The sequence below is a fragment of the Salvia hispanica genome, chromosome 6 (genome assembly GCF_023119035.1).
Source record: "Salvia hispanica cultivar TCC Black 2014 chromosome 6, UniMelb_Shisp_WGS_1.0, whole genome shotgun sequence".
NCBI lineage: Eukaryota > Viridiplantae > Streptophyta > Magnoliopsida > Lamiales > Lamiaceae > Salvia > Salvia hispanica.
Window position 1 is genome coordinate 29732122 of NC_062970.1, and position 72089 is coordinate 29804210.

At 34.6% G+C, this 72089-nt stretch overlaps 7 protein-coding genes and 1 long non-coding RNA gene across 9 annotated transcripts; 5 read left to right on the plus strand and 3 right to left on the minus strand.

The window, feature by feature from the left end:
* Positions 1 to 6675: 6675 nt before the first annotated feature.
* LOC125191934 (zinc finger CCCH domain-containing protein 25) lies at positions 6676 to 10778 on the plus strand. The gene is made up of 9 exons (XM_048089369.1): positions 6676 to 6935; positions 7622 to 7720; positions 7883 to 8316; positions 8509 to 8575; positions 8662 to 8715; positions 9317 to 9385; positions 9576 to 9641; positions 9730 to 9798; positions 10307 to 10778. Exons 1-9 carry the CDS (start codon positions 6825 to 6827, stop codon positions 10388 to 10390), a joined length of 1053 nt encoding a protein of 350 aa, XP_047945326.1. The 5' UTR covers positions 6676 to 6824; the 3' UTR covers positions 10391 to 10778.
* Positions 10779 to 13032: 2254 nt separating this feature from the next.
* On the minus strand, positions 13033 to 14486 carry LOC125195096 (F-box protein At5g65850-like). The gene is made up of 2 exons (XM_048093293.1): positions 13631 to 14486; positions 13033 to 13091 (listed from the first exon to the last, which is right to left on the minus strand). The coding sequence occupies exons 1-2, from the start codon at positions 14484 to 14486 to the stop codon at positions 13033 to 13035; spliced, it is 915 nt and encodes a 304-aa protein (XP_047949250.1).
* A 2386-nt stretch (positions 14487 to 16872) lies between these two features.
* On the plus strand, positions 16873 to 18800 carry LOC125195097 (U-box domain-containing protein 9-like). The gene is made up of 2 exons (XM_048093295.1): positions 16873 to 16968; positions 17685 to 18800. The coding sequence occupies exons 1-2, from the start codon at positions 16873 to 16875 to the stop codon at positions 18798 to 18800; spliced, it is 1212 nt and encodes a 403-aa protein (XP_047949252.1).
* Positions 18801 to 19562: 762 nt separating this feature from the next.
* On the minus strand, positions 19563 to 21904 carry LOC125193638. 2 transcript variants are annotated; one of them, XR_007171603.1, is made up of 5 exons: positions 21574 to 21904; positions 21369 to 21511; positions 21221 to 21285; positions 20175 to 20246; positions 19563 to 20109 (listed from the first exon to the last, which is right to left on the minus strand). It is a non-coding gene; the product is annotated as an uncharacterized LOC125193638 (long non-coding RNA). The 2 variants fall into 2 exon arrangements; XR_007171602.1 differs by having other exon boundaries at positions 19565 to 20109; positions 21221 to 21511.
* Positions 21905 to 28607: 6703 nt separating this feature from the next.
* LOC125196708 (peroxidase 25-like) lies at positions 28608 to 30248 on the plus strand. Its single transcript, XM_048095320.1, is given in 5 exon segments — positions 28608 to 28735; positions 28737 to 28835; positions 28909 to 29088; positions 29213 to 29375; positions 29754 to 30248. Coding segments are annotated over 5 exon segments (972 nt in total). The 5' UTR covers positions 28608 to 28627; the 3' UTR covers positions 30176 to 30248.
* Positions 30249 to 36952: 6704 nt separating this feature from the next.
* LOC125196102 (heme oxygenase 1, chloroplastic-like) lies at positions 36953 to 39914 on the plus strand. Its single transcript, XM_048094477.1, has 4 exons — positions 36953 to 37652; positions 38957 to 39180; positions 39489 to 39596; positions 39684 to 39914. Exons 1-4 carry the CDS (start codon positions 37268 to 37270, stop codon positions 39774 to 39776), a joined length of 810 nt encoding a protein of 269 aa, XP_047950434.1. The 5' UTR covers positions 36953 to 37267; the 3' UTR covers positions 39777 to 39914.
* Positions 39915 to 48989: 9075 nt separating this feature from the next.
* Positions 48990 to 50729, plus strand: LOC125193176 (berberine bridge enzyme-like 15). The gene has a single exon (XM_048090930.1). The coding sequence runs from the start codon at positions 48997 to 48999 to the stop codon at positions 50605 to 50607; it is 1611 nt and encodes a 536-aa protein (XP_047946887.1). The 5' UTR covers positions 48990 to 48996; the 3' UTR covers positions 50608 to 50729.
* A 15438-nt stretch (positions 50730 to 66167) lies between these two features.
* On the minus strand, positions 66168 to 69130 carry LOC125192564 (uncharacterized protein At2g34160-like). Its single transcript, XM_048090176.1, has 5 exons — positions 68898 to 69130; positions 68717 to 68765; positions 67380 to 67442; positions 67209 to 67273; positions 66168 to 66449 (listed from the first exon to the last, which is right to left on the minus strand). Exons 1-5 carry the CDS (start codon positions 69015 to 69017, stop codon positions 66357 to 66359), a joined length of 390 nt encoding a protein of 129 aa, XP_047946133.1. The 5' UTR covers positions 69018 to 69130; the 3' UTR covers positions 66168 to 66356.
* Between the last annotated feature and the right edge of the window lie 2959 nt (positions 69131 to 72089).

Here is a 72089-nt window from a genome sequence, read left to right on the forward strand (position 1 = left end):
CTACATAAAAAACTAAAAACACCACTTTCCCCTTTTTCTCCCTTTTAAGCAGGGCTTTTCTTTAGGGCTTTTTTGAATCCAAATTTATGAAAAATTTGGGATGAAAAAATTGATTCCATGATCTAGATGCTTGTTTGAGCCCAAATAAATGGCCTTCAAGCTTCCAAACCATGTCTTTTTTTTCCCCTTTGGGCCGGCATAACCCCCCCGGGTTGTTCCATGTAGATGGTCCCCCAAAGCTATTCCAAAGAAGCAGCTTTAATGTCCATCACCACACATCCCAATCCATGTGTCCCACATGAAAACGGATCCGTACGATTTGAGCATGGCCCCGGGGAGAAGGTCCCGTCGAAAATCGAATTTTCCCTTTTTTGGTTTTTCCTTAGCCCTAGTCTTGCTTTAAAGACTTTAACTCGTCCGGGGGGTCCTGTTTACGGATATCCACTTGCTCCCAATGGGGGTTTACCCGGGTGGGACGGACAAATCATAGAATCTTTCCATCATAGATTGTAGTTCCAACCCTTTTGCTTTCCCCATTCGAAAGATCAAATTTTCCCCGCGCCCGGGGCAAAATTTCCCGGGGGGACCCGGGGTACATTTTGGAAAAAGGGGAGGGGATCCTGGGTTTCCCCCAAAACCAATGTCCCTTTTGGGGCCAAGAGACCCCCCCAATTTGGGGGTTTCCCAATATGTGTAGAAGTTGAAGGTTGGGGAATTGGTTGTACTATAGGTACTTGTTCTTGGTTAATGGAACTTTGGGGTAAGTGTTTTTTCAAAAGCTACCTCCCGGGTTTAGAGTTAACAAAAAACTTTTCTAAGAATGTTTTTAATTTCTCACAATGACTTTCCCCTTTTCTAGAAATATAGAAAATTTTAAGCTTTCAACCTTTGGAAACCCCATAAACAAACATACCTTCCTCGCCTTTTAGCCCCTTTTTGTTGGGTCCTTTTTCCAAAAAAGAGGGGGACACCCCAGTATCTTAGATTTAAATTGGGGTTTCCCAAAACCCCAACTAATAGGAGTAGCGGGGAAAAGATTTTGGGTTTAAAATTTTCTAAGATATGACTTCGGGAAAACAAAGGGGGTCCCCAAAAAGAAAGGGGGTCATGCATAACTTTATCATCACCGGGCCATGTTTAACAAGGTCCACCCCTTTATTTCCCATTTTTGCCATTGAAAAGGGGGTTTGGGCCATGTTTAATTTAATTCCCTCCCGATAAGTAGTCCAAAAAACCGACCGAGGTACCCCCTCCATGAACAGGAAATCGAATGTTTTATGACGTCTCGGATAAGCCTTTAAACTCCTTGAACTTGGGCAAACTTCCCAACTTAAAGCGCATCAAAAAAAACATATCCCAAATTTTAAAAAAAACCCCAAAAAAGTGATGAAATAGCGAAAGCCGCCCCTTTCCCTTTTTTTGACATTGGGCCAAACATCGGGATTAACGAGTTCTAGTCTTCCTTGGGGCCCTTGGGACCTTTCACTCTAAAGGTCTTCCCCTTAATATCTTGCCTTAAAAAAGATTCCACTTTAAAAAGATTTATTCAGCCCTTTAAAAGGGCTTGATCCACGAGGTTTTTAAACCTCTTTTTTAAATTTTTACCAAATCTAAGGGGCCATAAAATACGTTTCGTTTATTGAACTTTAAGGTTCTTTTCTTTTCTTTGAAATTTTCGATGCATTATTGAGTTCTAATTTGGGTCATTTTTATTTGTAGAAAACGAAGGGAAGATTTTTTCCATGATACCACACGATATAAGAACCTCTTTCTTAATAACCTGTCAATTAAAAAAAACAATATCCATCAAACACCAATTTTGAAACCGAAATTAAATTTCTTCTAAAAGAAGGTATCAACAAAACATTCTTCATAATCAAAAATCTATCCTCTTTAAAAAGCAAATAAACGTCTCCCAGCAAGGCCACCACTTTAGTAGGCCCCCCATGGAAATTCCCATCTCTCCATCCTTGCCGTCTTGTCACCCCGGTTAAGTCGGGGTCAAAAAAAATATGATAAAAGTTTCCTGTCAAAAACCCAAGTTTAGAAGAAGTCGAAGGCCAAAAAAAGACCAACAACTAAAGCTTGGTGCATACCCCAGTTTCTCTTTTTGGAATCCCCCCAATGCCCCCTCTCCACATTTAAAAATTTTGGGTTTGCTTTCCCGACCTCCCTTCTTCTTTCCTTTGCATCTTTAGAAATACCCGTTTGTCACTTTCTTTTTCCCCGCCCAGGGCCCAGGGCCGAGTTATGTGACAACTAACCATCCAGCCTTTTGCTTGGTTCATGAACCCCGCCGGCCAAGTTGTCAACAACTCCCCAAGGTAAGGTGTAATTCCTTTTTTTCATCTCAAAATTGAGCTTTCAAAGGAAATTTGGGGGGCCGAAGGATAGTAACCCGGGGCTCCGGGATCAAATTACCCTCCCAAAACCTCAATTTGATTGAGATGGCTCATCATCGAGGGCAGGGTCCTCAAAAGCCCCTTTCCCTTTTAATTTGACATGATACTACGAAAGGGGCCCCAGACTTGGGGGTTCGATTCCCAGTACCAAAAGTTGTGAGATTTTCCATAATTCGATGGGGGTTATGGCGGGATCCGTGTCTAAACCTTACCACCCGGGGGCCAACATAAAACTTTTCCCTCCCATTCGCCTTGTGCCCCCGCCCTATGGGCATTCGGGCCCGCCCGGTGGGTTAGCCCCGCATTTTTTGGGGGAGGAAAGACAAACTTGCTTATCGCCCTGAAACGTGTCCCAAAATTTTTTTTCCATTCTATGTAATTTTTCCCTCGGGTTTTTTTTCTTTTTAAAAATTGCGAAAAAAAGGATTTTTAAAAAACGGTTTACGATTTGGTTTACCCAAAACGGTATTTACTATTTGTCATAAACTTATGGAAGAAATTGGTAAAAATGAAACCTTTAAAAATTTTTTAAATTCTCACAACTGTAAAATTAAAAATTTTTTACCCCCCAAACAGAGGTCAATCGCATTAAAATTTTAAAAATTTTACGGTCCAAAAAAGGAAAGTCCGAGAGACTTGGGACGGGATGGCCCCAAATGGGGTTCTGCCCCGACCATCGATTTAGCATTCCGGTCTGTATCCCCCCCAAAACACTCCCATAACAATGCTCATGTGTTGATAACAAGACCAAGCTATCTCGTAAATTCGGAAAATTGAAAATTTTCTTTGGTTTTTGTCCCCACGGGAGGGTGGCATAATATTGGAAACACTTTTTAGTCCCTACTATTTACAAATGAGAAGTCCCCCTTTTTATGAACTTGCATTTTTAGGATTATTGTCCCCAAAAAGGGTATTTATTAAAAATCCCATAAATTGTGGACCAATCGATGGAGACCTATACAAACTTAGTTGTAATTATCGCTTAGAATTTTTTTGGGTTTTTTATTAATTATCCTTACCTTTTGTGCGGATTAAAAGGGTTAATTAAATTTCCCCTTGGTATTTAATTTTCCGGGTAATTAAATCTTTTTTTAATCTTTTAAACATCTTATTAAGGATAAAAATTAATTACTAAAGTTTAATCCATATTCATGTCTTCTATAAGATTTATCTAAAATAAATAATTATTTATATCTTTTACAAATGAATAAATAAACTTAAAATTTAAATTTTTTTATTAAGATTGGGAAGAGAATATATTTTATTATTTAATGAAATTCATTTTCTATCCCCATTGGGTTTAGATATATAATATAATTTTTAAAAATATTTAATTATTCTCATCATATCATCTAGGATATAAAATATTCAAAAAGATATAGAAAATAATCAAAATATTCCTAAAATCTAGGGGAAAACTTCCCAAAAAAATTTTTTTTTAAAATTTAAAAAAATAATATTTTTAAAGATTTCTATTAATTTAGGAATTAAATAATCAATAAAAAAAAAGCTTATCTCATTTAAACAAAGGGTTTGCCCCGACGATGAACCACAAAATCATCCCGGGTTATCCCCCCGGGCATTTTAGGGGGTTGACCCCCGGGGAATCCCCTGATGGCGGGGCCCTTCCCCCTTTTTTCCCCAAAGGGGGCTTTAAAGCCCCCCGTCCCCCGCCCGATGTCGCCTTGCTAGGAATAGAGAGGGCCGAAAATTTTGAGAGAAAAACAAGTCTATTTTCTGTCTCCTTTATTCTCCTATTTATAATAAGTCACATATTGGGCCCAGACAGGGATCTATGGAAGACTTTGGATATGGGCTCCCCCAATTAGCTTTTTACTAATTAAATTAAACCCAATTTAATATAAGCTTAAAATTGGAATATTACGATATTGACTGTTTAATTTGCATTTTTGTTATATGCAGATTGCATTTTTTATTGTTGAGTTTTGCATTTTCGATAATGACTGTTTAATTTGCATTTTATATCTATACGGATTGCATTTATATATGTGAAAATGCAAAACTTAACAAAATAAAATGCAATTTATGTGAACATGCAAAACTTAACAATAAAAAATGCAATTTTCCTATAACTAAAATGCAATCTGCGGAAATGCATGAACAACTTCACAAATGTGTATTGCATTTTTATATATACAATATTGCATTTTTCTTGCCACATGGCAGCACGTGGTTGGATGTACGTTAGCACTCTAATTAAGGATACGCCCTAGTGCTCCCATATATATATATATATATATACAATATGCATGGAACTTAATTGAAACAAATTCAAATCACTCATTCAATAAAAAAGTGGATAACAATTAGTATAACAAATGGAATCAAGTTCAAATTTAATGAATTACTTACGCTTTTGACTTGAATAAATGAAAACTTGAAGATCTTCTTTATTTGAACTTGAGAATAAAATTGCAGACTCTGGTTCGGCGCTAAGCTTTTACGTTTATGATTTTTAATGACGATTGAATAAATGAAAGCTCTAGGGTTAATTTTAGGTTTTAGTTTTGTATTTCCTTTTTTAAAGAATACCTACATGGCAGCAAACTACTGGTGTATAAGAAAATGTATGATGATAATTAAATTTTTAGTCTTTTATTTTAGTAATTAAAAAAATATCCACATATCATTATTTGATTAGTATAGTGTTAAAAGATGTACCATATGAATGAGCTGATCCGGTCCGCTAATTTGTACACAGTTCTCGTACAAGACATGTTAACAAATTGATATAGTATCAAAAGATGAAAATCGCTTGGTCCCCAAATATTATAATTAGAATATTATTCGTAATTTAAAACTGACTTCATTATTAGTAAAATGGGACCCAAAAAGAGTCTTTTATTTTATGATAGCATAATTATTTAAGGATGCGGGGTCACGCCTAGCATAATTAACGGCGCGACTGCAGAAAGAGATGAAGGCGGCATATGGAATATGTGATTAAAGGGAACGAAAATTACGGCAAATATGAGATACAAGAATTTCAACAACATGCTTCGTCACAATTTTCTTACCTTCTTGCTCCAACTTAGTTTCATTTCTGCATCACACTTTCATCATTGAATCTTCCAATTTGCAATGAAGGAACGAAAGAATGAGGTTTTTCATGTAAATATCTATAAACAATTATATTGGGCCAAGTTAAATATATTCCAATTTTAAAACGAGCCCATTGTATCACGAGCCAAGGCCTCTTAAGTTAAACTATAAAGAATTATGCGTAGTACTATGCTTATATTGAAAATTACGTAAACCCCTCTTCCTAAACATTGGCAGACACAATCTAATATCACAAGGGAAATTTATATTATTACATAGGAGTATTTGATATTTTTGTGTAAATAAAAGTTCCAAAATCGAAAACAAATTATAAGTAAAATTCTTCTTTCTACATTTCAAATACAAAAGAAAATATGGATCATAAAACTCCTACTAAAATTCAATTTTGTGTCCTCTCAGTCACAGTGAAGAGTCGGTAAACCAGTTTGATTCTGGTGGTGTAGGTGTTAGACACGACCGTCGGCTTCTACACATCCGTGGGAAAGAGGGTCAACCCGGTACTCAACCCCAACCCCATAGTTTGTCGATCCATGTTAAGCTATTTCTTGTAATGTTCATTCCGATGCAACGAGTCAAGTGATACTTGTCTTCCCTTTCAATTTTTGTGTCCTCCCAATCACCAAAAATAATTTTATTAGGAAAATATATAATTTTAATGTGAAATTGAAAAATTATAGTAAGATAGAAAGATTATAAATAGATAAAATAATATTAATATAATTATATCTATGTGCATAATTTATCTATATTACAACAGAATAACTGAATAACTATCCCACATTTGTCTCATAATAACTCAATGCATAACATCTTATCAAAATTTGTTTTAAAAAATATAGCTTCCTTGATACAAAAATGCTACTATCTCAGTCCCCCAAAGCTTGACATGGTTTGACCCGGCACGGATTTTAAGAAATGTAATAAAAAATGTGTTGAAAAAGTTGGTGGGATGTGGGTCCTACTTTTAAAGTATTAGTTTTATAATAAATGTAAGTGGGAATGAGTTAGTGGAATATAGGGTCCACTGCCAAAAATGAAAAAAGTGAAGTGTGTCAAGTATTCGGGGACGAACCAAAATGGTAAACTGTGTCAAGCTTTGGGGGACGGAGCTAGTACTATGATTTTTTAACTGGACCAGGGAATGGAGAAATTGAAGAACATTCTCTTGAATTTCAAATAATCCGAGTGCAATAATTTAAAGTCATTATTTCAGGTGGAAGTGATGACGAAAAAACCCCCAAATTACAAATAGCTAGTAGGCTCAATTAGGGCACAGATCGTCTCCTCCAATTTTGGCGCAATTGCTGTGTATTCTTATTTCTCGACAACAGATAAAGCATGACAGTGGACGATAACAGCTCCATATACGTCGGTGGCCTCCCCTACGACATTACTGAGGACGGCCTCCGCCGCATATTCTACGTGTACGGCGCCGTCATCGCCGTCAAGGTTCAGTTTCTATCTATTTCGATCTGCTGCTTCTCATTTGCATTGACGTCTATTTTTATGGAAGGATTTCAAAATTCTTATGCTAGCAATTCCAGATTTTTATTTGATTTTTCTAATTCCACGTTTTTTTAAATATTTTCGCTGCGAATTTATCGCTTTTAGTTGTATCTCTAGCTGTACCCTGCAGATTGAAGCCCCTGCTTCAGTATATTTTTCAGATCTTGAGTTTAAGTTTTATGTCAATTAGTTATTCATCAAGAACTTCATTTTTAGCTCATGAGTTTAAGTTGCAAGTTAGTTAGTTATATCTCAAGAAATTCGGGGAGAGGGATTGTTTGCTCTGGGGTTTGCTCCTGGAGTTATTCCAGTTTTCATTCCTAAAAGCTATGAAATTTTTACTGAGATTTATAAACTTATGCTGAATTTCGAAAGATACCTTCTGTGCATATTCTGTACTTCTGATTAAGAGAGCTGGAGTACTTTAAACTAATGTTTTGAAAATATAGTTTTTGAAACCCGGTTAAACCAAATCATGAGAAGCCTCTTTAGAGCATCTCGAATGAGTGCCATTTCAGAATCTATATATATTACGTTTGGTATGCGAAATGCCAACCCCTTTGCTCCCCTCAAGTAAAATTATTCTGCAGAGTACAGACATTAACATAAAGCTTTTTACTTATTTCTAGATTATAAATGACCGAACCGTTGGGGGAAAATGCTACGGGTTTGTTACTTTCGCTAATCCAAGGTCATCAGTACAAGCCATCAGGGAGATGGATGGGAAGGTATTATTTTTTTCCCTTTTATTTTATCTATTACTGTATGATGATATAGAACCTACAAATAATTCTCATATCATGTCTAGGTGGATTTATTTTCCTTAGATTTTGCTGTAAAACTCTGAGTTCTTAACCCCTCAAGAATGATGTACATAATCTTTGATTCAGACCATTCATGGGAGAGTTGTCAAGGTCAATGATGTTAGAAGTAGGAATGGGAAACCGCACTTTAATCGTGACTCTCGGCGTGACTCGGATAGAAGTATAGATGGTGATAGAGGTAGAGATCACGGAAGAGAGGATAGTTATGATCGTCATCGTCATCATGATGGGCATAGGGACAGGTCTCTAGACCATGAAGAAAACAGGGAGAGAGGCCATGATCGGACACATGGTCATGATCGCATGAGGGATCATTATGTGGATGAAGAGAGATTTCGAGACTATAGCAGACATGTAGATGATGTTGAGCAGGATCATGGGAGAAAGCGTGAGCGCGACTGGGATAGAGATGGTGAAAAGAATACTGAGCAACAGAGAAACGCCATTCATCATAGAAGTGGGGACAAGGATAATGAGCAACAACATCATTACCCGAAGAGGTAAAACTTTCTAATCCTGTGCTGCCTGCATATTTAATTTGCATTACTCATTATCTTTGTATTTAATGTTGCCAGACAATTCATGATTCTGTCCTACATATTCAACTCATAGCTGTTGCATGCAGTTAATTGATCATTAGTTTTCTGATGGAAAACTGCTAATTGGAATTGTTCACTGTGTATTCCTGCCAGATCCAGATTTGATGATCATGGGAGTAGGGAGATTTCATTGGATTCTTTCAATGATGAAATGGATCAGGTTGAACTCTTGATTATATATATGTCTAGATCTAGTCATGAAGAAATCTGGTAACTGCTATGCTTATTATTTCTTGTGTTCAACAGGGAGAAAACCAATTAGCAGTTCTAAGTCTGAAGCTTCAAGAACTTCGTAAAGAGGTACTCATTGTAAATGTAGAATTAAACCATCCAATATTATATGGCATGGTTATTTTTGTAGCTTGGCCTCTATAATTCAATAAGTTTGAAAATGGGGAAAGATGTAAAAGAAAGCCTGGTTTAACCTAAATCCATTTAGGGTGAAATGGTGAACCCAATTAAATTGTGTTCTGTTAATTTGGGCAGAGGCACCACATGTCATGTTAGATCTCATCTCTGATGTGGTGGCCTGGTAGAAACTTGTTGCCAGTACTATTACATGTCTGTCTGCATGTCCTTATGATAAATGCATTGAATTCTGGTTGCATGAAATGAGTTTTTTCCAGCATGTATCTAGATTGGCATCATATTCTTAAAAGCTTTCAAAATCAGCTCATGAGTGAATATTAGAAATATATATGCATACAATATTCTACATTTCTTTTGATGTATGGAGTAGACCTGTCACTTATTTCATAGTTGTATGAACCGATTTATATGTCTAATTGTTTAGTGAGAGAATTTCATAATAAATTTGGAACTTGGTTAGATGCCAACTATTATAGTGAAAGATCAGTCACCATCCAGGTGGTAATAGAAATACATTGTTTTATTGATTCAGAGATCTGAGATGGAAGAATTAGTTGCAGAAAAACAAGAAGTTGTTTCTCAGTTGCAAGAAAATTACCAGGTAAGTAGTTCGTTTTGGTATAGATTTTATATTATATTTTTGTAGTGCATCATTCATTGGCATTAGTTTTGTAGCTTTCCAATGATAAGTAGTTCGTTTTGGTATAGATTTTATATTATATTTTTGTAGTGCATCATTCATTGGCATTAGTTTTGTAGCTTTCCAATGATACTCATTTGTTTGACCTTAGAAATTGGAGGATTCTGTAATTGCTGCGAAGAAGCTAACTTCACGTCGTCACATACAATTAACCAAGGTAGTGCGATGTGCCATTAGACATTATATTTTTCAAGGTAGAAATTCTTATGTTTGGTTGCTGTATCCGAATGTTGTAATTTGTGCAGCTACATAAATGTTATCTGCACATGAGAGACTGTGATGAGAGATTCAAACAAGCAGAACAAGAACTCCAGGTTTGTCTGCTTATAATCCTTCATGGTTTTATTTGAATCCAAATTTTAGTTATTCATATTTTCTCGTGTACTTCTTTCTTTCAGTGTTTAAAAATTGAGCCTCTCCGCTTTCTAGCTAAAAATTTTAGCCTGAGTAGATCACTTGTGCTCAAACTTCGTTCATAAGCTATATTTACCTGTTGCTTGGAAATTAACATTGATTAGTTTGCATTTCATACCCACCCTTTAATCAGCTCTTCTTTCTGTTTGCTTTCAAAAGCAAAACCAGCTATCTCATAAATCATGAGATGTACGTAATAAATGTAGGCACCTAGATATGGTACAGAAAAACTAGTTTGTCTGGCAGTTTCTGCTGACATTTTTTTATTTCAATGAACACAGTATCATTGATGAAATTGGTCCAATGTGTTTGTTTCTGGAGATCAGTGTAATGAAAAATCAAATCAGTACCTCTTATGATAATCCCTTCTTCTCCAAACAGCCATTACTCAAAACGTTTTCCTTGCAGTGGCTTGTGGATTCAACTGCGACTGAGTTGGGAAACGACGGGGGAGGTGTTGGTGATGGCATAGTCACAAATGGGAGGGCTTGATATTTTTTTTAGGCATCAAATACCAATGTCATGTGTAACTTTCTTTAAAGTCAGCTCTAACCAACAACGAAGTGCAAGATATCCGTTCCATCATGTGTCTACATTATCACTATCCATAATTTATTGCTTGGCCTAGATCACATAAACAACAATCAAGTCAAAGCATAACAAATGATGCTAGGCAGTTCTACAGTTCTTGGTTGTAGAACCCGGAGTCTCTCTTATCAAACAATCGCCCCAGCTAAGGCTTAGCTCATAACTCGAACAGGACCTCTAGCAAGAGATAAGGGATATTTGGAGAATGATAGTATTATTTGAACTTTTAGACAATAGAACTTAGTTCAGATGTAAATGTTTCTTCAGATTATATATTGATTGTTTTGCTGCTTGTCATTAGTAGAGATATAGGCATGTAAAAAAGGAAAACAATGATGTATTGCAGCAAGATGATGATGAGTGCACAAATATCTAATCAGACTTATATCCATGCATATAAAAAAAGGGTATATTTATGTATAATAAAATTAAACATTGTGTACATAGGGATTGAATACTAAAATAGTATTGAATCAATCCAAAAAAAGTAAACATTAATGAATATGCGTGAAAAATGTGTAGACTAAAAATTTCCTTTTGAGTCGAAATATTAAGAATTAAATAGTTTTGATTTGGATGAAATTGCTAGCGAAAACAGTGGAGCACTCATTATAATGGTAAGTCTCTTTGCAAGTGCAAAATAGTAGTGGCATTCAAGAGGAGGGAGGAGACTAGAATTTTTATCTTGCAATTGAAAATGTTAATTAACACGTGGATGAATGGAAAAGAGGGTACAGAGTAGTAATTAGAAGAAGTTAGGTTATGGATTCTAAATATTTGAATTTGTAGTTTTCCCCTTAAAATGGTTTAAAATTTTCAATTTGGGTGGCCTCTAGGTAATGTTACTTACTTGATACATCCACACTGGATGTCATTAATGCTTAAGTATGTAGCAAATTAAGTTCATGTTCTACTAATATGATATATACGGAGTAGTTTTTTTTACAAATTTTTTAATGAACCACTATAAACAACTCCGGATCCGAAAAATTGATCTCTTTCAATAAAATACATGATATTAGAGCAATACATACATATCATGACACCTTAAATTTTCCTTTGTCAAAACCTTGGTATATTACTTTCTTACCAACAACACTTTCATTAGACAATCAATTGACTACTAAGCGTCTAATTATCTAAATTTGAAGATATTTTGAAACTATATTGTCGAAAATTTCTTTGAAAGAAAACCCACAAGGAAAAATAACACCGACATGAATTTTATATCCTTAACAGCATAAAGACACGTGTGAGTAGTTTCATTCATCTATAAGGTCAACAGCTTTTGGTGAAAATACATTGGTTTATCATTATAAAATGATCTTATCATAGTTTGACTCAAGCAATTATTGATACATCACTCAAGGCCATTAGGGCATCCACAATGTGACGCCCTATGCGACGCCATATGCACCGCCACGTCAGCATATTATCCTCCTTTCTCGAGACATTCGCGGCCAGTTGTATCCCCGACGTGAAGGTACTCGCCGAACATATCCGTGGTGCCGTTAACTGTGTCGGATCGCCAACCGTGCACTTCTGCAACGGCGTAAGTCTGGGTCTGCCGATCCCGTCTTCCCGATACTGGAAGTACTCATCACGTCCCTCCAACGTTCAGCACAATGCGGAGAAAAAGATCTCGGCTCATTCTAAAATGTCGGTGAAAAATATTCGGGCCCCAACTTGGATTCTTGGCAAAATAATCTGCGAACAGACGTTCGTGCGCTACGTCGTGCTCGCGGGGGACAAACGTCCGACGTCGTATCGGGCGAGGGACCCGCGCATCCGCCGCCTGCTCCCGCTGCATTTGTGCCAAGCATTCCGCCTTGGCTTCATTAACGGCATCGAACAAGGCTCAAGTCAAGGCCCGTCTGCAGCCATTCGATGTATTCAAATCGTAGTCGTCGGGATTCATTTTTGAGACGATGAGAGAGAATAATTGAAGAGAAATTGAAGAGATGTGAAATTGGAGTGTGTGAAATGGTAGAGAATTGTAGTGTTTAAATAAGAAAAAAATTTTGAAAAAATTCAAAAAAAAAAAAGGGCATGACCATCATCCGTCGCATTGTCCGCGTCGTCCACAGTGGCGGACAACGCGACGGACGATGGGTATCCTCCGTGCATCGTCCGCGATGCTGCAGTGGCGGACGATGCATCGTCCGCCCCATTGCGAATGCCCTTAAGTTGGATTTACGTGAATTTTGGTCCAGATTAAATTTTTCGTTGTTGGATAAGGGGAAGGTGAATACTTTCAACTATTATTGAGGCTAAAGCTACCACTAAATCACATTACCAAGCTAAACCTGTGCATTTTCATGTAGTACTACTTTGCACAATTGGTTGTCAAACAAAATTTATGATATTTCTCGAGGTTAATTAGAAAAAGTAGTATACAAGGTTGGGAATTTTTATATAGTTTGTAGTATCATTTACTTTTTATTTATGATCAATCTCAATGTTTCTTGTTACTAGTCACCAATGTATATTTTACCCTAGTATAGTATTTACAGACAAATCACGAAACTATACACCTCAAATGAAAATCATGCAAATGCAACAAATCCAAATATAAAATTCTCATGCCTCACACGTCTAAGCTCCACTAATTCAAAATCGATCGATCAATGATTGAGCCAACAGCATGATTTTGAGTTTCCCGTCAAACTATTGATATTACACTTGAAAACAAACAATTTTTGAAAAAGTATAAGTGTGTGTATATATACTATTCTATAGCAATAGCTCCTTGACAATTTGGTTTAAATGGATCAACAATACGTAAATGGTAAATAATAATAGTAAATTACAATCCCCTGTATGATAAGAAAGTAAGAAAAAAGAAAAATATAGTAAAAAATTAAACTAAACTATGAGATTACATTCTTATACCCAAAATATTTTTGAGTGATTTTGCATTCTCCATACCTAAATTTCTTTTGAGTGAAAGAAAACTTGGAGTGAAAAGAATAGAGCTAAAATATAAACAATCACTGTCTATTTCCCCAATCAAATCAATTCCTATAACATTTCTCTTCTCCTTTGAATAGTATAAAAAACGTCTATCGTGTGATAACATCAACATGCCGCCATTTCTGTAAATTTTGATAGGTTGACAACCCTTTTGGTAAGCATAGTTGTTACAAGGCTTTTCCTCGATGAGTTGTATAGTCATCCAAAATTTCTCCACTTGTTCATATTCTTTCAACAACCATATCACATTATTAGCTATTGTATCATTAAGAATACATAGGCAATCCCCCAAACCATACAACTTCCCCCTTTTAAATGTGACATTATCAACAGGCACAAGAAATGTGCTAAAACGTTCTGTTTCAAGATCAAAGCAACAAATATGAACATCCCCTGTCGTACTTTTAACTAACCAATGGAGATTGCCACTAAAAAATGCACCACAAATGGAGGAGTCGCAATAATCAGAAAAAGGGGGGGCGGCTTCGACGGTTCTCCACAAAGATCCCGCTTTAAGAGTGTACACATGAAATCCAGATTCAGGGCTATGATAGACAACTTTATGTTGTCCGCTTATTTTGCTCACTCCAAATCCAAAACGATCTCCCTTCCGAGTAACACGCCCACATAGCTCAACAAATTCATGGGTGATGGGATTACATACATAGAGATTATCATCCATGAAAGCATTTTTTAAAAGAAGCAGACCATTGGCAGAACATTGTATTGTTGATTCTCGACGAAAATCAAACTTGGTGATTGGACCATGCTTGGCATAAACATCGAACCAATTTGAGAACGGCTCGAGCTCGTCTTCCAATTTGAAAACACTAAACCAATTCGAATCCCACTTGGTAATGGAAACAGCTAGGGCGGGGGCCGATATAGAAAAATGGGACTTGACAAAAGCATCACTCTCAATGAGATTAAGCCATGGTTTGCAAATGCATTTGCAAGTTGCAATGCTTCGAGGGGAGAGTCTCAAGAGGATATTTGTGATGATTTCTAATGGTAGGTATGGCTTCATTTTTAAGATGGATAAATTTGGTCTTTCTTTAAAGATATTCTATTTCTCTGTAAAGAATAAACAATATATATATAAGCAGAAATTACTAACACTAACAAAATCTTCAAAATAATTTATTTCAACCAAATCTATTATTCGTATGCCATAGATTTAATCCTAATCAACACACCTAAAAAAGAAACCACATGTGTCGCATGAACTATGAGGATTTAATCTTAATCAAGGATGCGATATGTTCAAATTAAAATTCAAATTTATAACACTAAATATAAAATTTATATGAAAGTTTACCTTGATTAAACTTGCACACCACTGCTCTCTTTCTGTCCACCAATTGTCGACTCTTCTCTGGAAGATAATATTGCATATTTATAAGATTTATGAGCTAAGCTAGGGAATCCTATAACAAGTATGGTTAGGACGTAATGGGCTAACGCGATTTAATCTGTTCAGTTTATTAATATAATTTCAATAATTTATGCGATTCATATTTGATTAAGAGATATGTACGTAATGGGCTAACGCGATTTAATCTGTTCAGTTTATTAATATAATTTCAATAATTTATGCGATTCATATTTGATTAAGAGATATGTTCAAACAAAACTTCAAATTTTATAACATTACATATAAAAGAAAGTATATGAAAGTTTACCGTGATTAAGTTTGTATACCACCGCTCTTTCTTTCCACCAAATTTTGAATCTTCTTTGTAAGAAAATAAGTGCTCCTATAAAAATTAATTCAAAAGGTGTGTCTTTATAATCGAACAATGAAGCCTTTATATATAGAATCCTAAACTTATAAAAAAATAAAATAAAAGGAAATAAACTACAAAGGAAACTATAATTTGGTAAAACTTAAAATAATTAGTATATTTTTCCATTTATAAATTCTACTAACTAGGAAATAAATAAATACAAAATGCATAACTGCACACCTCAGATAACATAATCACATTAATTCACTCAACATATTATGTCTGTCCATATGTATTAAATATTATATTAGGTCCATATTATTTATGTTTAAAATATAGTACCACATTACAATTATATATACTACTAAAGTTTTTTTTTTAATATATTATACTCCGTTTAGAGGAAATATTTCATATGCATTGAATCTTCCTAAAACGATGCTGATCACATATTAATTACAAGAGCCATCCAGCCCTAATGACCTATATTGTGCTATTTTTGTGATTCTATGTGCTAAGTAAATTCTGTAATTTCTATGTTTCCTCACTTGTTTTTGAGATTATACAAACACACAATTTCGTGGTATGAAATTGATAAAATTCAAGTCCAATCATCTACCGGGCCGGGCCCAAAATATAGTAGCAACCCCAAATAATATTGGGGGTGAGTTTTTTGGCGTTCAATCTATTCTATTCTATACCAATTTAATTTATTTTCTGGAATTTGAATTTATTATGAAATGAAACTAGTAGTATTAATTTTGTATTAACAATTAATTAATTTGTGTATATCTTGATTTTTAACGGCTGGGATTAAGTTGCCTCTTTGGTAGTGTATGATAGGATAGGAGTGCATCCCAATTTCGGAAAGCCAAAATCTGCACAAGAGATTCAGCCTTTTTCGACAAGGAAGGCAAGAGAGCGTTAAATTATCTCAGCCGGCATCACTAATTTTGATTTCCGGCAACCATTCTTTAACTCTTCATTGTTCAGTATGTGAGAGAAGGATGAGGATCACTATGTGTGAAAAATCCACGTCAACAAGTTTTGTTGGAGTTAAAATTAGGCTTTAAAATAATTTTAAAAAGGGAAAATCGATTAGTAGTAACCCACACTTTAATTTTAATTTTAATTTTAATTCAATTCACTATAGGTGTATGTTGTGCTTAAAATGTTAATGCATTTCATTACTACTTAAATATTAAAAAAAGTAATTCTAATTGTGTGTGCATGGGCAATACTAACAGACTATCTTTACTCGATGACATTAAGAATACTGATTAAACAGTCAAAACGAAGACGATGAATGAAATACCTTTTTCTTAACACTAGCACTACTTAAAAAATTAAAAAGACTGCTAAGTGATTTAGTGAAAACCCTAAAAATATTCTGTGATTCATCCTCCGTCATCCACGACACCTATTTAATTTTCCGTCCATCCTTCTGTTTTAGTAATATGCCCTATATTTTATTTTGTATGAAATACTACCTATAACAGTAAGATTCAATTTAACCAACATTTTCAATCCATTATCGACTGTATTAATTAATTAATGGGAGGGAATATATAAAATAATCATTTCATTCTAAAAAAGCGGATTTTCGTAAAGGGATTATAGTAACTAAAGAGAGAGGAGAGACAGAAGAGAGAGTAGAATTATACTAGCGTTTTGATTTTTGCTGATATGGCGTCGAATGGCATGATGGTGCCGGAGGAGTTGACATGCCCTATCTCGAAGAAGCTGATGAAAGATCCTGTCATTGTTCCGTCTACTGGAGTGGTACATTCTCAATCCTCTCTCTTTCAAATGTATTTAACTAAAACTAACTATGATTGGTAAGTGCGAGTGTATGTATACTCGGTGGTGTTGTTTTCTTGTTTTCTACTTAATATCTCTGTTTTCTTGTTTTCTACTATCTCTGTTTTCTTGTTTTCTCTGTTTTCTTGATTTCTTGTTTTCTAATATCTTGTTTTTTCTTGATTTCTTGTTTTCTTGTTTTCTTGATTTCTTTGTTTTCTTGTTTTCTAATATCTCTGTTTTCTTGATTTCTTGTTTTCTAATATCTCTGTTTTCTCTGTTTTCTTGTTTTCGAATATCTCTGTTTTCTTGTTTTCTAATATCTCTGTTTTCTCTGTTTTCTTGTTTTCGAATATCTTTGTTTTCTTGTTTTGTGATATCTCTGTTTCGTCATTTCTTTCTGTTTTGAATTTTTCTTGTTAGATTTAGTTAACGAATTGGGATGAATGGCATGCAAATTGAAAACATGATTAATGATTTCGCACTAGTAGCATCCCTTAATACTTCCATTTAATTATTGCACATAGGAAATCGGGTCAATCTTCCATTTAATTATTGCAATCAATTGAATTTTGCACTTAATTCTTTTGAAAAGGCTATATGCATCTTTTTGTGTTGAATTTGGATAGGTGAGTGAGTTTTTTAATGAATACTATTTGTGTGTTTGTGTTAATCCCATGCTGTGTTTGTCTTGGCAGACATATGACCGTCATTCCATTCAGAAGTGGACTGACGATGGAAATGCTACATGTCCGCAAACTGGGAGGAGGATACCGTCATTGGCTATGCTAATCCGAAACAATGTGCTCAAAGATATGATTTCTGGCTGGTCTGAAAATCCTCCACTCAACAATGAGTTCCAAAAGCCTGATTTCGAGTCCACAATGGATATAAACTTAACAGCGGAGACATTCCAAGGTCAGAGAGAACTTTTCGAGAGATGGCGCCTCTTGACAAAGGAGAATCATGCATTTCGGAAGCATTTTGTTGAATCAGCTGCAGTTCATGTGTCGACACTATACAATGGCATCTGTTTAGCTATTGCTGCCTCTAGAAGAGGCATCTTTATGGATGATCTTCAAGAGAGTCTCATTGCCACTCTTACAAACATGGCCGTTCACAGTGACGATGTCAAGGTGTTGGTTGCAAACAAGGGTCATCGGATAGAAATTATTGCTGAAGCAATGGATGTTCGGGGCAATATTAAGTTTCGGACAATAGGTGCTAGTGCCATTAAGACACTGTCCACTCTCGACTTATTCAAGAAACAGGTTCCTGGACAACACAAGTGTTATTCTGGGTCCCTACTACTACTAGGCGTTATGGAGTACCTCAAAGGCATGTTGGAGGTACAGGATGTTTTGGCAGTTGAAGAGGCGGCCGGTGCGATAATCAACCTGTGTTCCGTCCCACGTAACATAGGGCTTGCTCGTGAATGTGGTATAATTGGAACTGTCATGGATAATATTAAGTACAATTTGTTTGTGAGAGAAATGGTACAAGTTGTTGCAATGTGTTCGACTGACAAGACTGTGATTGAGGAGATAGTTAGGTGTGAAGCAATCAGCACTTTGTTCAAAATCATAAAGGGTGACTGTAGTCCGCATAACGCAGAGAATTGCGTGACCATCATGTACGAGATCGTCACTCGTACCGCGTCCACGACTAACCAAATCAGATCTCAAGAAAGGACTCATCGTCTGTTGGCTACCCTTGTCAAGGAAGGCACTCCAATTGCCCAAACCAAGGCTCGGGACATCCTAGCGAAGATATTCCCTAAGAGCATGAGAGAGAGAAAGCTGAAGAATGATTAACAGAGAGTGTTACACAGCAGCCAAGCCCCTTGCAAAAAGGTACTATAACCAGCCTTTTTCATTTAGTTGGCATACTACTTAACTGAACAATCATGTCTTCCTAATTGTTTATGCCTAAATGATTTATATTGATGATAATTCAGTACCTTTTCTTGTCATCTCAACAGCATTTCACTTTTTATTTTGAACTTGCAAATGACTTCTGTTCACTGCCAAAATATTGATTACATAATTGAAAAGAATTCTGTAAAACTTTCAAAACATTGATTTTGATGCTTGAAAAAGAATATTCAAGGCCTTCATGAAAGTACATATGTTCATGTATTACCTTACTGATTTGAAACTGAAAATTAGTGATTTTTCTCTAATTATTGTGGATAGGAAACCTGGTCTAGCAGTAATCATGATTTTTATCATTAAATCGTCGAGATTGAAATCAACCTTTTTTTTGTTCTTATATCGGCAGGTACTTGGACAAGAGGCAGAGTTATCATTTTTGAACAAAACTGTTTGTTGATGTTTTAGTGATTAAATTCCAATGCTACTTTGTTACTATCACTTTCTCCTTTGTCCATATCCGAATATAGTGATGCTTTGGTTATAAAATTCTTCTGCTACTATCATTTCCTTAGTATTATTCTCTTCTTTTGTCCCTACTTGGTTATCAGTAATCTATGTATAATTGTTTGTGCATGCTCTGGAGTAATTCTATAGATATAATGAGTTGGCTTTGTTTTAGTCTAAATAAAGGTTCATAGATACATTAGTCTAACAATAAACAGGATGACATCTTCTTGAAAAATCAATTATCTTGACTGTATATGATATGATTTACTGAATTTGAGGTTAATAGTAAAAATCGAAGCTTGGATACTCCATTTTGCCAAGTTTGATAGAAAGTTGTAGATCTCTTTGTTTTTTTTGTTATATCATGGTTGATTTGGAATATCTGAAATAGAAAGGATTAGAATCAAAATTTGCACAAGAAAAAGAAAATTTTGCATTTTTGTTCATGATTTTGGTGCCTCACTCCAAGGTACTTTATTGATTGAAAATTTGTAGAAATAGTCTTGTTGTTACGTGACATAGGGATGAGCTTGTAATAGATAACTCCTTTTTACATAATTTTTTTAGTTCCAAAATTTGAAATGAAATATCATTATTACCTGGATAAATTTTCACAGAATCCATCGATTCCTAAACTAGAATCTAGAGGGAGAGGTTCTACGCTTGAGATGCTTGTACCTTGCAGCTGTTGGTGTTGTACATTCTGGTTATGGTAGATTGAGTAGAGTTGATGCTGATACATCTGTGAATCGAATTCAAACCATAAAATAGTGTGTTCAATCAAGAGAGAGATGATGAGAAAATTACATCTTTGGATAGAAGGTTATCCATGTTGAAATCGAGGTCTGGATTTACTGATGCCAATTTCATTGACTAGAACTGTAGAGAAACATTTAAAGAAACACAAAATTAGTTACGAACTAATCTCTCTGACAACGACACAGCTTTTCAATTCTAAGATTGGACCTGCAGTGATTGGACGTAATTTATGATTTCGTCTAGCATTAGTGCTTCTCCGTTCGAGTAATGATAAACAACCAAATTTTGTACAACCAAAATAAGGTTGTATTAATAATTTGATATATTAATTATATATTAAAATTATAAATATAGTATATCGACAAGTTAAAAAGACTTATTAGTATTTAACCTTATTTTTTATATTTATATTTGAATTTTTTTTCTATTATTTTTATAATTTGAATTAAAGTATGCATTAATTATATTTATGGTTCCAAAAAAATAAAAAAATAATACAAAAATCATAAATATATGACCACAACGTTATGCACTTTCCATGTACTATATATGCATCCAAATATTTTAATTAAATGCATAAATAAATCTATTTTTTATCAAATAAACTAGTTTTTGGTTGTACAAAATTTGGTCACATAGATTTGTTGTTTCCGTTCACCTGAAAAAGTCCCATTACAAAAACAACATAACCAAATTTTGTACAATAAAAAATTAATTTATTTTAAAAAAATAAGTTTATTTATGTATTTAATTAAAGTATATAGATGCATATATAATACATGAAAAGTGTATAATAGTGTGGTCATATATATAATTTGTGTATAATTTTTTTATTTCTTTAGAATCATAAATATAATTAGTGCATACTTTATTTAAATTTTTTAAAAAAATAGAAAGGAAATTAAATATAAAAATAAAAAATGAAGTTAAAAGGCTAATAAGTCTTTTTAATTTATTCACTTATTATATTTATTATTTTAATATATAATTAATACATCAAATTATTAATATAGCCTTATTTTGGTTGTACAAAATTGATTGTTATCATCGCTCTTACAAAAAAATAACAACTTTAATCGACCCTCTGTACAAACCTTATTGCAACCTGGTACCAGATCTTAATAATCTTCATTCTCTCACTAATTGTCTCTCTCCATACCTAATAAATTAGACACAGTTAAAATTCAAAATCATGAAATACTAGTACGAGATAAAAATAGAAGAAAAAAGGGTGTTTTTCACTCTTTCTGATAAGCTATGGCTGTCAGTGGCTTGGCCTCTTCTGGCTCGGTCATGAATGTAATCCTTCGGCGGCTCCGGCGGCTTTTGGTCGGTTTTATTACATTCTTTTCCGATTGCTTTGAGCTCCCGTCATCGGCGGCTTCCTAAAATAATTGAATCTTTGAATTTGATTGATTAATTGATAAAATAAGAGTTGAATTCAAACCTTTGCCGAATTCGACCTGTCGTCTTTTCTCTTGCCTCAGGAAATCCCATTTCTTTTCCGGGAATTCATCTTCGCCTGAATCTGGTCGGAGACGGAGGATTCTCTGCCGGATCCGGGAAGTTCACCGGAATTTTTAAGGGCAGCGGCGAGGCCAGGGTGCCGAAACGGGAGAATTTCGCAGCGCGCTCCGCGAAGCCTGGATCGGTGGCGATGTGTGGCGGAGTAGGAGGGAATTGAGATCCAAGATGAGTCAAAATGAGGGAATTGGTGGATTAGGAAGGAATTGGGGTTGAAGAAGGATTGATCGGATCTCCATGGATTTGGCATTGGGGTGTCGAAGTGGAGTGGTTGAGGTGGTGGAATTCCTGAGCTAATAAAGTACTCCCTCTGTCCCAATGAAGACGACCCATTTCTTGGGCAACACGAGATTTTATACAACTTTATTTTGTGGGTTAAATGGAGAGAGTAAAGTAAGAGAGAGGATAAAGTAGAGATAAAAGGGGTTTCCATTTTAATGGGACGGCTTTGTCCATTTTTTCGATATTCTTAGAGCATCCCCATCCGCGCTCTTAGCTAAGAGCACGGAGGTGGGCCCGGATCCACTTTTATTCCTTGTCCTTAGCTAAGAGCACAACACCCACATCCGTACTCTTAGTTAAGGACAAGCTGGAGGGTCCAACCATTCTATTATTCAATTTAAATACTTTAATTACTAAAAATATTTCTACATTATAAAAAATACATTAAAAATAAAAATTACATAATTAAAATCCTAAAAAATAAAAATTACATAATTAAAATCCTAGAAAATAAAAAAAATATAATTAAAATCCTAAAAATTAAACATTCCCATAATTAAAGTGTTATGAGAATTTTTTTGTGTTGAAGTGGAGGGTATTTATAGATAAAAATGTGAATTTTGGGAAAAAAATTGAAAAATAAATTAAAAGTGATTAGAAAACGGATATAATTTTTTGGAAAGTGGAAAAATATATTTTTTTAATTTAAAAACATTTTTTTAAATTAATTTTGAATTTTTTAAAAATAAAAAATTAAAAGTTTGAATATGCCAGAGCGCCACGTAAGGGTGCTCAGCGGCACGGACGTGCTCTTAGCTAAGAGCAGCAGTGTGCCGCTGGCACGGACGGAAAAAGGTTTTTTTTAGAAGAATTATGTAATCATCAAGAGAGAGAATGGAGGTTGAGGGGAAGGGGAAGGGGAAGGGGAAGGGAAATGGAGGGTGGTGATATAGAAGAAATGGAAAATAATTACTTCCTCCGTTCCAAAAAAATTGATATAAAATTTTTGGGCATAGAGATCAAGAATTTATATTAAATAAATAGCAGAGGTGAAAAAAGTAAGAAATATAAGAGAGGGTAAAGTAAACAATAGAATAAAGAAAAAGTGATTAGATGTTTTGTCTTTTGTTAAAAAGGGAAATAACTCAACTTTGTTGGGACGAACTAAAAGGAATACGACTCAACTTTCTTGGGACGGAGGGAGTACTTAATTTGAACTTTTATATAGTACTTCCTCTGTCCGCGAATAAGAGTCTCGTTTTTCCATTTTTGTCTATCCACGAATAGGAGTCCCGATTCATAATTACTATAAATGATAAATGAGCCCCACATTCTACTAAACCATTTCACTCACATATCATTTAAAACTAATACTCATATATACAAGTGAGATCTCTATTCCACTAACCATTTTACAACCATTTTTCTTAACATTTCTTAAAACTCATGCCGGAAACAAATAAGACTCCAATTCGTTGACGGAGAGAGTAATATATAATGGGAAAACAAATACGTACACAAGAAAAAACAAAATACGCTGTTGGGCATATGAATATGTATTGTTGGAAAAATGACCAAATTAGCAAATTGATGGAAAAAGTAGCACAATCCTTTTCGTATAAAAAAACTATTATCAAGTATCAAGATTCAAGATTATGATTATTACAAATAGAATTAAATTAGCAAATTGATGATCAAACTAAAAATAAATAAATATTTGACAACACATGTAACCAGTGTTTTAAAAACCAGATCGACCGGTCGGTTCAACCGGTTGGACCGTGAACCGGTAAGTAGTCCGGTCCGGTTTGCTCATATAAACCGCCTATATATTGAGCCGCCTTGAACCAATGAAACCGTCCGGTTGGACCGGATGAACCGCGAACCAGAAACCGGTTTTCACTAAAACTGCTTAAAATTTTGTTGTCAAGGAGGCTTGAACCCAAGACCTCTTGTCAAATTAGTAACACCTTTACCACTCCACCACAATGCTTTGAGTGATATGACATGAACATTAACTAAATTTATATATTAAACATGATAAATTTTTATTGACACTGACTTATAATCCGAATTTAATAAATAATTATTAATTATATTATCTATAACTATATTTAGCCCTCACTAAATTTTAATATTATTTATATATAATCAGTTATACATAAGGTTTAATATTTTTATATATTATTAATTGCATTTTGTTATTTATTGAATCTTAATGTATATAGTATGCATTTATATTTTTATATATATGTTATATTATTTCTTCAAATAAAACATATTTTGAAAAAAATGAACTTTATTTGTTTTTATCATAAAATATCAACAAAATTTTAGCATATTTAAAATATATTTTTTTATAAAAATATTAGTTTAAATTTAATATTCAATATATTTTACTACTATTCTTTGTGTAATAGTATATTTTTATATAAGTATACATAATGTTAAATGTGTTTTAGTGATAAATTATTAATTACATTCATCATTTATGATTTAATATATATTTTATAATATATATTTAATTATATATGTTTGTAATAATATTTCGGTTCGACCAGTGGTTCGACCAGTGAATCGATTGAATCAGTGAACCATTAATGACACCGGTTCGTCGGTCGGTCCGATTTTTAAAACATTACATTAACAAATTCAAGAGTATCATGATTGATGACGTGCTAATTACGTCATTAAGAGTAGTTACGATATAAATCAAGAATCACTTTTTTAATTAATAATGTTGAGAGATGATTGGCCTTCAACATTGTACATTCTTTTTTACCCACGTTTATCAAAGGCAAGATCAAAGTTGAAATTAACTAGAAAAAGAATAATGAAGTTCGAGAATTTTTTTAATTAAGATTGACGGAAGAAATTTGGGTCTCGAAAATCGGGCACAGGTCCTCTGCAGTTTTAAAAACCACAGCACAAGCTGCTGTGGTTAAAACGCAGCTAATTGTATGTTAAACGCATGAAATTGACAAAATCCTATTCATTTCCTTTTTCTGTTTGCTATGTTAGTTTTTAGTTTTGAACTTCATATTGATTAAATATTAGACGCTATCAAATATTGATTATAACTATTAATCTGTTATTTAATAGTAATTTTAATAATTAAAATTTTTTATTGATATTTAAGAATCGAAATTTAAAATTTAATTTTATAAAATTAAATATAATATTGAAATAAAGAAACAAAGTGAAGGATGGCAAAATGGAAGAAAAAGATAATTTTGAAATAATATCAGATTTAGTACATAACTGAAATAATATCGATTTAAAATATAAAAAGACCAAATTGTCCAAACCCCCCAAAACCCCCCAAAAGGGTATTTTCGTCACGAAACAGTGAAAAAGGACCATTTTCGAGATAAACGCTTAGTCCAGGATTCACTTGGCGAGATAAACGCATAGTTCAAGGACTATTTTTTTTAGTTCACTCTTTATTTAAACATTGAAGAACACTATCAACCCAATTAACTTTATTTATTAGAGTGAACTACTACGAAAATGGTCCCTGGACTATGGGTTTATCTCGCCCATAGTCCCTGGACTTTAAAAATATCGCCAGTAGTCCCTAGACTAAGGGTTTATCTCGAAATTGGTCCTTTTGGCTTTTTTTTGGTACGAAAATACCCTTTGATATTATTTTGGGGGGTTTGGGCAATTTGGTCTTTTTACACTTTTAACATTTTAAATTTGATATTATTGTAGTTATGTACTAACTTTGATATTATTTCAAATTTATCATCCTTTTTCCCTTTTGTCATCCTTCACTTTGTTTCTTTATTTCAATATTAGATTTAATTTTATAAAATTTTACATTTTAATTTTTAAATATCAATAAATTTTTTTAATTATAAAAATTATTAAATAGCAAAAATTAATAATTATAATCAATATTTGATAGTGTATAGTACTATGTAATCAATAAGGGATGACAATGCCTTAGTTTTAATCAATATTTAAGCTTTAATCATAAATAGATTATATAACACAATTTATTCTGAAATAAATATGCATCTAATGTAAGACTAATATAATTTTCGTTTATTAATTTGAAAACAATCAAAATTTACTAGAAAATTTCAACAAAAATACTCCTATATAAAATTTTAAGTAGGATCAAATTTTTAGTCAACTTCATAATATTTAATCACAAGCAATTATAACAACCGAACGGAGGCTAAATAGAATAACTCTTATTTTTCCATCATGATTAATATTATTTTTATGTACTTCTTCAATTCAATTGAATATTATATTAAATAACAAAAATTAATAGTTTTAATCAATATTTATAGTGTCCATGAATTAATAGTTTTCATTAAAAAAATTTATTGATATTTAAAAATCTAAATATTAAATTTAATTTTATAAAATTAAATCTAATATTGAAAAAAAAAAAAAAAAAATTCAGTGAAGGATAACAAAATGGAAGAAGAATGATAATTTTGAAATAATATCAAAGTTAGTACATAACTAAAATAATATCAGATTTAAAATGTTAAAAGTGTAAAAAGACCAAATTGCCCAAACCCCCAAAATAATATCAAAGGGTATTTTCGTACCAAAAAAAGCCAAAAGGACCAATTTCGAGATAAACCCTTAGTCCAGGGACTACTGGCGATATTTTTAAAGTCCAGGGACTATGGGCGAGATAAACGCATAGTACAGGGACCATTTTTGTAGTTCACTCTATTTATTAATACGTATAATTGATCTTCACTATTTATTGGGCTTGTGTCAAAGTCTTGCGTTTAGTGCGTATACGGCTGCGTTTTAACCACAACAGTTTGTGTTGACATTCTCAAAGCATTAGGTTGATATTATCAAAACACTATATTGACATTTTCATCCAAAACTCTAATTTGGTACTTTTTTTGTCTTTTCCAATTTAATTAATAAAAACGAAAATTACACGTGACATTTTAGACCACTAGATTTCTAAAATCTTATGATCTTAAATTAGTTGTGTTAACAATTAGAGAGTTAGTTAGCAATTTATCACTCCCCTATCATCTCCCCATGACGATGTATCTAAAAGGATATATTTATGTATAATAAAATTAAACTTTGTGTACGTAGGGATTGAATACTAAAATATTAATGAATCACTCCAAAAATAGTAAAAATAAATAAATATGCGTAAAAAATGCGTGTGGACTAAAAATTTCCTTTTGAGTTGAACTAGTGAGAATTAAATAGTTTTGATTTGGATAAAATCGATTCAGCACTGATATATTCAAGTTTTATATGGATTAAGCACAAAGGCTTGAAATGGTGCATATAATGCATAGTGACTCACATTTGCTTAGCTCTATCATGAAATTGCTAGCTGAAAAAGTGGAGCACTCATCATAATGGTAAGCCTTTTGCATGTAAATAGTACTAGCATTCAAGAGGAGGGAGGAGACTACAATTATTATCTTGCAATTGAAAATGTTAATTAACACGTGGATGAATGGAAAAGAGGCTAGAGAGTAGTAATTAAAAGAAGTTAGGTTATGCATTCTAAATATTTGAATTTGTAGTTTTCCCCTTAAAAATAGTTTAAAGATTACAATTTGGGTGGCCTCTAGGTAATGTTACTTGATACATCCACAGTACTGGAGGTCATTAATGCTTAAATATGTAGCTAATTAAGTTCATGTTCTACTAATATGATACAGAGTTTTTTACAAATTTTTTTAACGAACCACTATAATTAAACAACTCCGAAAAATTGAATTCTTTCAATAAAATACATGATACTACTTGCAATACATACATATCATGACACCTTAGTTTTTCCTTTGTCAAAACCTAGGGTATATATAGTTTCATACCAACAACACTTTCTTTAGACACTCAATTGACTACTAAGCGTCTAATTATCTAGATTTGAAGATATTTAAAAACTATATTGTCGAAAATTTCTTTGAAAGAAACCCACAAGGAAAAGTAACACCGACATGAATTTTATATCCTCAACAGCATAAAGGTATAGATGAGTAGTTTCATTCATCTATAGGGTGCTTTTGGTGAAAATACATTGGTTTATCATGATATAATGATCTTATCATAATTTGACTCAAGCAATTATTTATACGTACACGGTACATCACTCAAGGACATAAAGTTGGATTTAGATGAATTTTGGTAAAGATTAAATTTTCGTTGTTGGATAAGGTGAAGGTGAATACTTTGGCAGCCGTTGATTCGCCCAACTATTATTGAGGCTAAAGCTTCCACTAAATCATATTACCAATCCAAACCAGTGTATTTCTTACTATTTTGCACATTTGGTTGTCAAACAAAATTTGTGATATTTCTTGAGGTTAATTAAAAGAATAGTTTGTACTCTGTAGTATCATTTTCAAATTTCCAATACTGTACTCGTTCCTTTTAGTATTACAACGTGAGTCAATATATATCTTAAAAAATGAAATTAAATGCCAAATACTATCATTTGCTACTTATAATTTATGATCAATCCCCATGTTTCATGTTACTAGTCTAGTGCACACCAGATGTATATTTTACACAAGTAGTACTATTTACATTTTACTGACAAATCAAGAAACTATACACCTCAAATGAAAATCACTCCACTAATGTAAATCATGCAAATGCAACAAATCCTAATATAATATTCTCATGCTTCACACGTCTAACCTCCACTAATTCAAAATCGATCGATCAATAATTGAGCCAACAACACACACACTCATATAAATATGAGCACAGATTAAGTTGTAGTGAATCTTAAAAAAATGGAGTGTCTACACTTAGTCTTGATGGTGGCGATGACGACGGTGGTGGTAATGTATGGCGAGGCCGATTTAAAGACCGGCTTCTACTCTTCATCATGTCCAAAATCCGGAGTCGATCGTGCGGTCCACCGTGGAGAAGTACTTCGACAAAGACCCCACTCTTGCTGCTGCCTTGCTTAGGCTCCATTTTCATGATTGTTTTGTTCAAGTAATTAAACCAAATTCATAACAATGCTATTTTGCTTCTATGTAGTAAAAGGTTGATTAATCGTACGTTTCAGGGTTGCGACGCGTCGGTTCTGATTGATTCGCCTTCATCTGAGAGAAAAGCATTGCCTAATCTGGGGCTGAGAGGCTTCCAAGTGATTGATGATGCCAAGTCTCAGCTTGAGGCCGCATGCCCTGGCGTCGTCTCCTGCGCTGATATCCTAGCACTGGCTGCTCGCGACGCTGTCGATCTAGTAAGCATTTTCACATATCACAAATAAATAGTACTACTAGTAGTACTACTATGTTTTTATCTTTATATTATGAGAATACAATATTTTGTTAGTTACTTACCACTTTGTTACATTATTTTTTGAGAGTGGTGGCCCAAGCTGGGGAGTGCCGACTGGGAGAAGAGACGGCCGCGTTTCTTTGTCGTCCGATGCCTCCAACTTACCCGGCCCTGCGGACTCTGTTGCTGTCCAGAGGCAGAAGTTTGCAGCCAAAGGCCTAGATGACCATGATCTTGTCACACTAGTTGGTAAACATACTGAATTTTGATAACAACATTTTCCTCTTTTCATTGCTTATAACATTAAGATCAAACCCTCTACATCCATCCACTGCAACCAAAAAATCGGGTAAAAACACTTTTTAATGCTATTAAGGATGCTAATTTGTATGTTTAATTATATACCAACATTTCATAAAATGTCCTTATTGTTAGTGTCCTAACTAAAATTAAGGGACACAAATAGAAGCGTCCTAAAAAAGCAAAAGATTAAGATAATTTTCGTTCAACTTAAAGACGCTTTCTTTTGCATCCTAAATTATGGTTATTTTTAAAAATTTGCATATCAATTCCAAAATGATAAGTTTTTAGTAGTGATCGTAATTCATATCACATACATCTATGCAGGAGCACATACGATAGGGCAAACGGACTGTCTGTTCTTTCGATATCAACTCTACAACTTCACCATAACGGGGAGTGCGGATCCGAGCATAACCCAAGCGTTCCTGCAGCCGTTGCAAACGCTCTGCCCAAAAGCCGGGGATGGCTCACTGAGAGTGGCTCTGGACAAAGACAGTCAGCTCAAATTCGACGTTAGCTTCTTCAAGAACGTTCGAGATGGCTATGGGATTCTCAAGTCCGACCAGAGGCTGTGGGGCGACGCGTCTACACGACGAGTGGTGGAGAATTATGCGGGGAATGTGAGAGGGTTGCTTGGTGTTAGGTTCAATTTTGAGTTCCCAAAAGCTATGATCAAAATGAGCACCATCGATGTCAAGACTGGTGTTCAAGGGGAGATTAGGAAGATATGTTCCAATTTTAATTGACTCAATCATCTAGATTCATTTCCATCATCTTTAAATTACTAGTAGTAATATTCGATCTAGTATGCTTTTCTAATCTTCTGTTATTTCGACTATTCATTAACGTATACTGACCTTGAAATTTAAATTCATTTACACAAAAAAAATGAAGACATTCACTAACTATCGGCTTGACATAAACTGTTGGAAAGAAATCAAAGGAGATCAAGTCATGGAAGAATAAATCAAGGAGATCGGAAATTGATTCTATGAATATCTTTTACCATATATTAGGCTATCAAATTAGGGTAAATCTTTACCATAAATATTGTATCCCTAAGCCTATTTAGTGTAAACATTGGTGAACATAAGTAGAATAAGAATGATATTTCAACATGGCATCAGAGCAAGGCTCATAAAATCATCATAGCCCCAAAAATAATTCCCAGCCGCAGTTAAGGCAAACCAAAACCAAACCAAACCATGGCAGACGACGACGATGTTAAACCCAGAAACACAGACGACTCCAAATTGAGAGTAAGCAAAAGTGTTACTGTTGCGGTCAAGCTCAACGGAATGAATTATCAGTTGTGGGCTCGATTGATGAAAATTCAGATCGGAAGTAGGAGGGTGCTCAAGCACATCACCGGCACTCCACCACCACCAGCACTAGGGGCGGCCGATTTCACGGATTGGGAGGAGACAAACTTGATTGTTTTCTCATGGATATTGGACAATATCGAAACTGATATTATGATCAACTTTGCCCATCACCAAACTGCCCAAGCTTTGTGGGAAAGCTTGGCCGTGACGTTCGAAAGCTCCGCTGATCCGTACCGACTTTACAACCTGGAGGAGAAAGCAGGAAAAATCACACAAGGAGAACAGGATCTCGAAACATATTGGCGGCACTTACACGAGACATGGATCGACGTGGATCGACGCCAACATCAGCCCATTGATTGCTGTGACAAAGGGACCGGGCAGTTCCGGCGGTACAGCGGAACGCGGCGGTTGTTCAAATTCCTAACCGGCCTCCACCCGCGAAACGACTCAATTAAACGGGACATTCTCAAGGAGACTCCTTGGCCCTCAACGGAGGTCGCATACGGTATGGTCAAAAGGGAAGCCGCTCGGCTCAAAATTATGCCGACAACAATCACAGATCCAACCCGGTGCAACCAATGATTCCGCCTCATCATCAGGCGGCGTAGGTCTCGGCTTTGCTGCCCGAAACCAGCAACGAAGTGGAGCCCCATCTCAACGCTCCGGTGCGCCAGCCACCGTCAACCGTCGTCCGTTCAAACAAGACAAATCGAAGCTTTGGTGCTCTCATTATGAAAAACAGAAGCATACCAAATAATCGTGCTTCTTGCTCGTCGGATTCCCGGAGTGGTGGGAAGAAAATCAGAAAGCCAAGGCAAGATTGGCAATCGGGGGTAAACGACGGTGGAGGAGGACTGTTTCCAGCCGTCGGAGCGGGCAACCAAGAGACCGCCGACGCTCACGGATGGCAATGAGAGAACGGGAGAGGAGCAGCGGTCGGAGAAGCGGCATTCGCCGAGTTTCAGAGAGGAGGAGGCGGCGGAAATTATGGAGGTAAAGGATTGGGGTTTCTTAACCTTAATCCTATTTCTGAAAGTTTAATTAAGTCCCCCAGAAATGATATATTACAGATTTTACCCCATGACTTGCATATATGCCCTTCGAAACTTGAAAATTTGCATTCTGTACCCCATGCTAATAATAGTGTGCAATTAAAACCTGTGGATATGCAAAATTCGAAAAAGGACCCCGGGATTTCAGAAAACCCTTTTTTAAGCCATAGTTATTTTGCACCCTTGGAAAATGTTCATATTGCTTGTATGGCCCAGAATGTGCAAAACAGTGCTGAAAGTGGATGGATTTTTTATTGTGGGGCTACAGATACCATGGCATATGATAGGAATAATTTTTCTACCTTTAGTGAATCAACTAAAAACCAAATACAGACTACTGACGGTGAATTAACTTCTGTAAATGGGAGTGGAACTATTGAAATCTCTCCAAATTTGAAACTCTCGAATTGTCTTTATGTGCCAAAATTGTCTCACAAGTTAATGTATATTAGTCATGTGATTAAGGAGCTAAATTGTACTCTATTGATGCACCCAAATTTCTGTATTTTACAGGATATCAAGACGAGGAGGATAATTGGGTGTGGCACTGAGTGTCAAGGCCTCTATTACGTGGATGAGATAGCTCACCAAGGTGGCGTCGCGATGCTTGCTCACGGATCTGTCGTTAGGGAAGCTTGGCTGTGGCACCGAAGAGTGGGACATCCTTCTTCGGGTTATTTTAAATTGTTTTTTCCAAAAATTTTCCAGTTTAAAGACATTTATTGTGAATCTTGTGTTTTGGCTAAAAACCATAGACAATCTTTTAAATCCAGTGATACGCGTGTTAAAGATATTTTTTCACTTATTCATGCCGATGTGTGGGGCCTTGCGTCTATTACTGGTGATCATGGTTTTAAATATTTTCTGCTGTTTGTGGATGATTGCACTAGAATGACTTGGGTGTATTTTTTGAGAAATAAATCTGAAGTGTTTGAAACACTTGTCATCTTTTTTAAAATGATTCAGACACAGTTTCACAAAACTATCTCTATCCTTAGATCAGATAACGGTAGGGAATTTGTCAATGGAGACATGGAAAATATTTTTAAAAAACAAGGGCTAGTTCATCAAACAACTTGCCCGTACACACCGAACAAAATGGGGTCGCTGAAAGGAAAAATCGAAATCTTCTTGAGATAACTCGAGCCTTATTTTTTTTACTCAAACGTCCCTAAATTCCTTTGGCCCGAAACTGTTGCTACTTCAGTATATCTTGTAACCGTCTTCCCACAAAAATACTTGACACGAAAACACCCATCCAAGTACTTTCAAAAATGGCAAAAATTCCTGAATCCCTCACCCTTCCGCTTAAGATTTTTGGGTGTTCTGTCTATGTGCATATTCCGAACTGGATAAACGACTTCCTGAGCTAGCTTAGACAGACGAAAAGCGAAACGTAGGGATCATTTCCTAAAACGGCATAGTACGACTGGAAAAGCTGCAAATTAACTAACCTAAGGACTAACTAACAGCGACATCATCTTCTCTAATTTTTATAACGAAACAACCGGTGAAAAACAGAGCAAGCAAAGATCGAAACAGGGCTGACGGAATTAAACCGATGAACACAAAGAACGACTAAAACTAACACAGATCCATGACTACTAGAAGAGGCGAGCAAGTAAATAGAATTCAAAACATCATATCCATGCAATTGTGAACAGATCTACACGTCGGATGCTTCATCCACTCCGGATCCAAGCCATCCACAACAATCAAGCACCATTTCCATCCCCGATCGTCACAGATTCAACAAGATTCAACCGATCAACTACAACTTCCAAGCAATTCAAACTCCAAACTCAAATCAACCAACAATATCCACCAAAGCAAACAAATGAAAGGACAATATCATAACTGAAACCCAAAATAGAAACATCCATAGCAAAATACGAAGTATCCAGCGGGAGAATAACAAAACATAACCGAGCTTCGAACAGCGAAGACTCGGGAAAATATGGAATGTAAACAGAAAAGCAGTAAACAATTGTATCTTAACCTCCGTAGAGGCGGTGTTACACCACGGCCAAATCGGAAACGTGAACTCCCCATAATGATCCCCCTTGGACAAAGATCTTGCTCCTCTCTCTATAACACAGCCAAAGAACCGCACTTCAGTATATGAACCTCTCTTGTCAGAATCTCCTAGCGCCACGAGACGCTCTATCGGACCCGCACAGAGATTCGATTATTTCCAGTCACAGTCCCCACTCGCTTCTACTCATACAAGAAAGGATAACTGAGGCTGAGACATATACCATGTATAGGGAGTTAGTTAGCACTGAGGCGTCATATATTTCATGTATGTTAGTTAGACTTAGGAGACCCATTACTCAATTATTTTAGTCCAGATTTTTTTGAAATTTCATGGCTCACCTTTTTGGATACAACTTAGAGATCATTATGAATTGTATATTTCGTTATTTAAATATATTTCTCTAAATTTTAAATATATAGAGCTTCTAGACTATTCCTGTGATTCTCATTTTGCCCTCCAATCGGATGCTCCTCAGTCTAGTAACTCTGCCTTCTTCCGCTCACTTTTCCCGCCAGCTTCTTCTTCCAGGCAATCTTCGTCTTCTTCCTGGGGCTGGCGATTTCTCTACACACCTGGCTTACAAAACCTTGTTAGACCCAGGAAATCACAAAATTTATCCCTATAACCAATGTATGAAATTAGCCTTATCAACCGGCCGATACTCCAATGGCTCAAAACCACGGATTGCAGATAGTATAAGGGGCGGAACCCACTCAACGTGCAAGATATCAACGCTTAGTCCGGAAGTTGATCTACTTATTCCACACCAGGCCTGGCATTGCCTACATAGTTGGCGTGGTAAGCCAGTTTATGCACAAGCCTCAAGTAGCCCATTGGGAAGCAACTCTGCGGATTGTTCGATACTTGAAAGGGACACCTGGTCATGGAGTCATGTTCGAGAAGCATGGGCATATGGACGTACACGGATTCACTGATGCTGATTGGGGTACTTCACATTTGTTGGGGGCAATCTAGTCACCTGGCAAAGTAAAAAACAGAAGGTGGTAGCTCTATCAAGTGATGAGGCAGAATTTCGAGGTATCAAAAGTGGATTGACTGAAGTTCTGTGGTTGAAGAAACTAATGACAGAGTTGGAATTAATGCCCAAGAAGCCCTGCAAAATGTTCTGCGACAATAAGGCAGTGATTAGTATATCTGAGAATCCGGTGCAACATGATAGGACGAAACATGTTGAAGTGGATCGTCACTTTATCAAGGACAACATCGAAACAAAGATTGTGGAACTATCATTTGTCAGATCTGAGGATCAACTAGTTGATATTCTCACCAAAGCTGTGGACTCGGAGAGCTTTCGTGAAGTGTTTGGCAAGTTAAGTATGGGTGATCCCCTTACTTAACTTGGAGGGGAGTGTTGGAAAGAAATCAAAGGAGATCAAGTCAAGGAAGAATAAATCAAGAAGATCGGGAATTGATTCTGTGAATATCTTTTACCATATATTAGACTATCAAATTAGCTTAAATCTTTACCATAAATATTGTATCTCTAAGCCTATTTAAAGGCGTGTAAACATTGGTGAACATAAGTAGAATAAGAATGATATTTCAACATAAACAAATCGTCAAGTTATCGTACTCTTATTGTGTCGAGAATATAAAGAACTAAGTCATTAACTTCATGAGTGTGTGAATAGACTCTTTTACTTGTGTTAAAACTGATTTGATGAATCCTAAATTTATGGATTGTTCGGTTGTATTGCTAGGAAAAATCAAGAATGAAAATTGCAATTATTACAATGAGTTGTAAAGATAAAGATTAAATTTATAGTACTAGTATGTTGTTTGGAAGATATAAGATTAAATTAAGATAAAAAAAAATTGAAATTATTTTGTAGATTACGCCAAAAATGATTTTTTTTTTCTCATAAATATACTCCGTATTAACCATAATTTCATTACAAAACAATAATAAAAATTAATAAAAATATTTAATTTTAGTTTTTTATGCGTTAGTTTGATTCTAAACCTATTGTCAAGAGTTTAATGAACTACTAGTAGTATATGATTGGTTTTTAAAACCTATTAGATATAAATTGATTATTAGTGTTCATAAATTGATTATTCTAGTAGTATAATTTTTCAATTAAAAATTAATTATAATATTTTACTACTTCGTTTCTTAAAAGTAGAAACTATTTTCATTTTGATCAATTCCTTACAAATAGAAATTTTCTAAACTTTCCATTTTAAAAAGTGGACTGTACAATACACTAATTCCACTATTTTTTTTCTTCTTTTTCTCTTACTTTCCTCATTTTTTTCTTTCTCTTTCTTATATTTTTTTCCAATCATTCATTAAAACTCCAGTCATTTCAAAAGTTTCCATTTTCAAGGGTATTAGTAAATACTCAAATGATTTATTTAGGAATGGAACACTGTCAAGGAGACGCAACTAAAATTAAGATAGTAGTACTAATTTTTTTGTTATTGTATAAAAACAATAATCTTCTCTCTCAAGCTCAATAATTTTAAGCAACTAACATAAGATAATCTCTACTTATTAACTTGCGTCGACTTACATAGGTGGACAAAGTAAGGAGAGGAGGAGCTTAGTTTTAACCAAATCATTCTTTTTCTACTTGGTTTTTAATGATGAGTTTATGCTTTTGAAAATCTTGCGGAGAATAGGAAAAGAAATGGGTGCCGAAATAATTTAAAGAAGAAGAAGAAATCGTAAAGTAAAAGGTTACCACACTAATAATTACTCAATCCTTCATAATTAATTTTCTTTCCGCCAACAAAGAAATGAAAAAGATATTTTCACCACTTTTAAAGCCTGTGTTACGTAGAGTGGGTAACTCTCTGGAAAGGATAAATTAAAATTTGTTATCTCTGCGCTAATATCTCAGTTCCTTGTGCAATTGGGAGCATAAATTTTGTTAGCTGCACCTTAAACAAGAATAAAATTTGATGGTACCAAAAAAACCATGTCACTGTTTACACTCCACAAGGCACATATATTAAAAAAGAATTGATTTTTTTGTAATAATATAAAAAACGAGAGCCAAGAAGCTGATACGACGCCGTATGGGCTAAAACACCCACCAAAGGCCAGAGTTGGCGTAGCGTGACGCTGTATCTCTCTCTCTCTCTCTCCTCCTTCAATAGAGAAAAAAAAGGGACGGATCTATCCAATTGGAATTTCCATGGCGGAATAACCGTTATCCCTTCTTTTGATTTATTTTTTATACAGACAATCGCGAAATCCAGAAACATTTATTCACATAAAATAATCTTCCCCTCTTGTCTATTGCAATTCTTCAAACCGCCATTATTGCAGCCATACCTGTGCTTATTTTTCTCCACATTCTTATCTTGTTTGCACTCAACTGCAATATTAAACTACCTGTCTCTATCAACTCTTGACTGCTTCCTTGGATAGCAGCTTCCCCACGCTATACGATGTCTTCTATAACACCCATCTCCAGCGCTCAACCCCTCTTCAAGAAATCTCAATTGGGAGCCTCGCAAAAGCCCCAAGCTCATTTTTTGTCCATGCCCATATCGCCGAAGAAGTCGAGGATGGTGGTGGTTGCAGCAACGACGGCGGCTGAGAAGGGGAAAAAGAGGTACCCTGGCGAGGCGAAGGGGTTTGTGGAGGAGATGAGATTTGTGGCTATGAAGCTGCATACCAAAGATCAAGCCAAGGAGGGGGAGAAGGAGCCGCAGGGGCAGCCTCTTGCTAGATGGGAGCCTAGCGTTGAAGGCTACTTGAGATTCTTGGTTGATAGCAAGTTGGTTTATGATACTCTTGAGAGGATTGTCGACAAAGCCGCTTTCCCTGAATGTGAGTTTTTTTAGATTTAGTTTTTGCTGCTGATGCCTGTTTATCTTTTCCTTTAATTGATTGATTTTTTTATACATATGATCGTTTTATGTGGTTGCTGGATTATTTTAAGAGACTTACTGCCTTACTGGTGATGTATGATTTCTCTTGCAGGATGAGTTTTTCTTTCGTTCTTTGCATTTTTGTGATGCTTTAGTTTGTATTCCTTCTTTTGATCTTGTGTTTATGCTTTACTGAGATTTCATGTCTTTCATATTAAGACTTGGTTTGGTTAGAGGAAATAATATTTGTTTTGCATCCTGATTTTTCATGTTTAAACTTTGGTATAAATGATTTCTCTTACACATATGCTATGCTCTGGCTATTTGTTCTTGGTAATTTGCGCATTGCCCTTGTTGACTTGAGGCTTCTTCAATAATAAGGGGCACCTATTGAATGATTTACATTACAGATGATATGGAGCGTTATGTGTTATTCTGGAAAACCTTGATACTTGGTGTGCTTTCTTCTGAAATGCATACCTGGACTTTAGAAATAAGAAAGACGGTCTTGAGGACATGACAAATATCCTTGGTCTCTGATGTTGGGTGAAAGGAACATTTTTGTCGAATTCTGTGATACACTTGTTATGCTTTAAAATATTCTTGTGATATTATCCAAATATCTTCCGTTCCTCCTGTTTCTTCCTTTCCTACTTTTATAAGCACTAGCCTTAAGGATAGCAGCTCCCGTCAAACATAGTGCAAATTTGCGCAACCCCACATAGGTTCCACATGAAAGTGTGGAATAGCATATAAGTGGGAGTCAGCGCTTTACCTTTGACCATGTTAAGTTAGGAGTCCTAACTTATATACTTATCAATTTGGTGCAATGAACGTGGATCTGGATTGGCCTACACACAGAGGGGCTACCCGGAGGTGTGTGGGGCCAAGGGGCAGCAAATGGGATGGTGGGCCTGTGGCTTTGGGTTTGCCAACGGGCGTCTACTGTCCACGCTTATCATCTTGTGTGAATGATTTAACTGGATATTTCAATACGTTAGTTGTTCCTTGGAAAGTAATTCCTGCAGTGACTAGTTGATTCCATCAATATTTGCTCTCTTTCCATGTACAAGAATGTTTCCTTTCTTAAGTACCTTGTAGACAAACTGTGTTAAGTGTTAGATTTTCCTTTTGTTAATCAGTCTTATTTGCAATACAAATGGAAATTGTGATCAATGCTGTGTCATCAATTGTTTGCTTCCGTTTGTAGCTTAGGATAATAAATTCAGGCTATTTAGTTGAGAGTTGCTTTTGTGCTGTCAGATGCAGAATTCAAGAACACAGGGCTCGAAAGATCAGAAAGGCTTGCAAAAGATCTTGAATGGTTCAAGGAGCAAGGTCATGCAATCCCTGAACCATCATCTCCTGGCATTACCTATGCTCAGTATGTCGAGGAGTTATCTGAAAAAGATCCTCCGGCATTCATTTGCCATTTCTACAATACGTACTTTGCTCACTCAGCCGGTGGCAGGATGATAGGGAGGAAGGTTAGCCGCAATAACATTCTTTTTAAGCCTTCCTGAAAAATACTTGGGCCCATAGTAGTTGATGTTATACTTTCCGATTTCTTCCTTGCACGCTGTGGGATATCGTAATAGATGTGGCAATATGGATTAGAAGATGGTTTATCTTAGACAGTAGCTGCACGACCAGTGACATAATCAGAAATCTAATGCCTTTTTCAGTCGATAAAGACAACGCTCATGTCAACAATATGACACAACTGTGCATACTAATTAGACAGGGTATAAACACTCACTCACTTGCTCACTCTATGCTAGTTTACTATGATCAGGTAGCCGAGAAGATACTGAATGGGAAGGAATTGGAGTTCTACAAATGGGAAGGGGAGCTGTCCCAATTGCTTCAGAATGTTCGGGATAAGCTAAACCGAGTTGCTGAAGTATGAACTTGGCACCCTTATTCCCTGTTTTTATGCAGAATTTTATGAGTTTATAGCTAATGTTTATATGTGTTGGATGGTTGGCAGAATTGGAGTAGGGAGGAGAAGGATCATTGCCTCGAAGAAACTGAAAAATCGTTCAAGTTTTCTGGGGAAATTCTTCGTCTGGTGTTGTCCTAACTCAGACTGCAAACTTGTTATTTACATGTGTAATTCTGAGATGGAATATCTTCTGTACAAATTACTCTCCATCTACCAATGTATCTTCCAAATTAATCACTTATGTTATAATGTCATCATGTCCTGTTTAAAAGTAAATTGCAAATGCATTTATACAATCTCTTGCATCAGAGGGAGTGTTGGGGAGAGTGGCTAATGAGGAGAAAGAGGCTTGGGCCTACTTAGGCCTACAAATATTAACATGCACAATATTTCAAAACTATCCTGGGCTATATATAAATGTATGTATAGCCCAAATTCTTGAACAAGACTATAAATATTTAAGTCAAATGAAAATATTTTTTATTCCTAAATGAGGAGTTTGAGATAAATTTGATTCCCAAATTTCTTGACTAAACTTTTAATTCCAATTGCGACTGAATCTCTCTTAATTTAATTTTTTTTTAACAAATATACAAATTTAAAATTAAATTTTAGTAGGAACCAAACTTTTTAATTGCAGATGTCAGATCAAGAAATTTAATACTAACATATCTATCATACTATATAAATATATTATTATGAGTCCTATTAACCACAAATCCACTTTTAAAGACCGAACTATAGACCAAATTAGGGTCATCTATTTTCTTAATCTTGTGGTTAGGATTAATATACAATTAATTTAATATTTTATTTAATAAAAACTTTTTTATTTTTATTTTAATTTTTATTTAATTTTAATTTATTTTAACTTTTTAAATTTATTTTATTTTATTTTTAATTTATTTTTAATTTTTTAAATTTTTTTTAAATTTTTTTTAAATTTTTTAAGTTTTTTTAATTTTTTTTTTATTCGATAAAAACTTGCTAGAATAAATAATGAACTATATTCACTACATAATGAACTATATTCACTAATAATGAACTAAATGAATGTATGTTATGAAGTAATTTTTCGCATTCATTATATACTGAATTTACTTCAACAGAAAGATAATTATGTCTTGACACATTATGAAGTACTCCCTCCGTCCACGAATAGGAGTCCCGGTTGGCCATTTTCATCCGTCTGCCATTAGGAGTCCCGGTTAGACATTTTATCTTGGGAGTATAAAAAATGACCCCATTGTTCCCTTAATTTAGAAGCTGCAATTAATTTTAATCCACTTTGATTGCAATTTCTCACTCTCTCTCTTAATGTTAGATTTCATTATTCCAAAGAATAAAGCAAATAATAATATAAATGAGTCTCACATTTCACTATCACACACTTTAATTATTACACTCAAACTTTTCTTAAAACTCACACCCAACTCAACCGGGACTCCTATTCGCGGACGGAGGGAGTAATAAACTAATGAAATGAAGTACTAAACTAATGAAATGAAATAATAACATAACTGAATGAAGTAATAAACTAACGGAATGAAGTAATAAACTAACGGAATGAAGTACTAAACTAATAGAATGAAGTAATAACATGACTGAATGAAGTAATAAACTAACGGAATGAAGTAATAAACTAACGAAATGAAGTACTCCCTCCGTTTCTTCATAGTTGAGTCATTTTACCATTTCGGGAAGTTTCTTCATAGTTGAGTCATTTCCTTATATGATAACTTTTTCTTCTCTCTTACTTTACCATCTCTTACTTTACTCTCTCTACTTTATTCACTTTATACTTTATTCTCTCTACCTTTTCCTCTCTCTTACTTATTTATTTATTTATTTAACACACCCAACATTCATTTATAAAACTCTGTGCCGAAAAGTTCCGCCTCAACTATGAAGAAACGGAGGGAGTAATAAACTAATAGAATGAAGTAATAGCATGAATAGATGAAGTAATAAACTAACGGAATGAAGTAATAGTACGACTGAATGAAGTAATAAGTTCATAACATACTTCATTTAGTTCATTATTTAGTTCATTATGTAGTGAATATAGTTCATTATTTTCTTCCAGCAAGTTTTTATCGAATAAAATAAATTAAAAATAAATTAAAAATAAATAAATAAATAACGTTTTTATTTAATAAAATATTAAATTAATTGTAAAGTAATCATAACCATAAGATTAAGAAAAATGAGTGGCCCAAATTTGGTCTCTAGTTCGGTTTTTAAGAAAGGTTTGATCAATGTCTTTAAGAAGGGTTCGACATTGATCACAAATCTATTATTAAATATGCATAGTAGTATAAGTTTTTTCACACACAATATCAATATATGCTAATAATGATTTTTTTGTGCTAAGACACTTAGAGCACTCCCAATGGTGCCGGCTAAAAGTCGGCGTTTATTCGCCGAGTTATCGCCGACCAATGGGAGAGGTCGGCGATAATTCGCGATTTTTCCTCCCGTTTTATCGCCAACCGGCGAAAAATCGCCGAATTATCGCCGACCACTGCGGGCGATAATTCGGCGATAAATATATTTTTTATTTTTTATTTTTAATTTTCCCCCTATAAATACACACCTTCTCTTCATTCTCTCCCCATCCTCATCCCTTTTCTCTCTCCATTCTCTCCTCATCCTCATCCCTTTTCTCTCTTCATTTATTTTCTCTCTCTCCATCTATATTTAATGAATTCTGAATCGTCTTCTCATTCTGAATCGTTTTTTTTTTTTACTTTGAATTTTTTTTTCCATTCTTGTACTATTTTTTTTTATTAATTTTCGTCGTTGTAATGTTTACCCGTGTTTAATACAACGAACTTTATTACTATTATTTGTTTTGTCTTATAAATTAAATTAGCTAGTTTTATTATATACAAAAATAAAACAATTAAATTAGTGATGATGTAAAAATGAATGTTGAGTTAGGGAGAAATAAAGGAGAAACCATTGGAGCAGTTGGCTAAAAGTTGGCTAAAAACTGGGGATAAATTATGGTGCTGATGTGGCGCTGATGTGGCAGGAGTTAGGGAGAAATAAGGGAGGTTTTAGGGAAACCGTTGAAAATGCTCTTATATAGTACATGGGTATACTCGGTGGATCCAGTTCATTACAAGGGCTCACTTATATTTTTATTGTATCTGTATGAATTTTTTTTTCTATATTTCATTTTAGATAGTTTACCTTTTATATTCTTTTTGTTTTGACGTTATAGTACTAGTATTTTTTTTGTCAATACAAACTTTTAGTTTAATTGTGCTATAATATATAGGTTTTATTATGTATTTTAATGTACATGACTTTAAAATTTAATATTATTTTCAGATATATTATTATAAATATTATTTTATTTTTAATGTTTTATATATTTATTTATCATAAAATTTGTATCCCAAATTCAAAAGGTTTGGATCCGCCACTGTGGGTATATCAATATTATGTATGTACTAATACTCCTTCCGTCTGTGAATAGAGATCCCATTTTCCTATTTTGGTATGTTCGTGAATAAGAGTCTCAATTCAATCTACACTTTTGACATTCCATCAACTCATTATAGTACTACTATATACAAATAAGACTAATATTATATTGATTTTCTTCAGTTTATGGCACACAAACTATCCGTTATATTTACACAAAATTAGTGTACATATTGACGATTTTCTTCCATAACTACATTAGTTTTGATGGAAATCTTTGAAATTAAGATACTATCAGACTCCTATAATCTTTTATTTTTGACACAGACATTTGATTTAAATTCAATAATTTTACATAAACAATGCTTATAACGTGTGTAGAAAACTGTTATTGAATGCATAAACGGAGAAAATCACGCAAGTTGTGGTAGGCAAATTACTGACTAGCATAGTTTCAAAGTGGCATGTGATGAACGATTGACGGATTGAGTAATTCCTCAAATTAATTAATAAAGTATGGAGTACATATTAATATCCAATGAAAAGAATAATGGAAGGAAAAATGACCAAGTCAATGTATTGTTTAGTGCTTACTCTATAATTCCTTTTAGTTGTGCAATTTGCATAGTCATTAAATATGGAAGGTTAGCGATGTTTTCTAGTCTAACAAAATACATCATAACATTCTTGACTTGTCCAACTTGTCTAATATATTAGGCTATTCAAATCCAATTCTTAGAATATTAAAGATATAGTTATATAGGTTGTACTGTACATAAATATCCCAAAAGTTTGAATATCAATTTTTATCGTGACATAACTAATACGTGTGTCTCTAGTATTTTTTTAACATAGTCAATATAGTAATGGTTTTTATTTTCCATTCATACACTAGTTATCATCAATAACTAATGAATATATCACGGCAGTTTTTTAAATTATGCTTATGAGTTAAAGCAAATTAAAAAAAAACGGATTGTTAATTTCTAGATTGAAATTGAAAAATATTGTGATGTAATAATAATAAGAAGAAAATTTTGAAAAATAATAATAATGAAATTGTTTATTTTAAATTATTGAAATAAATGGAGTTTCTTAAAACAACTTTGTGTATGAATTGGAAATATCCCCTTCCCTTATAATAGGGTAAATACCTTTAAAAAAAATTACAATAAAAAATAGAGTAAATCTAAACTTTTGAAAATTAATGAAAATGACAATATAAATACTATAATTATGCTATTTTATCGCTCTCTTCTTACAAACGATTGATTAAAGAAATGTACGTAATAACGTAAATCACTTAAAATTCAAGCCTACGGATTGTGTCGGGTGTTTGATGGGATTTTAGGACTTATGTTCATATTATACGACAATTTTCGTGGATGGTTTTATTACTATATTTTATTTCGAGCTATATTAATTGGTCTCACTGGCTCTTGGACCAGACGAAAAAAGTACAAATAAAAGAATTCATTTTGGAAATCAAATAATTGTGAACTTTCCTGGAAAAAGTAAATGCAGTAATTTAGTAATTTACAGTATATCGTATTCATCTTGTTTTCATTTATAATAAGTGATATCGTTCGATTAGTCCAGCTAAAAAATTAAACAAAGAAGTAAAAGAAAGAAAGTAAAAAAGAAGATTAAGAAGAATAATAAAAAGAGAGAAAATAGACTTATGGATAGTCAGTCAACTAAAAATTATTGGTCGCAACTTGCAATACTTAATGCTGCCCAATTTTAGAATATCTTCAAATAAATGTTTTGAATATGTTAGTAGAAAGTTATTGATGCTAATGCAAATATATAGTGAACTAATATAGTTTACGTTAAAACACATATTAGTATAAATTTTAATGAATAAAACATTAAAATGTACAAAGCGAAATATGCATTTTGCTTTTATGTAATTTCTTAGTGACGAGGTTAATGATGAAGGGGATGAAAAATAGGAGTATATGATGGTTCATTAATGGAAACAACAAAATGTAAATGGGTTACACGAATACAATTTGACACTACTATTAGAAAAGGTCGTGATTATATTAATGCTTTGGAATTTTCATGATATTGACAACATTAATGTTCAGCCCTAAAATGAAGTCTTGGAGCTGCCCGCACTAGCGTGCTCAGTTGTTGCTCAAAACACGCTGTGGCAGACTTGGCAGTAATTTCTAATTTCGTTAAATTCAATTTTCTCTTTCTAACTCACAATTTTTTAGTAGAAGTCAAATGCTGAAGCATGCATCAGTGATCAGAGGGTCATATTTATCTATCTAACTAACTAGGCAAACATTATGAACTTTTAAAAAATCAAATTTTCTCTTTTTAACTCAATTTTTTTATATAGAAGTCAAATGTTCATGCCCATGTAAGAGACTCAGAGGTTCATATTTAGAGCATCTCTAATGGCTTTAGGCCAGTTACAGGCTAGCCTGTGGCTAGCCACTCTCTTCCTGCCACGTCATCAGTACTAAAATTCCACCTGCTACATCATCATTTTAATCAAATAGGCTAGCCGCAATAAAAATAATTCAAAAACTACATTTACGGAATTAAACACAAAATACGGAATTAAATTTACGACACATATACGGAAAAATTCGTTAATTTTATTTAAATAAAAAAAGTACATTAACTAAAAATAAAAAAATTACATAATAAAAAAAATCTGGACTTCCACACACGAGTCACCGCCCCACTCTACTCCTCATTAATTTATTAAAAAAATACATTAAAAAATGCAATAAAAATGCAATAATTTTATATAAATTAAAAAAAATCCATCCTAAAAAAAATTACATAATTCAAAAAACTCAAAAAAAAAATACATTAAAAATGCAATAAAAAATGCATAAAAAAATACATTAAAAATGCAATAAATAAAAAAAATGCATAAAAAAATACATTAAAAAAAATGCAACCGGCTAGCCGAAATTGAGCCTACAATGGCGGATAGCGGGATCGGCCAGCGGTCGGCTAGCGCCCACAAATCGGCTAGAGCTCGCCGATCGGCTAGCCGAAATGCCACTGGCCGGTTCCAATAGTTCGGCTAGCTGACCGGCTAGCGACGCGAATCGGCTAGCCGCAATTGGAGATGCTCTTATTTCTCTAACTAACTAGTTCAATTATGCAAACATTATGAACTTTTAAAACATTGTACCTTATTAGTAGTTTAAAAGGATTATTTGCTTGTAAAATGATATACTTTATCTCAATTCTAATTTAGGATAGCATCTTTCAAATTTGTGCGGGAAGTACCAATCCATAATTTTATTTAGATTAGGGATGGGTAGGTACGGTATACATTACCGAAACTACTTTACCGTATACCTTACCATAAATACGGTATGCGAAAAAGTTATACCTTTACCTTACCAAAGTTTTTATTTTCGGTATGACGAATTTCCATACTGATACCGTACCTCATTTTCGGTATACCGTACCGAAGTTCGGTATACCTTACTTTTGCGGTATACCTTACTTTCAACATCAATTAATATAGAAAATTAGAGTTTTTAGAATATTATTTATATTTTATAATTTTAAAAATAAATTAAATATAATTTATTCATAATTATATTTATATTTCACAATAGATTTTATAATTTAAAAATATATAAAATATATTTTATATGTAATTATGTTTATATTTTTGTGGTATATACCTTAGTTTACGGTATATACCTTAATTTACGGTATATACCGAATTTCGGTATGCTATGGTATACCGCGGTATTTGAAAATTCATACCGTTACCTTACCGGAATCTTTCGGTAAGATATCATACCGTACCGAAAATTCGGTATTTTCTGTATTTTTTCGGTTCTATAAGACCGGTATTTCGGTATTTCAATATGTTTCCCCAGCCCTAATTTAGATCTTGCATATTAGACGCTGGCCATATTTGCCGTTGCAAAAATTCCTGTGTCTAAACCGAGCGGCGGGTTATATTACATCATATTTTTCATTGTTAGAACCTCGTTGGTAGTGGTAGACTTTGATTGAAAGTTAATTAAGGGCAAAATATTTGAAAAGAAGTGAGAGAGGTAATGATGATGCTTACTTCTTCGTCCATTTGAAAACTTGAAACACTGTGCCCATGTGTTGAAGTTGAAGATCTCCCACAATGAGAGACCATTCTATTGTTGTTAGTTTTCTCATCCTCTTTTTCAAGAGTTGTGGCTCCTCGTTAGGCCTTGTTTCCCATTTAGTGCTCCCTCTTTAGAGTTGTTGCCATTATTGATTTCCAAATGAATACCAAAATTCATAGATACCCCAGTGCTCCCTCTTTAGAGTTGTTGCCATTATTGATTTCCAAATGAATACCAAAATTCATAGATACCCCAGGATTTAAATCATTATGTTATTTTAGGATGTCTATGATTTAAAAAATTATTTATCTTTTTCCACCTATAATATGCATGGACCTGATATTCTATTAACTTTTTTTACTCACAATTCACTACTACATAAAATTAATACTTCATTTGTCTCATTAAAAGTGAAACATTTTTCTTTTTGAGTTGTGCCATTAAAAATGAAGTGTTCTCTAAAATAGAAATATCTCCATCTCTACTTTTTCTATTTTACTTTATTCTCTCTTCATTAACTCATAAAACAAAACTACATAATATCCCGTGCCCAAAAACTAACATTTCGAATTTAATGGGACGGGGAGAGTACTAACATTGAGACCCATATTCCACGAACATTTTTATTCTCTTTCACTCACAAAGTCAAATAATTTCTTAAAATTCGTGTCGAGTCAACATGACTCTTTAAATGGTAGACGGATGAAGTATATTATTATATGATTCTAATAGCAAAATAATTAGATTCGCTGGTTGTGGTTATTTGTCCAATTTAGGCTCCAAAACATTATCTTTAAATGTTTCAACAGGTAACGTGAAAATATCACACAGATATATAAGAGCATTCCCATCCGTGCTTTTAAATAAGAGCATGGAGGTGGGCCCGGACCCACTTTTACTCCTTGTTCTTAGGCAAGAGCACAACACCCACATCCGTGCTCTTTTGCAAGGACAAACTCAAAGGTCCCACCATTCTATTATTCAATTTAAATATTTCAATTACTAAAAATATTTCTACAATATAAAAATACATTAAAAAATAAAAGTTACATAATTAAAATCCTAAAAAATAAAAATTACATAAATAAAATTCTAAAAAATAAAAATACATAATTAAAATCCTAAAAAATAAAAATTACATAATTAAAATCCTACAAATTAAAAATTACATAATTTTTAATGTTGAAGTGGGAGTATTTATAGATGAAAATGTGAATTTTGGGGAAAAAAATTGAAAAATAAATTAAAAATGTGTAGAAAACGGATATAATTTATTGGGAAGTGGGAAAATATTTTTTTTTATTTAAAAATATTTTTTTTAAAATTAAATTCGATTAAAAAAAAGAATAAAAAAAGAATTTCTAATGGCTAAGCCGTTGGCCAATCACAGCCCGCCATGTCGAGCTACTCAGCGGCACGGACGTGCTCTTAGCTAAGAGCACCGCCCTGCCGCTGGCAAGAACGGACAAGCTGCATTGGCGGACGAGCAGTGTCCCCGCCACTGGTACGGACGGACAGGGCACCAATGTGGATGGTCTAATATGATTACATACCAATTCCTAATTACAAAAATAAAAGCAGAGCCCTTATTACGTTGTATCATACGCATGTGATTCGAATTTATGTAATCTACAAATTTATGTAGTCTACTCTGAGCACATAACAATGGGACCTAATGTTTTCATACGCGTATAAAATCATAATTCATTCATTCTTCATAAGTGTGCCGTGGTTGACTTAGTCCAGAGATAAAATTCAGTGTAATTCATATTTTGCATCTCTATAAATAACATCAACATTTGGTAAGTAAACACACCAACCCAAAAATGAATCCTCACACCTCAATAATCCTCACCTCTTTTCTACTCCTACTCTCCATCTCAACCGCCACAAAACCCCCTCGAATCCAAGACTCATTCCCAAAATGCGTAGCCAAACACACCGATAGATTCACACCTTCAAACACCTCCACCTTCTTCGGCGCCCAAACCTCTCTCTACACCTCCCTCTTACACTCCACCGCCCAAAACCTCCGCTGCCTCCTCCCCTCCATGCCCAAGCCGCTCCTCATCTTCACGCCGCTCACCGAATCCCACGTCCAAGCCGCCGTCCTCTGCGCCAACCACCTCCGCGTCCACCTCCGCATCCGCAGCGGCGGCCACGACTACGAGGGCCTTTCCTACACATCGGAACTCAAATCCCCGCCGCCGTTCATCCTCCTCGACCTCGGGAAGCTCCGCGCCGTCGACGTCGACATCCGCTCCAGCACCGCGTGGGCCCAGGCCGGGGCCACCATCGGCGAGCTCTACTACCGGATATCGGAGAAGAGCAAAACGCACGGCTTCCCCGCTGGTTTATGCACCAGCCTCGGCGTCGGCGGCCACATCACCGGCGGCGCGTACGGCCCGATGATGCGGAAGTACGGCCTCGGAGCCGACAATGTCGTCGACGCCAGAATCGTCGACGCCAACGGAAACGTCCTGGACAGGAAATCCATGGGGGAGGACACGTTCTGGGCGATCAGAGGCGGCGGCGGCGGAAGCTTTGGAGTTATATTAGCATGGAAGGTCCGGCTCGTCAGGGTCCCACCCACAGTAACGGTTTTCACCGTACCGCGCACGATAGAGCAAGGCGCGACCAAAATCTTATACAAATGGCAGCAAATCGCTGACAAAATCGATGAGAATCTTTTCATCAGAGTAATAATCCAGCCTGTCCCTGCAGCGGCGGCAGGAAACAGGACGATTATGACCGCGTACAACGCGGTGTACCTGGGCCGATCCAGCTCGCTTCTGAGAGTCATGAGCTCGAAATTCCCGGAGCTGGGGCTGACGAGGAATGACACGAAGGAAATGAGCTGGATCGAGTCGGTGGTGTACATGGGGAGCTTCCCCGAGGGGACTCCGACAGCAGTGCTGCTGTCGGGGAAACCAGCGTTCGTGAACTACTTCAAGGCGAAGTCGGATTTCGTGAAGGCGGCGGTGCCGGAGGCCGGGCTGGAGGGGCTGTGGAAGGTGATGCTGGAGGAGGAGTCGCCGCTGACGATATGGAATCCGTTTGGCGGGAAGATGAGCCGGATTCCGGAGGGGGAGATTGCGTTCCCGCACCGGAAGGGGGTGGTGTTCATGGCGCAGTATCTGACGACGTGGCAGAGCGAGAAGGTGGATGTGGGGAAGCGGTACGAGTGGATGCACAAGCTGTACGAGTATATGGCGCAGTACGCGTCTAAGAATCCGAGGGAGGCGTATGTTAACTACAGAGACGTGGAGATCGGGATGAATAATTGCAGCTCCGTTGAGGTTGAGGGTATTGGTAGGGAATGGGGGAGTAAGTATTTCAAGGGTAATTTTGAGAGATTGGTGCAGGTGAAGGCTAGAGTGGATCCGCATGATTTTTTCTGGCATGAGCAGAGCATTCCTACCTCGCTCTACAAATAATCTCATCAACTTTGCTTATCTTTTTATTAATTAACCTAATTTTGTTTCTTCTTCTTTTCTCTGTTGTAACTTTTTGTTTGATTCTGAGCTGTTATGTGATAAATACTCCCTCTGGCCCATTAGAGCATGAATAACCCTGGCCCGGATTTGGGCCGCAAGTCCCCTCCACGTCATCATTCCCTCAAACTAGGGGTTCCAGGCCACAATTCCATTAACACCGCAGGCCACAACTCAGGCCACAACTATTCATTTCACAACATATTTTAATCGTAAAATAGAATACGTTGAACAATTAAAACCGAAAAAATCATTTTTAATTCAAAATTAATTAATTATAAAAAAAAATTTAAAAATAGAACAACAAAAAAAAATGCAAATTTTTTTACTATTATTCATCTTCCTCTCGCCCCTCTTCTTCTTCAAAATGCAAAAAAAAAAAAAAAATGCAAAGAAAATCAAAAATTGAGGCTGGTCGCCCCCTTCTTCTTCCCCACCCTATCCCTCTTCTTTCTATTCCAAATGCAAAAAAAATCAGAAATTGAGAGGCTCCATTGCCCTCTTCCTCCCTCTTCTTCCTCTCCCCCTCCCTCTTCTTCCTCCTGAAATTGGGGCCCGGGACGGAAATAGCTCACCTCCAACGCCGGCCAGGCCGTATTGCGGCACGTCCCACGCCATGTAACGCCGAGCCGGGCCGGACCCCGGGAGCGGCCCAGGGACGCAACTGCGTCCTCGGGACCGTCCCGAGCCGTGCCGCTCTCCCCTCCAACGCTGTTCTCGGGCCGGGACTCGCGATTTGCGGCCCGGTCCAGGCGCGTTATCGATGCTCTTAGAAATGCAACGTTTTTCTTTTTGGGTTGTCCCACTAAAAATGAAACGTTTACTAAAATGGAAACATCACTCTCTCTACTTTTCCCTCTCTCCTACTTTACTCTCTCTTCATCAACTCACAAAATAACACTGCATAAAATTTCATGCCAAAAACCAAATGTTTCATATTTATTGGGACGGAGGGAGTAATTGTTTTTTCAGTGCAAGATATGTTTTGAATTTTGATGATGTACTATTTGAATTTGGAGTTTGTGTCTCCTCTTTCGAGATTGATATTTAATGTAGTACTATCAGATTTATTTATTCATGTCTACGTATATGGATAGTCAAACTTAGCAATCAATTTAATGTCCATTAAACTCGTTTTACTTGAGAGTAGCTACTCTTTAACTCTTAAAGCTAGGTCTAATTGACAGTTTTAATTACAAAAACAAGCTGGGCCTAATTGATGTACTTAAGTTGAAACTTGTACTGTTCAAATGTAAGATTTAATTTAATACGCATAAGATCCATCTCACCTATGTATGTGAAATCATTCAACACCTCAAGATTTATCAACGTCATTCTTATCCAATATTTTAATTTTAAATTTATTTACACTATTAGTAATTAATTGCTTTTGAATTTAAGTATAAATATCTCTATGAACTTTTTCTGGAATGTTTTTTTATCTTGAATTTTATTATACTTGTAGTATGATTTAATTTTACTATTTACAAATATAGAATTATTAATAATAAATACAAAGACTAATTTTCATCATTAGCTTTTAGCTCGATAAATCCAATAAATTAGCTAAAACTCCTGACATCTAGAGTTAGCGGGTAGCGGATATCCAATATCTGGCGGGTATCGGGTCGAAATGGAAATTACTCGTTACCCGCTACCCATTTTGCCACCCCTAGAAAATTCTAATTCTACTTATGTACACGGTACACCTGAATATATTTTCTGAATATATTTTATGAAGTTGACTGAATTGAACTTGACGGTAGATTGACATCTTAGTTCCAGCAACTTGGAAGATGTTAGTTGTAAGATTTCAAGTAACCATAACTTGTAAATGTGTGTTTAGTGGCGGATCCAGGATCCGAAAATGGAGGGGGCGGAATATATAGTATTAGCTTGATTTAGTGCGAACATGACTATTTTTTTCATTGTTCGGGGTGATGCCAGAGGCAAACGGAAGAGGCGAATATGGTAATTTTACGTCCCGATAAGAGGAAAATAATTGCGCGGCTGCCCCCCTAGATCCGCCACTGCGTGTGTTATTCGTTATTATAAGGATTGAAGCACATGATAAATTGTCAACATGTTGTTGGATATTTGAAAATCTATGCTAGAAAATCTTATTAAGAGAGAGATAATATTATATTGAAGTCTATAAAATTGGAAAGACATAGTTTGGTAATAAAACTTACAATAATAGCATTGCTTTTAACGGAATGTTACTTCAAATTGTGGGAAAAAGGTTACCGTCGAAGAACTGGGATAGTTTATTTTTTTTATATTATAAGCGTGTAGGAATTTATTTTGTCAAATACTAATAAACTCTTAAGAAATTTATGAACTTATACCATCAATCAAACCTCCATGAAAATTCTTTATCTTTTCAATCTAATATTTTGTATTTCATCTCAAACATTCATATATATTTTAGCAATTTTATCATCGAAATTTTAAATTTTAAGTATTTCCAATTATTTCTTTTTATTCGCCTTAGCTCTTTCCAATCAGTATTTACTTTTATTTGTCCAAAGAAAATACTTTCCATCCATATAACACGTGTCACATTATGGACGATATACATTTTTTAAAAATGATTAAAAATGTGTAAATAGAATTAGAGTCTCATTTTAACCGTGGGATATATGTATTATTAAGAATCGCATGAACCCAACTTTTATAAACCAACCTTTAATTGATATACATAATCATGATGTGCATTCACGTCACTCTGGAATAGCAACTAAATGACTGGTGTGAGCCATTGTGAGCCATGTGTAATAAGAGTGTGCAATTAAATATTAATTTTATCATTCCATTATTTGTGTGATACTAAGATTGTGCAATTAAATATTAATTGCTACCATTCCATGATATTTGAAAAAGACGCAAATAATTGACTTTCACCTAATCATTTGTTTATGCATTCCTTGAAAGATGCAAAAGTGAGCTATCTTGGCATCCTTCGTGTTGTTGCATGTGGACATTGATAGACTACTTTGATCGGATCTTAGCTTTAACTTTATTAAGATTGATTCTGACTTTGATCAATTATTTTCATATACATTGTTATCAATTAGAAGCCTTATTAAAATGAAATCACAATAGAAGACTAAATAAAAATGAGAGGGATCGAATACAAAGAAGAAACAAGTTTTTTTTACACAAATTTATGGTAAGGAAAATTTGCAAACGACATTCAAGCTTGTTGCGTATTGAATAAATTTTGTCCATGTACAATAAATCTAAACACTATACAAATTTATACTTCAAAATTAAATATGATAAACTCAATTTAAAAGATATTAAGATTTAAAATCGCGGAAGAAGAAAGGTTTTTGGTATGCCGACAAATATGCAAAGAGTATTTAGACAAAGCTGGGTCAAATACGCTGTCAGATTTCCACGTTACTTTTGAAATAAAATGTACCCCTTTTATTTTATTTAATTGGGCCATAGTTTTGTCCCCTAATTAACTAACCACGAATTTTTTATAATATTAGACCAATTAAAGTTTTATACCTGATAATCAAAGTTAATAGTACAAAATAAACTCTCCACATATAAGAAACGTGGAAATCTGACTTACAAAAGAAGTTCATATCAATTTTAAGTAAAGAACACTACATTGGGAAGATATACTAAAAGGAATATTTGGAATTATAAGAAGAAGAAAAAAAGTGAGAAAAGAAAATTAAAATTACTTTCAATTAGAGGGTTACATTGAGGGCCTTGTTAATTGAATAATTTTTACCATGAAATTATCTAACACTCCCTCCTTACTCAAAAAATATGCAGCTTGGATTCGACACAAATTTTAATGTAAAAATCGGTAAACTAAGAGAGAGTAGAGAGAAAAAGTAATTAAAGCATTATTAGTGAAGAACGGGTCCCACCTCATTAGAGAGAAAAGACTTTCTAAAATTAAAAAATGTATATTCATGTGGGACGGACTAAAAATAAAATAGTACATATTCTTGTGGGACGGTGGAAGTGAATAAATTGGGGAAATATCATACTCCTCATGTACAAGTTTAACCGGTTACTACAACTACTTAATAGTGTTTAAATTTTTATCTTTACATGTTAGAGCATACCCAATTGTTAAGAGTCCAGCCCATTCAGAGAAATAGTCCTCTTTTTTTTTTTTTCCTCTTTTGTAAAGATATAACAATAACAAAACGCAGTTAATCATCTCTATGTATAAACTTAAAGATTTGATATGCCGAGCGACAATTTGTGAGCGGCATTTGAGCGCCCATTTTACCGGTAAGGATCTCCTCATCCACTTTTTCCTACTCCACTCCTCATCTACCTCTCACAATACAATAAAATAATCCATCATCACTTATTAAAATTGATTATAATTATAATATTATTATATTGTATTATGAGAGGTGGATGAAAAATGGAGTAGGAAAAGTGGATGAGGAGATCCTTACGGCCATTTTACACGTCACTCCTCTCTCTCTATTCTGTGAAATTATCACATCTCTCATTCTCAACCGATCTGAAATTCCTCTCTATAATCCCTTCAGTTTTTAAATTAATTTCATATTAAGATTACGACGCCTCAGAAGAATGAGAGAAGAGATCCATATTGCGATTTTAGTTATAGAAGAACTGGGGGGAAGACCCTTTCGGCCATTTTAACGCCCCCTCTCTCTCTATTGGAAATTATCCATCTCTCATTCCAACCATCTAAAATTTCCCTCTCTAAAACCCCTTTCGTTTTAAATTAATTTATATTAAGATTAAACGCCTGGGGAAGAATGAGAAAGAGATCCATATTGCATTTTAGTTATGGAAGAACGAAAATGAAACTCCACGATCCACAACATTAAAAAGGGTTAATTAAAGCATTATTAGTGAAGAATGGGCCCCACCCTCATTAGAGAGAAAAAATTTAAAAATTTAAAAAAATGTACATTTTTTGGGGACATAAAAATAAAATAGCATATTTTTGTGGGACTAAAAGGAAAATAAAATCTACCCTTGTACAAGTTTAACCCCTTCCAACTACTTAATAGTTTTTAAAATTTTTTACCCGACATGTTAGAGCATACCCAATTTTTAAAGGGTCCCCATTCAGGAAATAGTCCTCTCTTTTTTTTTTTTTTTGTAAAGATATAACAATAACAAAACGGTTAATCATCTCTATATAAAACTTAGAGTTTTGATATCCGACGACAATTTGTGAGCGGCATTTGAGCGCCCTTTTTCGTGGGATCTCCCTTTTTTCCTCTACTCATCCACCCAAAATACAATAAAATAATCCATCATCACTTATTAAAATTGATTAAAATTAAAATATTTTATTGTATTATAAAGGTGGAGGGAAAAAGGGGGGGAAAAGGAAGGGGGGCCCCACGGCCTTTTTACACGCACCCCTTTTCCTCATTGTGAAATTATCCACCTCTCATTCTCAACCGATTAAATTCCTCTCTATAGCCCCTTCCCTTTTTTAAATTAATTTCATTTAAGATTACGGCCTCAAAAAGAAGAGAGAAGAATCCATGTTGCGATTTTAGTTATAGAAAAACAAATCGCAAGTTTTCCCACATACGAATCCAAAAATTAAAAAATTGGTCAATTAAAGCATTAATAGTGAAGAAGGGTCCCACCTCATTAGAGAGAAAAGACTTTCAAAATTAAAAAATGTATATTATTGTGGGACAAAAAATAAAATAAATATTCTTGGGACTGGAAGGAATAAATTGGGGAAATATCATATTATGTAAAATTTTAAACCCGGTTCTAAACTACTTTATTTTAAATTTTTATCCGACATGTTAGAGATACCCAATTGTTAAGAGTCCCCCCATTCAGAAATAGTCCTCTTTTTATTTTTCCTTTTTTGTAAAGATATAACAATAAAAAAACCCCTTTTAATCATCTCTATGTATAAACTTAGAGATTTGATATCCGACGACAATTTGTGAGCCTTTGAGCGCCATTTTCCCGGGTAATGATCCCCTCACCCCATTTTTCCCATCCACCCCCCACCCTCTCACAATACAATAAAATAATCCATCATCACTTTTTAAAAATTTGATTATAATTATAATATATTTTATTGTATTATGAAAAAGGGGGAAAAATGGGGAAAATAGGGGGTTTACGCCATTTTACACGCACTCCTCTCTTTTTTCTAAATTATCACATCTCTCATTCTCAACCGATCTGAAATTCCTCTCTATAGTCCCTTCAGTTTTTAAATTAATTTCATATTAAGATTCGACGCCTCAGAAGAATGAGAGAAGAGATCCATGTTGCGATTTTAGTTATAGAAGAACGAAATCGCAAAGGGAAATTGCAAGCTCAATCACACCTACGCACGATCCACAAGATTAAAAAATGGGTCGTAATTAAAGCATTATTAGTAGAAGAATGGGTCCCACCTCATTAGAGAGAAAAGACTTTCTAAAATTAAAAATGTATATTCTTGTGGGACTGACTAAAAAATGTAAAATAAGACATATTCTTGTGGACTAAGGGAAGTGAATAAATGGGAAATATCATACTCCTCATGTACAAGTTTAACCGGTTACTACAACTACTTAATAAATTTGTTTAAATTTACCGTATTAATGTTAGAGCATACCTAATTGTTAAGAGTCTCACCATTCAGAGAAATAGTCCTCTTTTTTTCCCTCTTTTGTAAAGATATAACAATAACAAAACGCGCTAATCATCTCTATGTATAAACTTAGAGATTTGATATGGTTTAGGCGACAATTTGTGAGCGGCATTTGAGTTTACCATTTAGTCAGAAGCCATCTTTCCTACCCACTCCTCATCCACCTCTCACAATACAATAAAATAATCCATCATCACTTATTAAAATTGATTATAATTATAATATATTTTATTGTATTATGAGATGCCAGATGAATTTAAATGGAGTTATGAAAAGTGGATGAGGATCCTTACGGCCATTTTACACGCTCACCTCTCTCTCTATTATGTGAAATTATCACATCTCTTTACCCTCAACCGATCTGAAATTCCTCTCTATAGTCCCTTCAAGCTTTTTAAATTATTTTCGTATTAAGATTACGACGCCGAAGTATGAGAGATCCATGTTGCGATTTTAGTTAGCGTAGTTGAATCAAACGCAAGCTCAATCACACCTACGCACGATCCACAAGATAATCAACACAAACAACTCCACAATCCACACCACAACACCACCAAATAACGCCAAATCAACAAGATCAACACCAGAATTTATACAAAACAAGAGAACCTGCGAATCAACTAATAACACCAATTGCGTAATGTAATATCCGATGATTTGATAGATTCGATGATCAAATAAGAACAAGGAATTGAACGATAATGAAATGCGAACTAAGCTAAGTATATGCCGCGGATCCACATCCTATGCCCGGTCTAATCTGAGAATCACCGCTCACCGGATTCTCACGATGACCCTAGCTCGCAAGCCTTAACATACTATTTCTACGGGCCGCAATTGAAGAAGATGGTCTCTCGTATTTATACTTGATTTGAATCAACAGATACTAATTATACTCCAAGTTTTCCTATTTTGTATATTTAAATCATCTATCAATTGATCATTAAGGTTTGATTATTATATTAGTTGATAGATGTACATGTGGAGTAGGGTCTAATTGAAACTGTTCGTTGCCTATCAAGATGGTGTCCAAATCCTTTTATCTTACGACCATTATCTTCGTCTTTGAAATAGCTTCTCGTGAGTATATTGCACGCCAATCGGAGCTCGGATGAAGAAGTTATGACCATTTGATCAAGGTTGCTCGGCGCTCAAAAACCGCAAAACGTTCCGGGTCGGGCGTTTTCAGTTAAAACGCCCGGGGTCAGTGGAAACGCCCGGGTTGGCATAAAAAACGCCCGGTTGGCACCATTTTGCCCGGTCGGGCGTTTTTCTCGAAAATTGCCGAATTTTAGGTTTCAAATTGGTTTCCTATGTGCTTTTGGAAGATATTCACATATTCAGACATCGAGAAAAGGAGAGAAAAAGAGAGAAAGAGAGGAGTGGTTAAGAAAAAGGAAGAAATTCCGCCAACATTCCGACGATCCGCCTCCAAATCCCAATTCCACTTAACGAGCATGTTTCCTATGGTTTTTGTTGCAAATTCCACCACGTATTGAAGCAAGCCTTCATGTTGCCCGCTGTAATCTAGGCTTGTATGATGTTTCTACACCTTTGAACTCATGTGTTTGATACCAACAATGTGCTTAATGTTTTTATACACTATGTTTTTTGCTAATAATGTAAAGGTTGTCTTTCCTTTGCTATTGTCTCTTTAACATAGTTTAGGAATGTTTGATTGTTGGTATGCTATCTAATTAGAATTGTTCAGAGGATAATTTGATAGTGGATTAAGTAGGTGATTAGTAGTAGATGTGTTTATTTCTCTAGCGCCTCGGGCAAGAGTTTATAGACTTTGAAGATCGTTCATAGTTATGTGTTCACTAATCAAGAACTACTCATCGTACATGTTCAGTGTATGCGGATTAGGTTGATGATTTAATCCCTTCATATGTTTCGCTTGATAAAGGTGTAGAACAATACAAGCCTAGTGAGTAACTTGAGTGACATATTTTCTCATTTGAATAGTCTTTCTTTAGTTAACTTGTAGTTTTATTTTGTCTTTAACTTTCAAATCAAAATCAAATCTTTATGCTACATCTTTTAAGTTTTTAAGTTTTAAACAATCTTCACCTCCTCGTGGGATCGACACTTGAAATTTACTAACGACGTTGTAATTCCTGGCAAGATCAGAGTATTATTAGAGTTAATTAATTAAACTTGATTTTTGTGTGAACTAAATTAGATACTCTAAAAATACGCATCAATACTCCTCACTTTCGCTTCTCTCTCATTTCCTCTGCTTTAGCACTGACACGGCACTTACTGCACATAAGTTTTGTGATCATAACAATCCATCTCCTCTTAAGATTCCTTGTCCTCAAGGAATCATGGAGACAAGCCTATTGACCTTCTTCTTACCATGGTTGCATCTCTCAAGCACACAAGGACTCCTCTTTTCTTTCTCGTTTGGCTTTGCTGATTCCATTATAACTCTCATGCCGACGTGGCTTATTCCTCTCCACCTCAACTTGTATGACGACGATGACTTGCGGATTGCAACAACTTTCCCAAGATTCCTCAGTCCGCAAGGAATCAAGGGAACCAAGCTTCTTGTGTCTCATCTTTCCTAACTTCATCTTACCAGCCTACCGCATCATAACCAACTCCGTAAGCATCGGATGTAGCAGGTGCTTCTCACCCATATGAACATACTTTCGATTGATCCCGTGACTCTCATTGATAATCACTGGAAATTCCTCTCATTAGAATCCTCTTTTTTCCTTTTAAGCCTACAAACTTCCTACAAGCTTAGTCCACAATTCTCTCAATTTGGTCATATAGTCGACCCTCTTCCCGAGCTCCTCCGGGTTTACGAGAGCTGATCTCCACTCATCTTCTTGATAGTCCATCCACATTTTCTAGTAACCAAACAACAAGAATAGTCCACAACAAGGTCGAAGACAAGAATCCTCAACATTGCCGATAAGTACATTTCTCGATCACCCGCACAACTCCTTAAATTTCTGTAACCAATTCTTCCCTCGCCTTCCAAGTGTTGTCGATCACCATGTGTAAACATCAAAGGAGAAGAATTTCCCATGACATTTTCTCGTTTCATCCTTAAACTCCTCCGATATAACCTCATAACCAAATCTTATTTGCTTCATTAAATTTCCTTCCAAATTTCCATCGTGTGAATCAATAGAAAGAGTGTAAGCATATTCACCCTCCTCACTTTTGGCAAAGCTTATTTCCTCACTACCCCCATTCCCCTCTCGCAGCCTTCTTAGCCCTTAAGCACTTCCAAAACATTTTCCGCATATGAGTAGCTCTAGTCATGCCCCATCTTTTAAAGACCAAACAACTTACAAAGAAAACAAATATGAGCTTCATCTTTCCTATAGGTATAGTAACCCAAATGGACAGCCACTTCGAAGGATGATTACCATGAAAGCGAAATCAACATAGTCTTAAATACCAAACTTGCAATAAAATTGGTATAGGACATCTTCTCTTATGCTTCACCTCCATTGTCAACCAATTTGATACTATGCAACCATGTTCACGTACAATTTGATATTCCTTATCCTCAAGAAATCATGAGGACGAACTTCTGGGAGCTCCTTCTTCTAGCTTCATCTTTACCCTTGCTTAGGATAACAACAACAAACACATTGTGCACACAACAATAGCTAAGATAGGTGAAATAACAACTCATCTCTCTCAATGAGGCATTTTGTCAAGCATGAGATAGACATTCGCCCTCGAGTTGATTCCCGCTCTAATTCCATGCCCTTTATCACTCCGACCATGGTCGATTTTTCCACCACTAACCCTTGCATCAAGACAAAATTGCAATGAAAATCCAATTTCCAAATTCTTCAGAATTACCAATAACATCCTTCCCTAACATCATCGCTTCTTCCTCAACAACACCACTAAGTTGCCTGCACTGAACCATCGTCCACAATTTTAGAAAGATCTAAATCTCTCACTGAATTTCTCACTGAATAATATGCCGAGTTATGAGAGAAGCTCAAAACGTGTGATTTAGAGTCAATGGAGTTCACCTCCGTCGACTTTGAGTTGTGCGGCTCCTCTGAGCTCGCCACTCTGAGTCGCCGCTTACCTCCACTCCGATCTTCAAATCTATATCCATTTCTTCATATCTCCCACTATGTTGCTCCATTAGATCTTCATCAGCAATTGCTAGATCAACATCAATCGATTTATGAAAACCAGACTGCCGGGAGAATTTAGGAAGCTCCAATTGTGATTTACAAATACGAACGCATCCTTCGTCTCCATCGCTGAGCAAATCTTGAAGTGACCTCAGTATCTTATCTAATTTCTCGCCTCTTGTTCTCGATGGATTTTACAAAGATGCCCTAATCCTCTCTCCCATATATTCTCCCACTCCAATTTATCTTCCCGCTCCGTCAATCGTGTCGCCGATGTCATTTTCCGAGGAACGTTGGCTCTAGATACCATTTGTTGCGATTTTAGTTATGAAGAACCGGGAATCGCAAGCTCAATCACACCTACGCACGACCATTAAAGATAACTGATAATAACAACAACTCCCACAACCACACCACAACACCACCAATCAATGCCAAATCAACAAGATCAACACCACAACTTATATAAAAACAAAACTCAAGTGTAATCAACTAATAACACCAATTGCGTAATGTAATACTGATGAATTGATAGATTCAAATGATCAAGAACAAGGAATCGAACGATAATGAAATTGCGAACTAAGCTAAGATGTAAGTGCTTCGGATCCACGATCCTCGGCCCGAGCTCAACGGAGAATCACCGTCACCGGATTCTCACGATGACCCTAGCTCGCAAGCTAACACACTATTTTCATGGCTGCAATTGAAGAAGATGGCCTCTGTATTTATACGGGAATGGATCCTCTGCTGTGTTAAAAAACACAGCAGAGGGTGCTGTGCTTAAAACGCACAACAATGGCTATGAAACGCAGCAAATCTAATCAACTTAATTCATTATTTAATTTACTGTGGGCCGGCCCATATACAGCCTTATGTAAAGTAGATAGACATGTACACGCATTCCATGCTATTATAGTAATGCAAAATATTATTTTAATTTTGCATATTTTCATTTATTTTAATACTAAAATATTATAAAATCAAATATTATATGTATATTTAAATACTTATAAATTGTAAGTATGATATAAACATTTGTGTATTTCATTTTTCTTAATAAGAGTATGAAATATCTTAACGCGTCTATGATTAATTGAGCTTGTTTGATTTGACACGTATGAATCATACAAAATATAATGAAAAATGGGTTGGAAGGATTAGTAAAATGTGAGTCTTACTTTTATATTATTAATTTTATGATAAAATGTGAATATGATAAGTTAGTGGAATGTGAAGTCCATTCCCAAAAATAGTAAAAAGTAGTGATATCAATTAATTGTGGTTGGACGACAAAATAAATTAGTGTCAATTAATCGTGGAAGGAGAAATGATCAAATATGAACATCTCCAAATAAAATTAAAAATTTTATGTGAATCAATATGAAAGAATAAAATATTTATAAATTGAGTTATACAAATATTTATCATCATAGTTACAATTTACAAATATAATACTCCCTCCGTTTCCAAAGAATATAGTACGATTTAGTTCGGCATAAATTTTAAAACAAAGTTCAAAAAGTAAGAGAGTGGTAGAGAGAAAAAATAAATATAGAATTATTAGTGAAGAATGAGTCCCACCTTATTAAAGAAAAAAAATTTCCAAAATTAATAAGTATATATTCTTGTGGAATGGACTGAAAAAGAAAGAATGTATATTTTTGCGAGACGAAGAAAGTAATATACTATGTACATATAAAATATTTAATTTCATAATATTTTTAGTACTTCATATATATTTAATTTCATAATATTTTTAGTACTTCATATATATAAAAACAAATATTTATTACGTCATAATTACAATTTATAAGTATTTTAATATGCAAAATAAAAGAAATAAAAATTAAAAGAAATTGTTGTGCGTTTTAAGCACAGCACCCTCTGCTGTGTTTTTTAACACAGCAGAGGATCCATCCCTGTATTTATACTCCTCATTTTTGCCTTCTCTCTCATTTCTGTTTTAGCAGCTGACGTGGCACTCCAGCTGGCACCTAAGTTTTGTGATCGTAACAATCCAATTTCAATTGTTACTGGTGCTGAAGATTACGACACCTCAAAAATAAAGGAAAAGAGCTCTGATTTTCAATTGTTACTGGTGTCAATTGAGAAGTGCAATTTCTAGGAGAAATTTGTTGCAATCGGTGATTCTCTTCTTCTTGCCATTTCTCTAGTTTCCATGAAATCAAAACCCATATGCACATTTTTTATGACATACAAACTCATTTGTGAAATTACCTCTCCATCATCCGGATTGAAATTCCAGTATATCATCATCCAGATTGAAATTCCAAAGTATATCATCATCCGGATTGAAATTCCCAAGCATGTCATTGTTTTTTCTAAATTGAAATTTTAAATCCTATTGGAACCGATTTCTTTCCGGCAATTTTGATCTTAATTAGTATAATGAAGGATGGGAAAAGTTTCAAGGTTTTGCTTGAGGAGAGGTTTTTATTTGGACTTTTTCTCCCTAATAAATTACGCTGCCAATTGACGAGAGTAGCAATTGAATTACACCTATTTTATTCTTCTTTTTCTTTTTTGTGCTATCATATATGTTTACGGATTTTAGCATAGGTTTTGACTGTAACAAAAATATGTAGAATTGAGCAAGAAAAAAAACATGGTAGGGAGTAATTTTGAGTTTTGCAGAGGCACAGAGAGATTGTTTTATATAGATTTCGCCAATAATAAATTCGATTTTAGAATTGAAGAAGAGAGATAAATATGGAAGAAAAACAAAGAGAAATGAAATCGCATAGAGAGAAAGAGGACGTGTGGAAAGTGATAAAGAGAGAGAGAAGTGACGGGAAGAGAGGCGCTCAAATGCCGCTCACAAAATGTCGCTCGGCATATCAAATCTCTATAAACTTAAAACTATATTTGTACAAATTAGATTACATATTAGTAGTAGTACATGCTTAGTGAGCTAGTGCTTGAACGGGAGCTGGTAAACTTAGGTGCCGTTCGATTATCATGACTAATTATCATATGATAATTCATGTAGGATTAAGTGATCCAATAAAAGCTAGACTTTTGAATGCTACAAAGGCCGGGATCAATTATAACAGGCTTAGCTCTTTGGTATCAACAAAACCAATAACATCAAGGATCAATCACATCAAAATTTTGTATGGATAAATATAGAGGTAATCAATCTACAATACAATCTTACTCCTTCTAACAGGTGTGCTCAATTAAGTTCAGCTCCCTTGGCACGGTTGATAAAGTATGCAGAATGTTTGTCAACACAGTTAGACATCAAAACCATTAGCATTTAGCACTAATCATTTGGGATTAGGATGATGAGGAGAGAAGGACATAGAAGAGGGTTGCTAAATTAAATGAATGGCCTGAACTAAAACAAAACAATAATACAACTAAGAACTAAATATATATTTTCAGAATCAATTATACCCAAATAAAGTAGTTCTTTGAACTTGATAAAGAGATCCATTTTTTAGATAATAAAAACTAACTCTTTTTATCCATTTTTTACGACCTCAAAGGCTCTTTGCGGAAATTTGAAAGATAGAACAAAGTTGCAAAAGAGGATACTAAATACCACTTGATACAATCCTTGTTATAATTGGACTTAAATCCTTGAATGTCCCTAGCTATGTTATTGAACAGTTGGATAGTTATAATAAGTCAATGGAATTTCTATGATAAACGCATCTCTACGCACGCACTCACTTATGACAACAATGGGGAGAGGCGGCAATCCGAGCTCGGGTGCAGGATGAGTTTAGAGTAAACGCAATGGGTAATTTGTTGTTCATCAGAACAGAGCAATGGTTGATTAGGTTCTCTTCATTCATTATGAACTTTCTTGTTCCCATTGTTTAAACATATATTTTGTCATTTCTGACTCCGAGCACTCACTTACTTATATTATCATCAAATCACAAAAGTATAAGTTTGTGATTGAGTTTTCCGAGTGATTCAGGTAGAATTGTGCATCAAGATTTCTCCTTTTCACTAAGTAACACAAACCACTACTACAACTAATGATCAAAAATATTCCTGTATTAATAAGGCCATGATAATACAAACACCCCTAAACCTACTAAAACTGGAAAGAATAAATGAACTAGAGATAAACATTTATCCAAATTTATTGATATGCTGCCATGTAGTTTTAGCCTCATTGGTTTTGGCTTATGAATCTCTAATCAGTCCAGAGATTTGCTTGTTGGTAATGTTGGTAAACGTTTATCGAATAAGGTAAGATGAGGCTAATTTTAGTATAGTATCATAGTATGGAAATTCGTCATCTTGTAGTCTCAACCTTAAATTTTTTGGCTTGGTTATTTAATGTGATACTATATGTGGCAGTTCCTCTGGCCAACAATTTAACACCTTGTGTTCTTTCTTATTCCAATTCGAATTGGTTTTCCACTTAGCAATCATTTTTTTATTAATGACATTTTTCACATTCCAGGATAAACTTACATTTAAATCACAAAAAAGGTTAGTTTCCGCTAATCATAAAAATGGTATCTAATGTACTATCTTATCTAAAGCTTTTTTCCAAATAAATGACTAAACTAACGTGGAACTAACAGAAATAAAACTCAACAACCTTCGGACAAGAATAGAAGGTTTGCTCCACATAATATATTTGGGCAAATAGTGAAAAGAAATGTACAATAAAAGGTAACACAAGGTTTGCTTCTAAGTCTAACACAATTATAAAAAAAGTAGTAGGAGTACTCCATATTAGTAAATGATAGTGACAAGAAAATTGAATTTTGAATTGAAGGAAAATGTTTTGTACGCTAACAGAGATATTCTGTTCACAGCTGCCGGCTGACTGCACTCAAAATCCTAGACTGACTACAACTAGAGTTCTACTTCGAAAATGCATTCAAATATCAGCTCAAATTATATAGTATAAAAAAACCATGATCAACAAAACACATTTAACTTTGCTCTTCACCATTTCCCGCTCTCTCCTCTGCAGCAGCTGCCATTAATTCATCAAATTTCTCTGTCTTTCCCAGCACTATCTCAATCTAATTATCAAAATGTAAACAAGCAAATTTAAACATAAATTAGTAAAGCAACATTATACGAAACTTTGGTAAAAAAAATGTAGCAGCATGTGTAACCACCCATGACCATGACAACTAAAGGTAAAGGGTAGCAGAAACAAAAAGAGTACACCACAAATTAGAATTTTGTTAGCAATATTGGATAGTGAGTAGATGTGATATCCAAAGTTATCCGTCTCAGCCACGACTCAGGATGTGTAAACTGACCAAAATATTTCAGCATCTGTTCCAGACGCGTGCAATTTTAAATGTGTTATTAGTAACTTAAAATCATTCTAAAATAAAGTTTTGTAAGATAATCATAATTTGCCCAAATTGAAGAGTTTCTTCAGATAATGAAATTACAACTCAAATCTTCAAGAAATACAACAAAACAAAAGTGTTGCACTATAAAAATGAGTGTTACATACTTCCATTATATTTGGGGATGAACAGAATCATGGCTGGTGTAGATTTGGTTGAAGATTAGAAAAAGTAGTTGATTAGTTTTTTAAAGGTAACATAATCAGGAGTGCATCAAATTTTAGCCCATATGAAACATAATCTTATCGGATCGAGACAGAACAGAATCAGTAACCAAGGTGAGGTAGCTATCTCTTCAAAATATATTCCAAGAGAGTGACCTTTTTACTAGATTTGAACCATCCAACATTTAGTAGATATCTTTAATTGCATTTTAGCAGCAGTTGTACAATTGACAGACAAATAGTACAAACTTACTTTCGCTTTCGAGATGGGTCGTCCTCTAGACTCGTCTCTGATTTCAACAGTAGAAGTCATGATCTCTGCAGTGTGTCAAATTGTTTATGTCAATAACCTAGAATATGATCTTATATATCTAAGAATGAGCTACATAATGATAAAACAAAAGGAGTTAAAACTGAGTCCTACTCTTCTCAACTGCAAATCCATTGTTCTTCAGGATTTCAGCAACACTGACAACTGTTGATATGGCTGCAAATATATGGAAATGATCAATTTCAATATTGAAAAACTAAGTGAAACTCGCATTTTTTATATTACTGCAATTTAGAAATAGTAGTATGATATATAAGTGAATACTTGGAAACCTTCAGTAAATGCTTTCTGAAATCACTATCAAGAGCATGATGGATGGGCCACAGTAATAATAAGACAAACAATAATCAGGATTCCGGAGAGAAACCTAAATATAACAGGCTACAATTGTTCAGTTCTATGGAGGGATAATCTCATCACAAGTACAGGAACTAACTCAAAACACCCAGATCAAAAACCACACCTAAGGTCAAATAGAAGAGCCAAGCATAGACACAAAACAAAAGTAAAGGTCAAACCAGACAGACAACTTCATTTATCATAAATAAAATCAAATATGAAACCAGCAAAAGCTGGCTCGTGATGTTACATCGATGTAAATTTAATTAGAGAGACGTAAATTTAATTAGAGAGACATTCTTACAACTTTTGGAACAGGAACTTGCTTAATAGAATATTGATATAAGGCTCATGCTCATGATACTCATAAAGTGAGTTTTAGGACACGTTTAAAATTTGATGCTAAGAGTAAGGATATTAGTAATTGCATGTGCACATGTAAATGTAATGTAAATATTCCTCATGAAAAATTACATTAGAAACAGCCACAGTTTTACCCCGGATTTTTGTTCTCCCTTATGCCTAAGGAATGGAAAATATGTACCATCTGAATTTCAATGTTAGTATGCATATCAAAATGTATAGTTAGGGTTATTATTGAGTAGCTATCCATCATCCATGATTAACAAAGATAGGATGGTTGTTCAAATGAAGTCTACTGAATATACTGAGACTATAATCAAGTGATAGTAAAAACTATACTATAGAAACACCAATTTATATTAGAGAGAGTCTTCGAAATAAATGAAAGAGGAGCTAGAAATTGATTCAGTTTGTGCACATCTCCTATAGCTACTAAAGGTAGCAGCATGACTGATAATAGGTTGAAACGAACCTAATGAAGAGATGAACCACATATAAATCAGACCTGTAGTTTTGTACATAACACAGAAGGTAAACAGCATTTCACAAACATGTAGCATCAACATCAATAATAGCTAAACAAAAATATAATACAATATTATTGACAATATATTAGTGCCTCCAACATCATCTCTCGGATCAACCAGCATCAAGGATGAGAATGCTAAAATAAACACCTTATATACATATACAATACATACAACCAAAAAAAATGAGGCGAAAAGTACCCATTCCAAGAGCCGAAAGCTCCACTTCATTGTGCTGCTGCATGTACCTCTGCACAAAATTCAAATCTCTCAATTTCAGATCCAGAAAATATAATTCAGACTCATTATCATAATCGTAACACGCACAAACAAATTAAATCAATAATTTATGAAAGCAGAGAAGAAATCCAACAATCCGTACCTTAGCGAGATTGACGTAGAAGAAGAGCGGCTTTTTGGTGTTGGACACCTGGATGCGGTTCTTCTTCTGAGTATCTCCAGCGATGGCAATGTTGCTCACTCCCTCTGTGATTTCCTCCATCTTTTACTGAATTTTGAAAGAACAAGGATTGATTGAATTGATCAAAATATGAGATGTTTAATTAAGAAGCGACGGATCGAAAGTATGGAAGGGGGATTTGGTTGGATATAAATAGAGAGGCAAAATGGGGATAGGTTTATTTTCTTGTGTTGGAGAGTAGGCTGCGGCACTTTGCTGTGCCTTGTGTTTCCGATTTTGCCCTTTCTAGGGTTTCTTTGTGTTTTCTATTTTCATTTTTGCTTTAAAGTATAGTTTTATTTTAGGTTTAAATTTATTTAAGGGACAATTAATTATATTCATACTCTTTCATAATATTGAAGACATAACAAAATTCTAATTTAATAAAAGTTTTCAAGAAATAGTACTCATTGTCACTATATATTATATGCTGAAAGGACACCGAATATTGAATTTACTACCAAACTCTGAAAATATCATATAGGGTACTACTTCTTGGATAACATTTATCCATTTTTTTGGGGGGGTCGGGGTTTGGGCCCCTTCGGGAAACTGCAAAACAAATAAAAAGGCGTGGATCTATTTGACCCTTACGATTAATCAATTACTTTTAAACAAAAATTACTTAAACCAAAAAAATTAGCTTTGAAAAAAATAAATCCAAACATGATTTCTACGGGTTTTGGGTTACCGATTTTGATTCTCCCGAATCGCGATTGCTCGCCTTCTCCACGATGATCTTCAATCTAGACCACGGACCTTCTCTCGGGTTTGGCGTATCTCGATATCGGGGGGGGTGATCTTATCAAATCTAGGACTCGAATAAAGAAGGAAAAAAGAAAAATATAAATCCCAAACAGATTTCTACGGTTTGGGTTACCGTTTGATTCTCCCAAAAAATGTCATTGCTGCGCCTTTTCCCCATGATCTTCAATATAGACCCACCTTCTCTGGGGTTCCCGGGCGTATCTCGTATCGGGGGGGGGCCTTATCAAAATCTTTGGGCTCGAATAAAGAAAAAGGAAATCCTTCTCCAATTGGGGGAGAAAATTAACTCCTCTAGATGAAAGGGGGGGAAAAAATTTTGAGTAATAATAATGAATGATTTGTTCCTTTTTTTTTTTTATTTTTATTAAGTTCCTTTTGGGCCCAGACGGGGGGTCTTTGGGGTTTTGGGAATGGGGTCCCCCCAAATTGCTTTTTTCTAATTAAATTAACCCACAATTTAATACAAGTTATTTGGGAAAATTACAAGCCACTCAAGTAATATTGAACTCTCCCCATCCAAAACCGAAAAACAAGTAATCGGTTTGTTGTTTATTATTTATTTCCCCCGCTTAAGATATAAATGTTCATTAATTAATTAATTTGGGAAATTAATTAATATCTTATTAATTCCAAAAGTGGACTTGCAAGAAACATTTATTTATTATTCATAGAGTAATAAAACTCCCAACGACGTTCAGAATAATAAAACCTTGTTCGAGCTCCTCTTGAGGACTTTTATCAAAGCGAGACTCACCTGCTGACGTTTCAACATAATAGCAATCCTAGCCCCGTAGATATTAATCCCCACTACCCAATATATGGGATTATTGGGTTGCAGCTTCCCCATTTGATAAGTCAAGTAGTGCATAATCAATCCCCTATGCTCAATGCTAACATATGTAGATTAAGAAATAGTATTTTATCAAGATCTAGTTTTTATAGATAGCATAAAGACACGTCTTCTTTTTAGATCGTTCGGTGCTATACCACACCAATGTCATCTTATTTGGGTAAGCTTAGAAATATGGATGACATTCAACATTTCCGATAGGTAGCCAAAGCCTATCTAGGTTGTGAAATTCTTCTTTTTTTTTGCAAAGCATTGCATAGATCGACCCTGTTACCTAAAGTGACGACGCCCCCAACGGTCTACTAAGCAAAAAGCTTAGACTTTGTTTACTTCTATGCATTTAAATGTTTTAAAACATCTTATAAATGCACAAGCAAACACAATGTAATAATAATAGTGATTCTATTCGGGGCGAGGCCTCGAATAATCGAATCGGGTTAAAATTGGATTGTAGAGTTTTATGTATACAAGCAAGATTCTATTCTCGAAACTTACTTCCCAAACATGTTTTGTTATCCCAAACCTAACGGGAGGGTTTGGGCAATTTTGGTCTTTTTACAATTTTAACATTTTAAATCGATATAATTTGATTCGTACTAAATTTGATATTATTTCAAAATTATCATTCTTTTCCCTTTTGTCATCTTTCACTTTGTTTGGGTTTTTTAAATATCAATAATTTTTTTAATTATAAACATTATTAAATAAAAAAAATTAATAGCATAATCAATATTTGATAGTATCTAATATTTAATCAATAAGATATAACAACGCCTTAGTTTTAATCAATATTTAATACCTTTAATCATAAATAGATCATATAACACGATTTTTTCTAAATAAATATGCATCTAATGTAAGACTAATGTAATTTTTCGTATATTAATTTGAAAACAATCAAAATTACTAGAAAATTTCAACAAAACTACTCCTATATAAAATTAATAGTTTTAATCAATATTAATAGTTTTAATCAATATTAAATAACCAAAATTAATAGTTTTAATCAATATTTTATAGTGTCCATGAATTAATAGCTTTAATTAAAAAAAATTATTGATATTTAAAAATCAAAATATAAACTTTTAATTTTATAAATTAAATCTAATATTGAAATAAAGAACAAAGTGAAGGATGACAAAAGGGAAGAAGAATGATAATTTTGAAATAATATCGGATTTAGTATATAAGCGAAATAATATCAATTTAAAATTTTAAAGTGAAAAAAGACCAAATTTTAAACCAAACTTCTCAAAGGGCATTTTAAATTCAAAGCATTGAAAAAGGGCCCGTTTTTTATGTTAACCCTTAGCCCAAGGGAATCTTGATGATATTTTTAAAGTTGGAGCCATTCATGAGATAACCCAAATAATCCAAAACTTTTTTGTAGTTATTCTTTTTAAATTGGCAAGTAGTACATGGTAGGATGGGAGGAAGTCGGAAACTAAAAACTAAAGACATAAACAAAGGGCACAAATCCTTTCTATTCGTGTGAT

Excerpts from the sequence above, each read along its gene's own strand:
- LOC125191934 (XM_048089369.1), top strand. The coding sequence starts at position 6,825 with ATGACAGTGGACGATAACAGCTCCATATACGTCGGTGGCCTCCCCTAC. Across the intron at positions 9,386-9,575 it reads AGTTGCAAGAAAATTACCAG|AAATTGGAGGATTCTGTAAT; the intron begins GTAAGTAGTTCG and ends GTTTGACCTTAG. Across the intron at positions 9,799-10,306 it reads AAGCAGAACAAGAACTCCAG|TGGCTTGTGGATTCAACTGC; the intron begins GTTTGTCTGCTT and ends TTTTCCTTGCAG.
- LOC125195096 (XM_048093293.1), bottom strand. The coding sequence starts at position 14,486 with ATGAAGCCATACCTACCATTAGAAATCATCACAAATATCCTCTTGAGA. Across the intron at positions 13,092-13,630 it reads ACTCATCGAGGAAAAGCCTT|TGGAGCTTAGACGTGTGAGG; the intron begins GTAACAACTATG and ends ATTTTGAATTAG.
- LOC125195097 (XM_048093295.1), top strand. The coding sequence starts at position 16,873 with ATGGCGTCGAATGGCATGATGGTGCCGGAGGAGTTGACATGCCCTATC. Across the intron at positions 16,969-17,684 it reads TTGTTCCGTCTACTGGAGTG|ACATATGACCGTCATTCCAT; the intron begins GTACATTCTCAA and ends TTGTCTTGGCAG.
- LOC125196102 (XM_048094477.1), top strand. The coding sequence starts at position 37,268 with ATGTCTTCTATAACACCCATCTCCAGCGCTCAACCCCTCTTCAAGAAA. Across the intron at positions 39,181-39,488 it reads GCAGGATGATAGGGAGGAAG|GTAGCCGAGAAGATACTGAA; the intron begins GTTAGCCGCAAT and ends TACTATGATCAG. Across the intron at positions 39,597-39,683 it reads AGCTAAACCGAGTTGCTGAA|AATTGGAGTAGGGAGGAGAA; the intron begins GTATGAACTTGG and ends GATGGTTGGCAG.
- LOC125193176 (XM_048090930.1), top strand. The coding sequence starts at position 48,997 with ATGAATCCTCACACCTCAATAATCCTCACCTCTTTTCTACTCCTACTC.
- LOC125192564 (XM_048090176.1), bottom strand. The coding sequence starts at position 69,017 with ATGGAGGAAATCACAGAGGGAGTGAGCAACATTGCCATCGCTGGAGAT. Across the intron at positions 68,766-68,897 it reads TCTACGTCAATCTCGCTAAG|AGGTACATGCAGCAGCACAA; the intron begins GTACGGATTGTT and ends AATTTTGTGCAG. Across the intron at positions 66,450-67,208 it reads GACCCATCTCGAAAGCGAAA|ATTGAGATAGTGCTGGGAAA; the intron begins GTAAGTTTGTAC and ends TTTGATAATTAG.